Below are 70,044 nucleotides of genomic sequence, written 5' to 3' on the forward strand. Positions count from 1 at the left end.
GGGTCCTGGGTAGGGGTCTTTCAGGACTACAATAGAACAACCAGCGTGGCAACACCCCAACTTTCTCAGGTTCCCCCAAGGATGATCGACGCCCCAAGGTCAGCAGGAAGCAGTCTTAAGAACTCAACGTCCTTGATCCCGAACCTGCCACGTCTAACACCCCCATCTCTTTTTAATCATAAATAAAGGTGGGAATGAAAGGTTCAGGCACTACTCTGGCCTGCCCTGTTACCTGGCAGGATGCGCTCAGGCAACACTCTGGCCAGCCCAGAGTTCCGTGAGAACCAGGCAGGTGCAAAGGACCCCTTTAAAGGACTGACCCCTGCCCGTTTACGCTCTCTTACTCCTCTTCCTCTCTTACTCTCTCTTACTCTTTTGCTCTTGCTCTTACTCTCTCTCTCTTATCTCTCTCTCTCTGCTCCCCTTTTCCCTCCCCGTCCACCAATAAACTCCACGTGGGATCGTTGAGTCGCGGTCTGTGTCTCCTTACTGGATAAACCTAAACGTTTTAACAACAGTTTGTTTGTTTGTTTGTTTTTGAGACAGGGTTTCTCTGTATTGTTTTGGAGGCTGTCCTGGAACTTGAACTATAGACCAGGCTGGCCTCAAACTCACAGAGATCCTCCTGCTTCTGCCTCCCGAGTGCTGGAATTAAAGGCATGTGCCACCACCGCCCGGCTTGGAATTCAGTTTTTAGATAGGAATAATATTTGAATAATATTGAAGTATTGTCTTACACTGTTCTGCTTTATTGAAAAACTGGCTCTGGAGTTGGGTTACAGTTCCCCCTTCTCTTGACCCAAACATGCTTATTTAAAAATTTCTGTCTGTCCTATGACAGGTGAGCTACCTAATTTTGTGACAAAAAGAGAGGGAAAAACAATATAAAACAAAAAATAGACAATTGGTTTCACTTGACTTTCTAAAATTTTTGTTAAAATATAAACTTATCTCAAGATCTATAAAGCTATTATATGAACTTTCTGTACCTCAACATTTATAGCTTGGATATGGTTTAAGATTTATAAAATCAGTGGTTAAGAGCACTGACTGCTCTTCCTGAATTCAATACCCAGCAACCACATGGTGACTCACAACCATCTGTAATGAGATCTGGTGCCCTCTTCTGGCCTGCAGGCATATGCTTATTAAGTCGTATGCCTGCAGGCCAGAAGAGGGCATGAGCAGGCCTTTAATTCCAGCACTGGGGAGGCAGAGGCAGGCAGATCTCTGTGAATTGGAGACCAGCCTGGTCTATAAGAGCTAGTTCCAGGACAGCCTCCAAAGCCACAGAGAAACCCTGTCTCAAAAACAAAAACAAAAAAATTTACAAAAGGTTAACTTAAAACATAACAAAAGGGGCGTTGGTGGCGCACACCTTTAATCCCAGCACTTGGGAGGCAGAGGCAGGAGGATGTCTGTGAGTTCGAGGCCAGCCTGGTCTACAAGAGCTAGTGCCAGGACAGCCTCCAAAGCCACAGAGAAACCCTGTCTCGAAAAACCAAAAAAAAAAAAAACAATTAAAATCTACACATGGGGGCTGGAGAGATGGCTCAGAGGTTAAGAGCACTGGCTGTTCTTCCATAAGTCCTGAGTTCAAATCCCAGAAACCACATGGTGGCTCACAACCATCTGTAATGAGATCTGGTGCCCTCTTCTGTCATGACAGTATACAAGGAGTCAGAATGTTATTAACATAATAAGTAAATAAATATATTTTTAAAAATCTATGCAACATACTGTATACATGACTTGAATTCAAATCTTGTTTGAAAAATTTGGGAAACAACACTAGAAAACTATAAAAATTAAAGATGTAACTATTTGCTCTTAAAAAAGAAACTAAGTAACAGGTCTTCTGGATGTTAACTTTATTGCAAATGTCATGAACTGAGTCAAAATGTTCTCATACTAAGTCACCTTACCCAGCCATAACACAAGGGAGGTGCTTAGTCTTACGCAACTTGATATGCCATATTTTATTGATTCTCATATGCAGCGCCCGCTGTGCAGCCCATATCGAGAATGTGCAGAGGGTGTCAGGATTGATGACACAGAGACCTGTCGGTGGTACAAAGAAAACTTCAAGAAGGTTTCCAGAAGGCTCCTCAAGAAGGTTCTACTTTACGCCGGGCGTTGGTGGCGCATGCCTTTAATCCCAGCACTCGGGAGGCAGAGGCAGGCGGATCTCTGTGAGTTCGAGGCCAGCCTGGTCTACAAAGTGAGTTCCAGGACAGCCTCCAAAGTCACAGAGAAACCCTGTCTCAAAAAACCAAAAAGAATTTCAGCCCTTATCAGTAACTTATTGCTCTGAGCACTGTATTGTTTTCAGTAAACATGTTTTTAGTAAACATTGTTTTATAGCTGCCTGCTCCCAGGCTGATGAGGAAGTGGGCCTCCGGCCAAGGTCTGTTCCCACACTCATAGGAGACCTGTCCTTTCCCGGGTGGAGACAGAAGAGGAGAGAATTATGGGGTGGTGGGAGGGGGAGGGAATGGGGGAGGGAGACTGGGAAGGGAGGGGAAGGGGTGTAAAATAAATATATGAATAAAAAGTTTTTTGGGGGGGTTTCAAGACAGATTTTCCCTGTGTAGCTTTGGAGCCTGTCCTAGAATTAGCTCTGTAGACCAGGCTGGTCTCGAACTCACAGAGATCCACCTGCCTCTGCCTCCCGAGTGCTGGGATTAAAGGCATGGGCATTAAAAAACTTAAATGAGAAATGTTTCAGATTTCTTCCCCCTCTATGCTGTTGTTATAGTAAGATGTCAAGAGTTCAGAGTTTTAACATTGATCAATGAAGTTCTGATAGAAATGACTGAGAGATGGCTTAGCGGTTAAGAACACTGGATGCTTTTTCAAAGGACCCAGGCTCAACTCCCAGCACTCACATAGCAGCTTAAAACTGTCTGTGACTACAGTTCCAGGGATCTGAGACTTCACACAGACATACATTCAGGCAAAACACCAATGACATAAAATAAAAAATTTTAAAAAGGAAGGGCTAGAGAGATGGCTTGGAGGTTAAGAGCACTGGCTGTTCTTCCACAGGTCCTGAGTTCAATTCCCACCAAACACATGGTGGCTCACAACCATCTGTAATGTGATATGGTGCCCTCCTCCGATGTGCAGGCATGCATGCAGGCAGAATGTTGTAAGCATAATAAATAAATAAATCTTTAAAACTTTTTAAAAAGGAAATGGCAGTTTCCCATCAAGGATTTGAAGAGGATACACAGGACGAAGGGGAGTGGAGAGGAGGATGGACCAGCATGACTCCATATTAAGATTAAAAGCCATCTTGTTTCAAGGTCAAAATAGGTTCATTCCTGTTTTTGGTAAAATTTGAATTTGACAGGGTCTTGACCCATTTTCTGGAATTGACATGTTCCACACCCTTTACTCCACCTTGATAATGTGTTCTGCCAAGAACCAAAATTCCTTCAGAAATTCCCCAACCCTTGAAGACCCCCTAGTCTTGCAGTTTTGTGACGGAACTATGTAAACCCTACCTCCTTCTGCATTTGATGCTATTTCCTCAAGCCCTGCTTTAGGGAGATAGCCCTGTCTGACAGAAAATAAAGCTTGCTTACTTTGACCAAAGATGGATAAAGGTCTTTAGTCTTATTCAGCAGGATTTACATTTTATATTTTAAAAGGCACCGAACCCTCCCTAGGCAGCTTTCCACAGCTCCCCAGAGTATTGTTCTCCCTTTCTCCAAAGACTGCCCCCTTCCATGGCTGTCACCATTCCCTCTCCAAGCCTCCAGCACCCTCTAAGCCCTCCACGGGACTGTCTCATACAAAAGGGCCCTTCCTCGCCCTCCTACCACAGAATCTGGCCACCTCTTGAGAGATCTCCACTTGGCATATCCTTGCAGTCATGAAAGAGGAAATCTCTGGTCCTCTCCGAGACCGATCCCCATCTATGCTCTGGATCCTTCTGTGTCTGCTACTCCCATGTCTTTGTGTCTGCAGATGTCCCCTGTGCACTCGGTCATCAGCCTCTCCTTCACCCCAAGATCATTGCCACTAACGGAAAACCACGCCTGCAAGTTTTCCACATGTAAAAAACTACCTTCCAGGCCGGGCACTGGTGACACACGCCTTTAGTCCCAGTACTCAGAAGGCAGAGTCAGGCAGGTCTCTATGAGTTGAAGGCCAGCCTGGGCTACAGAACAAGTTCCAGGACAGCCTCCAAAACAATACAGAGAAACCCTGTCTCAAAAAAACCAAACCAAACCAAACAAACAAAACAAAAAAGCAAACACCCTTGGTGCCAGGTAGAAGAGAGGTGATTTAACAGTTAAGAGTACTTATTAGTCTTGCAAAGGACCCTGGTTTGATCCCTAGCATCCACACTATGGCTAATGTAACTCCAGTTCCAGAGAATCCAACACTGTCTTCTGACATCTGCAGTCACCAGGCACATTCATACATGCAGACAAAAATATTCATACACATTTAATAAAAATAAATAAACCTTTAAAAATAAAATAAAAATAAAACCTACCTTCCTTTGACTCCAATATCTTTTCCCAGGTGAAGCTTCATTTTTTGTTGAACACACAGAGACAGACAGACAGACAGACAGACAGACAGACAGACAGACAGACACACACACACACACACACACCGATACATATATGGATAATATTTTAGAAAGCAACTTTTTTTCCAGTGCCAAGGATGGAGCCCAAGACCGTTCACACGCTGGGCAAGACCTCCTCCTGAGCTCACCCTTCTCTGCTAGTTATCAGTAAAAGTCAAGCTGTGGTTACTCCATACTCCCTTGTTGCGCTGTCTGTCCAGCTTACTCTAGGTTGACATCTGTCTCCAGTGCCCTTTGGACTGTTCCTTTGTGAAGTTCATCTGGCTCCATCTTGCCGTAGCTGAAGGCCAGAGCAAGCCTGATTTGAATCACAGTTACTGTATTAAATACAGTTACTGTTTGTCACAAAGGGCTTCCTTTTTCTTGAAATGCCCTCAGGCCCCGGATCCCTGGCCATTCCTATGCCTTCCCCACCAGCCACTCTACTTAGAAGGATGTGTATCACATACTAGCTCAGGACTGCTCCAGTGGTCCTTACATTCACTTGATAATACCCAACAAAGACCCTATTTTCTCTCTCTCTCCCTTTCCCCCTCAATCCCTTATTTCTGACAGGGTAGCCCAGGCTGGCCTTGACTCCCTGTGTATTCAAGGATGACTTTGAACCTCTGTTCTTCCTGCTTCTACCTCCTAGACACTGAGACTACAGGCGTGTACTACCATGCCTGGTTCATACCAAGGATGAAACCTAAGGCCTCATGTATACCAGGTAAACACTTTTACCAACTGAATTACATACTGAACTTCCTTATTGCTAAGTAAAGTCACACTCACAGTTATTGGGAGTTAGGACCTCAACACATCTTTTGGGGGAACCCATAACTGCAGTCCACTATGTATCTCTAACTTAACATGTCTGTAATAGGATCCCCGATTTCTACAGCCCTTGCCTCTAGCCTGTTCCTCTCCCAATTTCACCCAACTCATTTAATAGCGCCATCAGCTGTGTTCAAAACACAGGGCTGGAGAGATGGCTCAGAGTAATACCTGTTCTTCCAGAGGTCCTGAGTTCAATTCCCAGCAACCACATGGGTGGCTCACAACCACCTTGAATGAGATCTGGTGCCCTCTGCTGCCATGCAGCCAGAAGACTGTATACACAATAAATAAATAAAATATTAAAAAAAAAACACTGGAGAACATCCTGATTTCTCTCCCCCACCCTTCATATCCAGTCTATCAGTAAGGCCTGATCCCCAGGTCTGGAAAGATGGCTCAGCAGTTAAGAGCACTGACTGCTCTTTCAGAGTACCCGGGTTCAATTCCCAGCATCCGTATTGTAGCTCACAACTGTAACTCCAGGATCCAATACTCTCACATAGGCATACATGCAGGCAAAACACCAATGCACATAAAATAAAAATAAATAAAATTGTAGGAAAGGTCTGATTCCTAAAAGATGCAGCCCCACCTCCTGTACTTGTAGAAACTCATTTCACCTGGGATGCTGCAACCCCTCACCGTTCTCCCAGCTCCAACCACCTCCCTATGCAGTGTAGTACATTTTCTCCTAAAGCCAGAGTGAATATTATATAGAGCATAAATTAGATCACAGCCCTCCCACTGCTTAATGCCTTCCAAAGAGTTCTTACTGGAATTAGAATAAAACCCAAGCTTCTTAGCTGTGCTTAGGAGGGTTTACATGGCTTGACCCTCTCTCCTCTCATTTCCTACAACCCTCTCTCTCTCCCTATTATCTCCCCAGCTGCCAAGATGTTCCTGACAAGGGGCTCCATGTTTTCTGTTACTTTTGCCTGGAACACCTTTTCCCTTGTTCCTCTTTCCAATCATGTCTCCAGAGTTACTCCTGGGAAAAGTACCCCATGCCCACAGTGTTGGCTAACCCGATACTCTATCTCACTGCATACATAGTCTCACCTGAGATCACTTCGTTTGCTGCCTTCTTTGTTTACAATATGACTCTTCTACTAATGTGTTAGACCTCCGCCTTTGTCCCTGCTGGATTCTGACTCTCATTTCAAAGCGAGTGTGTAGTAAGTACTTTATAATATTTATTAAATAAATCAGTTTGCAACTATGTCCTAGGCACTATCCTGGGGATCTAGAAATAAGCAAGCAACACAAATTGGTTTGTTTTGCATAAGCAAGACAACGACCATTCCTTGTCACATGTTCCAAGGAAAACTGACTGCTGGGCCACCTCTCAATCATGGTGTCCCTGAGGATGGCATCTCCCTGTCCCAGAGCTGCAGAAGCATTTTCAGACCTGCATAACCCCTGTCACTTCCTGCCTCCCCATTGTAGTAGATGATTTTGCTTCCTGTTTCACAGAGAAATGCAAAGCCTGGACCAGGAACGAGGCTCCCGATGCCTCCCCTCCCCTCCCCTCCCCTCCCTTCTCCGTTTTCTTTCTTCTTGCAGGCCCCTCTGGGGAAAGTGGGGTTTGTTTACAGTCGTGCCTACATCAGTGCCAACTCTGGGTCTGTACCTGATCTATATTAATTTTTCCTTTGACGCTCAGTTTCCTCATCTATAAAAAGATGAGGAGAACACCATCAGCATGGGGTTGTCCTGAGAAATGAATGAGGTACCCTCAGGGATGTGGCTGTCTTTTCAGGGATGCCCAGTTTCACCAGCACACAGTGTGACTGACAGGGAAGACACCACGGAAGCCAGTCCAGACCATTTGGGCCTGCTAGGTGCCTTCCCCACTCAAAGGTGGGCCCTGAAATAAACCCCACATCTTGGTCTCTAGTCCCAGTTTCCCCAACATTGCTGTAAAAGGCTAATAGAAAGATGATCCAGTGGCTTTTTCCCCCCCGACAGGGTTTCTCTGTAGCTTTGGAGCCTGTCCTGGAACTCTCTCTATAGACCAGACTGGCCTTGAACTCACAGAGACCCACCTGCCTCTGCCTCCCAAGTGCAGGGATTAAAGGCCTATGTCACCATCGCCCAGCCTGATCCAATGACATTTTAATAGAGCCACATTAATTTATTTAGGATTGTTCTTCTGTATGATGGTTTATCTCTTCTGTCAATATATTGTGTGTCCTGTATTTTCAGAGGTGACCCAAATATGATTTTCCTTACTTGGAAAGAATGCTGGCTATACAAAATCCCTTTCTTCTACGAGAAAATGAGCTCAGGTATACTGGACAGCTTGTCCCTGCCTACCTGGCTCAGGGAGGCAGAGTTCCCATGGGAGAAGAGCAAAGGTGGTGACAGACTGGAGGGCAGGAGGACTGGAGGACAGGAGGACAGGAGGACGACAGGAGGACAGGAGGACAGGAGGATGACAGGAGGACAGGAGGACAGGAGGACAGGAGGACAGGAGAACAGGACAGACAGGAGGACAGGAGGACAGGAGGACAGGAGGACGACAGGACGACAGGAGGACAGGAGGACAGGAGGATGACAGGAGGACAGGAGGACAGGAGGACAGGAGGACAGGAGAACAGGACAGACAGGAGGACAGGAGGACAGGAGGACAGGAGGACGACAGGACGACAGGAGGACAGGAGGACAGGAGGACAGGAGGCCTGGAGGACGACAGGAGGACAGGAGGACAGGAGGACAGGAGGGCAGAGGTTTGGAAGAATTAAGGCACTACCCCACCACTCTCTATTGCAGTGGTTCAGCTTGGCAGATCTTCTTTGGCTGCCAGAACAGGTACCCTCATTCCCTGGAGCCCCCTGGTACCCTGGCTTCCTGTGTGACAGAGGTGGTTTCTGCCTGTCTCTTGTGAGATACTGCCCGCAAGCCCAAGGGGAAATTTCTGGATTTGAATGAAGAACATAAAAATGTGGTTGGCATACTGGCCTTGTTTTTGTTTTCTTCTCCATGCAGTTGGCCCCAGGAGGTGACTGGCTAGCTGACCGGAGTGTACTGGTTACTGTACATCCCACCTGCCCTGGTGTTCTGGTTTCCCCGGAGGAGTTGGCAGGTCAGCAGGGAGCTGCTAAACACAGGCCAGAAGCCAGGCCCCTGCTGTTCTGGGAGCTGGGGCGAGAAGAGGGAAGGGTGTCAGCTTGAATCCACAGTGGAATGGCAGGAGGGACTAGGTTCTGTCATCTGCGCGGTGACAGGACTTGATCATGCTTTTTTCACAGAATTCCATGTCCTCTTTGCAACTAAGTTCAAACATGCTCAAGCAGGTGACAGATGATGTCAGGGCAGGAAGGAAGAACTGGGGAACCGAAAGAAGCCAGAGAGGGAAGAGGACAGCATATGGCAGAGGAGTTCACCTCATGGCAGCCCAGAAGCAGGCAGACAGGAACCGTCCAAAGACAAGACCCACCCTTCAGTTGATCTTCCACTGACCTGGTCTCTCAGTAATGCCTTCAGAGTATGAATCCATCAGTGACTAGTGAATTGATGATTGGGTCAGAGCCCTGAGCGGCCAATCACCTGTCAATAAGTAGACCCACCCAGTTGGGAACCAAGATTTCAACACGTGATCATTTGGAGGACACTTCATATCTAAGCCATCATAGGGAAGAAAAACACTGCAAGCTTCCCAGCTCAATGCCAGATTTCAGGGGCTGTCACTTTTCTGAGTGTATTTCCTAGGAAGCTTGAGAAAGAGTGGCACCTACTCTTACCTCTTAAACCATCGTCTTTTGGGTGGATTCCTGGAAATTTTATTACCAGGGTAGACAAGCGGCAGCTTGTGCGGGTGGCCTGGGTGACCTCTTTCCATAGCCCTTCCGTGTACCCTGGCACACCTAGGGGGACCCATGAGGGTCACACTCTGCCTCCGTGCTCATACAGTTCACAGGCTGATGGCAGAAGAAAAGGACTCCAGAGCCATGAGTGCTGAGCGTTGACTCTTAGTCTGCTGTATTTAGACTCTAAATTTCAGAGGCTCCCTGGCCCCGTGGAAGGTTCTGGAAGGAATCAAGGTTTGAGCAGGGCCAGGATAGCCAGGCTCAGGTGTTCTTCCCCCAGGCAGCTGAAATCAGCTTCTGAGTGGAGCCCAATTAGCCCCACTCATGAATTCTGCATGTGGTGCGACTTTCACCGGCATCCCTCCCTCCCTTCAGCAAAGCCCTTTGCTCCCTGGGATGTAATTACAATATCTGGCCCATTTTAATGAAGGCAAAAAGTATTCCACATTTGTATTTTGCTTCTCTGGGGTGGGAGGAAGGGCTCTGGGAGAGGAGAGAGTAAGAAACCTCCCTGGCATTTCCAGTCAGTCCTCAGCGCCTAAGTCTGTTCACACACCCTTCTCACGGAATCACCGCCCTGCGTGGCAGCCGCGGCAGACATGCGCTTCAGAGATACTGGTGCCTGGGAGCTGTGCCTGCTTGGCTTTGAAAATGAGGTTGACATCACGTCAGCTGGAGTAAGTCAGTATTTCATCTCACACGGCGCATTCAGCTGGGAGTCCACAGCCCAGGCGGCGGCTGGCGACGTACCTGGGCCTGTGGGATGGCGCTTTCTCGGCTGCTTGCCTTTACTTCCCTTCCTGCTCCCTTGACCTGCAACTTACACAGCACACTCTCCTACAGCCACGACTGTAATGGTCACAAAGAAACCTCGAAGAATGCAGAGAGCATTCCCAAGCTGTCCGGCAGTGTCAAAGGTACCCAAGCCTGAAAGCTAATGTGTGGCAAAGCTGGTAAGATGGGGGGGAGGGGCAAAGAGATGGCTCTGCGGCTGAGACCCCTGGTTATTCTTCCAGAAGACCCGGGGTTTGCTTCCCAGCACCCACACCGTGCCTAGAAACCACTGTGACTCCTTTCCCAGGGGATCTGTCCTTCTTGGACACTGCACACACATGATGCATGGTTACACAAACATATACACAGGCAAACGCCCATACACATAAAGGAATAACTGTTTTTAATTGGTAAAGTGATCTAGGTGGTGGAAGGCAAAGCAGTAGACATTGGCTCAGCTGTCTTTGACTTTTGAATCTTTTTATTGTGCATCAATCCCAAGCTCAATAACAAATGAGAAGAGGGTCTAGAGACTGAGAGGCCCTTCCCCACTGGCCACGCTGGTGGACCACAGGTCATTTTCTATTATGCTCTAAAGAATACTAGGGATTTGAAGATGTATCACAGGCTGAGCCAGGCCTGTGATCCAGAGACTTCAGGGATCACCCACTAGTTTGAGGGCAGCATAGTATCTGTAGTGAATTCCACACAGTGTGACTCTGTCTCAACCTATAAGAAGGACTGTCTTTGTTTTATCAAGACAGAATCTCACTAGGTACCCCTGGCTGTCCTGGAACTCCCTCTATAGACCAGGCTGGCCTCAAACTCACAGAGACTGGCCTGTATCTGCCTCCTGAGCGCACTAAATGCCACTCAACATAAATTTTCTATTAGGAGTGTTTCACCACAGTTAAAAGGAAGACGGCTCAGCCTTAAGAGCATCTGCTGCCATAGAGCTGACTCACAACTCTCTGGAACTCCAAATCCAGGGGTTCTGAGCCCTCTTCTGGCTTCTGCAGGCACTGCATGCATGTGGCGTATATATACACCTGCAGACATTAAAATACAGACAGGCAGACTAGGACAGGGAGGCACATCTACAGGGCCAGTACTTGGGAGGCAGAAACAAGATCATGGCCAGCATAATTTCCATAGCAAGAACCAGGCCAGCTCTAGCTAGGTGGCAGAGGGTGTCCATAAAATAAAATATTTCAGTGGTTTTGAAAAGAAAGGGCTGGGGGTGTGGTTCAGCTGGCAGTGCTTACCTGGAGTACACAAAGGACTGAGTCACATACCATGCTTGGCAGTGCAGCCTACAATCCCAGCCCTTAGGAAGTGGAAGCATGAAGTTCAGAGATTCAAGGTCAACCTGGGCGTGGAGAATGAGACCAGGTTACATGAGACTTTGTCTTAAAAAGAGAGAGACAGAGACAGAGAGACAGAGAGAGAGAGATGGAAAGAAAGGAAGGGTGAAGCCACAAACGGTAAATGGATAGGAGAAAATGAAATCCCAGGCTCTCTCCCCTTGTTTATAGGCTGTGGTGAGTGCCGCCACACAGGGACAGTCAGTACACTGTTGACAGGTGTGAGAACTGGCTGCTCATCAGAGGAGAGCCAGCACTTGGGGTCCCCCAGAGAAAAAGCGAAGGGCTCTTCTGGAATTGTCTGCAGGCTGTGAGGTAGAGTGGGGAGGCTTGCGGAGGGGGCAGGGCCTCATCCTGGGGAAGCAGGGCCGGCAGGAGTGGAGAGGGAGGCTGGGCCAGGAGATAGCAGGCTAGCAGCCTGAAGCTGGGGCAGCTGGTGAGCCGAGATGCCAGAGGAGAGGGCACGGCAGGCACTTGGCAAGCCCTCCCCACCCACCCTACCCTAAGTTGTGACTCTCCTCCCCTGGGGGAGCTGGCAGGGCTGGCCTGGGATCATCTGTCTTCATTACACCATCCCTACCAGCCCTGTCACTTCTTGCCAGAAAACTCATCAATATTCCCCTGTGGTTGTCAGCCCTAAGGCCCTTCCTCGCCTGCCCCCTCCCTGCCTCCTTTTCTTTTCTCCCTCCCTTTCCTTCCCTTCTTCCTTCGCCCTCTTCTCCTCTTCCATCTCCCCTTCCACCCGTCCTCCTTCCCTTCCTCCTCCCTCTCCCTCCTTCCCCTCCCCATCCTCCTTCTTCCTTCCTCTCTCTCTCTCTCTCTCTCTCTCTCTCTCTCTCTCTCTCTCTCTCTCTCTCTCTCTCTCTCTCTCTCTCTCTCTCTCTCTCACCGCCCCCTCAACGCCTGTGCCTGGATCAGCGGAGGAACACGATCTGGTCCTCCACTCTGAGGAGTGTCTCCGTCCCCTTTCACCTCTGGAGAGTCAGCTTTGACTTTCCCTAGGCTACAGGGTCCCTGCTGAGAAGGAAAGGGACACTGAGACAAAGGCTTCTCTAGACTTCGCGTGAATGCTCTCCAGGAGGAGTCTGCCGAGTGCTCGCACGCTCGAAGCGCAGGCTCACTCTGCACTCCCTTTCACCCCTCACCCACCCCCACCCCCTGAGGGCCAGCTCCCGGCAGGTGTGCAGTCCCTGAGGCTTACACAGTGCCTAAAACAACAGAGCTGTGTCAGGCACTGAGCGCTGGAGAGTAAGGTGTTAGTGTGGCCTGAGGGCCTAACAGGCTAACTAAATGTTGGTGCATGGAGTACCCAAGTTTCTAAAATCCAATAGCAAGAAGCAAAAACATAAACTAGCTCAATCTTACCTACCAGGTGACTGGTTGCCTTTAGAACAAAATCCAAATGAGAAGCCAGGCAGTGGTGGCACATACCTTTAGCCCCAGCACACAAGAGGCAGAGGCAGGTGGATCTCTGTGAGTTCAAGGACAACCTGATCTATAGCTAAGGCTACACAGAGAAACCCTGTCTCAAAAACAAAAACAAAAACAAAAACAAAACAAACAAAATATCCAAATGATTGCTGCCGTGGTGGCAAATGCCTGTGCTCCAAGCACTCGGGAGGTTGAGACAGGAGAAAAGCTGGGAATTTGCAGCCTGCCAAGGCTCCATAGGAAGACAGATAGATAGATAGACAGACGGACGGACAGACAGACAGACAGACAGACAGATAGATAGATAGAGCGAGCCGCAAATCAAGCAAAGGGTTCCCCAATCTAATCCAACTTGCCCCTGGCTCCCTGAGGGCCTGCCTTCAGCTCTGCTCTGTCTTCTTGCCCCTGCTGCTGGCTCAGATTCCCAGGGGCTCCACAGACCTGTTCTGCGGGATTACTGTTCCCACAGCCTGGCCTCTAAGACGGACACACAGCGCTTCAGAAGCCTGTTGCTCCAAAGGGTCTGTGCTAAAATCTCTTGTCTGGAAGATGTCAGGGACACTCACCATGAACTCATGGGGCCTCCCACTCTGCCTTTTGCACAATTTTGTTTGCATTTTTTTTTCTAATTTTATTTTGAAAAAGGTCTCCTCACAGGGCCTACTCTGCTGATGCTCCACGTTCTGTCCCAGAAGGTACGCCCCTCCTTCCCACTTTGTTGTGGAGACTACCAAGTATAGCCTGTCTTTCCTGGAACCTCAAAATCCCTGGGTTACCCTCTTCCCATATCTAACTGGCAGACTGGCCCTCCTCTGAGCAGGGCCATGTGGATTGTCCCATCAGCTCGGTGGTGGGCCGGCCAATCCTCTAGGCTGGGGGCAGTATCTCCTTCCCTGGGCACCTGCTTCAGAGGATGTTCCTACCCTGCCCTTCCCTGCCAGATAGCCACCGTGTCCTAGGATCCGTGAGCAGGAAAAAGAAAACATGGCCAGGCATCACTCCTGCCAGCACCCTGTGACTCGTAGAGGACCACTCACTGCCCACTCCTGGGCAGCCAGGGTGATTTATCCTCACCCAGAACTCATACTGACTGAAGTCATTCAACAAGCATTTGGGGCCTGTGGACTCTGAGTGAAGCTCTATGCCACTCCCCAGGGAAACCAAGAGGATTGAAGAAGTGAAACCATCCTCTCTCCAGAACGGTAAAACAGGAAGATAAGCCCCACAGCACACAATGTAGCAAAAGCAAGGGAGGCCTCATAAAACAGAGCTAACCACTGGGCGTTGTTGCAAACACAGACAGGCAGCTCAGAGAGGTTGGAAGGTTTGTTCAAGGTCATACAGTTGGTAAAGGGTTGGGGTAGGATTGAAATTCAGGCTGTCCAGCTGCGGGGCCAAGATTTTAAAAATGTTTGATCTATTTATTCTAGATGAGCACAGTCAAGGGGCCCAGAGGCAGGGGGACATCTGGGGGTGGCTGGAACTTGGGTTTCATTTTTCAGACACCTTGGTCGACTTAAACCTGGCTCTGGTCACTTGGAGCTGGAGGGGCCTGTTGAAGTCTTGCGGGTCAGGAAGGAGTGCTGTGTCTCAGGGGTGACTACAGAGACTCTCTCGGGCAATGCTATCACCACTGGGTGGCAGATATCCTGTCCTCTTAAGGCACTGGGATCCACTTGATGCTTGTCTCCCAAGGTGTCACACTTGCCAGGTATCAGTGCTGCATGTGTCATTCATTCATTCATTCATTCATTCATTCGTTCGTTCGTTTCCAGACAGGGTTTCTCTGTATAGCTTTAGCTGTCCTGGAACTCGCTCTGTAGATCTACCTGCCTTTGCCTCCCAAGTTCCCAAGTGCTGGGATCAAAGGTGTGCGCCACCACTGTCAGGCTCTGAAAGTGTTTTTTTGGGGGAGGCAGGGGGTTCTTGACAGGGTTTCTCTGTAGTTTTGGAGGCTGTCCTGGAACTCACTCTGTAGACCAGGCTGGTCTCGAGCTCACAGAGATTCACCTGCCTCTGTCTCCTGAGTGTTGGGTTTAAAGGCATGCTCCACCACCGCCCAGCTGAAAGTGTCTTATCAAGTGTCTTGTATCTTGTATTTAGTGCCATGCCCAGCTCCCCAACCAATGATGGGAAAAAGTTAGTGAGTGAGACTGGGGGTTAATCAGTAGAGAGTGCTTGCCTACCGAGCAATGTGATTCCATTGCTAGAAGCCACGGAGGATGCTGACGATGATAACATAAACCTTACTGAAGTGCTCATGGTCAAGTGTAGGGACATGAGTTGGGATTCTTGGCACTCAGGGTGCACGGCCGTGTGGAAGAAAGAGAGGTGGCTTCTGGGGACTTGCTACCAGGGTAGACAAAAAGACATTCCAAGTTGATGCCTGACATCTACATGTTCACGGCACGCTTACACACACATGTGCACATACACTCGCACACGCAAAGTTCTGAAGGATGGATTGGGTGGGAGAAGAAGCATGAATGGACGAATTCTAGCCCCACAGGAAGCTAGTCGAGCAGCCATCACCTGTCAGTGAGTTCTAGGCTGGGCTGGCTAAGCCCAGAAAACATTTTTGCATCACAGTGGGACCAGTCTTGAGGATCCCAGGAACCCCACATCCTTTTGTCCCATTCTACTGCTGGTGACTGTGCTCAGAAGTCCCCAGGGGATCCCTGAGACCACGATGTAGTCCCTTTCTGCTTGGTACTCAGCAAATGGAGCCTGGGGTGTGCACAGATGCTCGCAAAATCTCCTAGTGTTTGCAAGCACTGGGGCAGCATTGCAGACTAGAATGAGAGCTCTGGGGACCCAGGTCTGCCCACAGCAGCACTCAGTCTTGCAGGGGAGATCAAGAAAAATGGGGTGTCCACCGGTGAGGGAAGCAGCGGGGACAGCCTGGTGGGGGGGGCAGTATGCAATGAGAAAGAGGAGGAGCAGAACATGCTGGTCCACTGAGGTGGGTATGACAGGGGAGGAGGAAGAGGCTTGAGCACTGAGCAGAAGAGAAGCAGGATGAAAATGGGCGGAGCTAGGAACTCACACAGAAAAGCTATTTTGTTAAGTTCTGATTTCACTGATGAGGGACGGAGACAGAGAGGCTTTCACTTTCTCTAGATATAAAGTGAGCTTGTCCAGGTGTAAATTTGCAGGGTGGATTTGAACCTACAATGCCTAGCTTTAGCATCCAACCCCACACTGTGCTACCTAGGCAGGCAGAAGGTGGAGCACAGAATCCCCTTAGGTGTGCCGAGTAGCCTCCTGCCATCCTCCAGGGACAGGAGCAGTCAGGGGAGGAGGCCATGGCTGCTAGCAGGCAGGAAGAAGGCAAAGGAAGCTGCTGGAAGAGGGAGGGGTGGATTTGAGCAAACTGAGAGGTAAACTTGGCAAACTGTGCCACTGGCAGGGAGTGCAGAACTGGGAAGAGGGGGGTGTGAGGGGGATTTGCCTGTTTTCCGGCTGGATGCTTAGGGGAGGGTGTGCTTGTCACCAGCCAGCCAGGCTGCAGGAACAGAGGAAGGCCTTCAGGAGGTCACTGGGTTCAGGCTGGGACACTTTTACCTGGGAGGCATCTGTGGGACACCAGGTGGAGATGCCACCTCACACTCCCCGTACCTCCCTCCCTGTCCCATTTTCCCCAGGTCCCCTGTTCCCTTACAACAGAGCACTGTTCCTTGAAGAGCCCTGGATTCCCCAGACCCTTTGCTCATCTGGTAGGGGGTCTTCCTCCTGCAGTATAGGGGGGTCCTCCTCCTGCAGCATGTCCCTCCCCTGGAGGGACAGGACAGGCCTTCCATCAGCTCCTGCCAGCTCCTGAGCCCTTCAGACGGTGGGATATGGAGTTTCCAAGGCTTTTTTGTTTTGTTTTTTGAGGCAAGGATTCTCTGTGTTGCTCTGTAGTCCAACCTGGCCACGAACTCACAGAGATCCACCTGCCTCTGACTCCCCAGTGCTGGGATTAAAGAAGTGCGCCACCAACACCCGGCTTTCCCAAACTTTTTTCTGCCAGTGGGATGTGATCTCCTTCCATGTGACAAGATCATGGTGTGTGACTCTGACCCCAGAAGTGAACCTATACCAAACTGAAGGAGACTCTGTGGCAGTCTGCATCAGGATTTGCAAGGTGACCCACTGAGAAGCTCCAGGGTACACGCCCATGTCTGGGCTTGGATAGGGGAAGCCAGGAATGTGGGTGTGTGTGGGTGGGCCCGACAGCACTTTGGACTAGGAAGGGCTTTCTCTGAAAACAGATAGCCTAGACTCCCCTGAGTCAGCCTGGCTCACATTCCTGTATGCCCAGGATCCCATGAGACCTGGAGCACAGTTCTGCAGGGGGAACCCTTGGTGGCTGGTTCGGTGAGATGTTTCTGGAACACTCTAAGATAAAGCAGTTGGTTCCTGGAGCTATTCTGTCTACTTTCCTTACCTGTCAGGGCAGGCAGGTCTGCATGTGGGGAAGCCCCTCAATACTGTAGCATTCTCAGCAGCCACAAGTCACTTAGACCACAATGCCCAGCTGCTTAGGAGACACCGTTCCTGCAGGCCGCTCGTGTGCCATGCTGAGGGCAGAGTGCTCACTGCTTCTGGAACTGCAGCTACTTGTCTCACTGTCTCTTACTGATCTCCTTATCCAGCAGGTCTTCAGGCTCCCTACATGCCTGATGGGCCAGTGGGAGGCAGGCAGGTCCTTCCCGGCAGAGAGGAATGGAATGGTGTTAGATAGATGCAGAACTGTCATCAGGGTGTGAGTGACGGTCAGTGTGCCCTTTGCCTGAAGACACTTGTAAATATGATACAGCTGTCTATCTGAGGTAGACAATTCCGTGCCCAGAACGCCTTCCCTGACCATGGCTTCTTTGTTTCTGTCTGACCTTTGACTGTGTGTGTGTGTGTGTGTGTGTGTTCCTGAAAGTGTGTGTAACTGTGTGTGTCCATTTGTGTGAGTATGTAAGTATGCATGTGCATATATGTGGGCCCGTGTGTCAAAGTGTGTATGTATGAGTGTATGTGTGCTGGCAGATGAGTGTATGCTTGTGACTTTGAGTATACATGCTTGTGAGTGTGTTTGTGTGTGAATATGAGATTGTACGAGTGTGTGAATGTGTGTGTATCTACCTTTGTGTTCTCAGCTTCTCCTGGAGAACTACACCTGCTCACTAATCCCAGGGGAGCCCAAGTCTGCAGAAATGAGCTCATGTCTGAAGCACCTGCGGGTGGTGTAGAAGGGGAACTTGGGAAGTTTGACCAGCTTTCCTCCCAGCGTGGGAGCAGGAGCACAAAGAGAAGCTACGGAAGCTGGGGCCAGTCTGCTAGTAAAGTATAATCAGCAGGCTCAGCCTTCTCCCTGGTATCACTCTCCCAGCTCTGATCCCCACACCGGGCTCTCCAGCTAAGCTCACCGGTTTGGGCAAATCACTCAATCTCTCCGAACTTCATTTCCCTGCCCTGAATGAAAGAGTAATATGTCACCTGCTTTGCCAAATCACAAGGACGCTGGAGGATCCTTCAAGGGTCTGAGAAATAAAGGGCTTTGCAAACTGCAGACAGACCTGTGCGGGGTGCATTTACCTTGAGGCCTCACCTCAGTCTGTTCTGCAAGGTAGAAACAGAGAAAGGGCGAGAAGGAAGCCTGGCTCGCCCCAGTGGGAGGCTCTGCATTATCCTGGTCCTTGGCAGGCTGTGAGAACAGGAGCTGATCAAAGGGCACGGTTGTAAACAGCAGGGGAGGGTGTTTCTCCCCATGCTGGGTACTCTGCAGACCTCCGAGCAGCCAGCAGGGCCTTCCTGCCCTCTAGTGGACAATCTAGGAAGTACATACACCTCACAACCTTGTCAGTCAGTTGATGGTACACCATCAAGGCCTTGCCGTAAGAGCGCTGGTATCTTAGGGCTGTTTCAACAAACCTTCAAGGTCTGCATTATCGGTTCCAGCTTAGAGGTATAAAATCGCCTTTATAGTGGTGGAGTAAGCTGTGGGAAACAGGGCTGGGAAGACACAGGTTCAATATTACGGGAAAGTTTTTATTGTGGCAGAATCTAGAAAGGTTCTTGGGGAGTGAGCCCAGCGTAGGCACTGCTCCTGAGCCCTCCGCCTGCATCAAAAGCCGAAGGTCCCCTTCTTTCCCACGGATCTTCTCCAAGGCCTGCCACCCTTTTGTTCTAGGGCTGCAAGTTTTTCAGTAAAGGCCCAAATAATAAATGCACCGCAACTACCCACCGCAGCCCACAAGAAGCCGTCAAGGGCAAAGCCTAACTAACAGCATGGCTGTATGTCAATAAAATTTATTTACAGACATTGAAATTTGGAGCCTCATACTATTTTCATTCATTACAAAAGAAAAAAGATTGTATCTTTTGCAAGCATTAAGAAAAAAGAAAGAAAAGTCTTGTTTAAGCCCTTGGGTTCAATCCTTAGCATCAAAAAAAAAAAAAAAAAGCAGCCGCTCTTAGCTTGCAGGTGAACAAAAACAGGCAGCGAACTGTGACCCCCAACCTTTGCTCTAAGATGTGGGAGTCTCCACCGTATTCATCCTAGCTCAGCTCTGGTCTAATGGCTCTTCTTAGGCCCTTTTCCATTGTTTCATTCCTTTATCCGCTCCCCTCACCAGAGCCCATCCACGGTTCGGCCTCCTCTCCGTCTTCTTTCAAGGGGCCCATTCATTTCCAGTTTCCACTGATTGGGTATCCCTTCAGGCCACGCCCCACCCACAGAGCCTGCACCAGCCACTTGAAATATCTCGGGCTCACACCTCCACGCCGTGTGGTTCAGGGACCCCTGGAGTGACAGCGTGCTAGAGAAAGCGACCGCTTTGTCGCCTCCCTGATTTGAATCTTAACCCTGCCTCGCCGCTAGCCGGCACTGGGTCTGTGTAATTTCCCTCTGGGAACTCCTGGCTCAGTGAATATGCAGTCCACTGGCCTGCTCTACATCCGGGGACATGTTACTTGAGGGGAAACTACGGGATGCTGGAGGGTTAGAGCCTTTTTTTTTTATGTGCATTGGTGTTTTGCCATGGATGTTGGGTCCCCAACATCTGTGAGCTGCCACGTGGGTGCCGGAAATTGAACCCAGGTGCTCTTTACCGCTGAGCATCTCTCCAGGTTAGATCCCTTGGCACTGGGATATACCAAGCCGGATCTCACTCGTGAGTCAAATAGTCCTACAGACACCGGAAATGGCCCCATAGCTGTGGGGAAAGGAGGACTTCCCTTGGGGAAAAAGAACTCTAAAACACCCCAAGACTAGCAGGCCAGCAGGTGGCAGCAGAGGTCACCGAGGAGGGTTCTTGGGACTGGGAAGGGTTGCTGTTCCAAACTTTGGGTTTACCTCCTGTGTGTGTCAACTGTGTTGCACAAGGCAGGAAACCGGGACACTAAATGAGAGGAAAGTGGTTCTCCTGGGCCTTTCAACTAAAAACCTGCTGGATCAGCTCAACGGATACTTGGATAAGAACACTCAAGTAGGATCTCAAAGCCGCAATCATCGGAGAAGAGCTAGGGAGAGTGCGCTACCCACTCCAAGGCTGCCTGGCCCAAATCTCAGCTGGATGGGCTACCAGCTGTTGTGGCCTCTTGTCCATCTTCCAGGCTGCTCTTGAGACAAAGAGCCAGGCACAGTGGAGCATGTGTGGGATCCAGCACTAGGGAGGTTAAGGCAGGAGGGTCTTGAGTTTATAGGCCAGCTTGAGCTACGTAACTGTCTCAAATAGACAAAACTTTAAAATGTATATGAAATATATGGACATATATGGTATATAGGCAGTGATTGAGTAGGTATGTGGACAATACCGTTGGCATTATCTCATGGAATTGGGTGAGTGCTGGATGTACATGAATGCACTTGGAGAATGTTTAGAAACATTTAATAAGAATTAATATGGTTATTTACCTTTTTTTTTCACTTTTATCTTGAGAAAGTCTCACTCAGTTACCCAAGCTGATCTGGAACTCATTCTGTAATTCTCAAGTGCTTGAACTTGTGATTTTCCTGACTTGCTGGGGTTACAGGTTCATACCATCAGATCCACCATGCCATGTTTATCTTTAAGATCTTTCCTGAGGCCTGGCAGTAGTGACACAAGCCTTTAATCCCAGCACTCAGAGGCAGAGACAGACGTGGGTTCGAGGCCAGCCTGGTCTACAGAGTGAGTTCCAGGACAGGCTCCAAATCTACGGAGAAACCCTGCCTAGAAAAAAAAATCATTCCTGAATGGGAGCCCTCAGGTTCCTCTGTCTTTTCCAGGAGGGTACCCCAAGATCTAAGCCTGGGACTCCCCTAAGCCCCTGGCAAAAGCAGTATCATCATACTGTCCCAGGCACCTTGGGTTTGGGGTGGCAGGGTGGGATAAATCAGCCACCTGGCTGGGGTCAGCTTCCCCTCCTCTCCCAGCATCTTCTCCCAGCATCTCCCAGCATCACTATCTGTTTTGGACAGCCAGGGATGTTCTATGCCCCAGGCTCCTTCCTGTTCTGTGACTCGGGGCTGAGACTTTCTGCTCAAGAGTTCCCGATGTTCAGTAGCAGATTCTTGCCCCCTAGGCCTTGCAGATTCTCCCCAGGCTCCTCGGTCTCCTCTATCAGCCCTCACAGTGGGTGGCACTGTGAAAGTGTCTCCTAGAGCTAGAAATGAGGGGGGGGGGAGCCCGGTCCCCAGCCTCTCAGTGCACCTCCCTTCTCTCTCCCAAGCAGCGTTGCTTCTCAGAAGTCAGGAGGCCCAGACTGCCGAATTAGCATCTGCAGGGACCCCTGGGAGCAAAAGTCTAAAAACAACTAAGGGGCAACACAGGAGGTCAACGGCCTAGAGCAGTGCAAACCAAGAAAGGCAGAGTGGGCTAGCCTGCTGCAGGCCTGCAAACTGGCTCCTGGCCTTGCTGTTTTAGCTGTCTGCTCTTCTTACAGCCCTTGCTCCAGCTGGTTGGGAGTGGGCCGAGACACCCTGGGAATGGCAGACCCCTAACTGGGAAAGGCACTTGATCCCAGTTGAGCTGGTGGCACTGGGGAAATGCCCCTTGATGGCCAGGTTCCAAGGCTCAAGCTCTGGGTGAAGTCACTCTCCCCAGAATGTCCCCTCTGCAGGGTCCAGAAGGCCGAGGAGAGATGCGATTCTGCTGAGCTTCGATTCCATGTCAGTGACAGAAGGACCCTGAGGGTGGGTGGGTGGGGGGGGGAGACAGGTGTGCCTGGAGCACCATGAGGAGAGCTGGTACCTTGGTTTCGAGCTGGACACCATAATCCTCCCGGATTCAGGGAACAGAACCCAAAGTGAGATCCAGGATGAGCTAGATAATTTGGGGGACCCTCAGGAAAGTGAAAACATGCAGGGCTTTGTGTTCGGTGGTATTAAGAATTTAATCAGAAAGCTAGAGGGGAGAGTGGGTGAGCACACCTTTAGTTTTAATTCCATCACTCTGGAGACAGAGGCAGGCAGACCTCTATGAGCTTGATGCCAACTGAATCTCCAAAACAAGTTCTAGGCCAGCCAGAACTGGACACACAGAGAGACCCTGCCTCAGAAAACAACAAAACAAAAAAATAATTTAGCCGGGCATGGTGGTTGCATACCTGTAATTCCATAACTCCAGAGGCTGAGGCAGGGAGGATTAAAAGTTCAAGGCCAGCCTGGGTGCCATAGAAAGACTGTCTCAAAACACAGCACCAAGAATCCCAAGGAGTCAGCAATCAGGCACTCAGCCAGGCATGGGAGTGCTGAGGGGCTCAGCTGACTCGGGGTCCCGGGTGACTGCAGGATGAGTCACATACGCTGAACCTGAGAACACTTTCTTTTTAAAGATGTGTATTTCTGGAGCTGGAGAGATGGCTCAGTAGTTAAGAGCAGTGACTGCTCTTCCAGAGAATCTGGGTTCGAGTCCTAGCACCCACACGGCAGCTCACAACTGTCTGTAACTCCGGTTCCAGGGGACCTGACACCTATGGCAAAACACCACTACACATAAAATGATTTTAAAATCTTTTTGTTAGTTTTGTGTGTTTGCCTGTGTGTGTGTGTGGGGGGGTGCATCACATGTGTGTCTGGTACCTGAAGAGGCCAGAAGAGGGCATTGAATCCCCTGGAACTGAGATTGAAAACAGCTGTGAGCTGTCATGTGAGTGCTGGGAACTGAACCAGGGTCCTCTTCAAGAGGCCTACTGAGCCAGCTCTGAGAATTACTTCTTTTTTGTTTTCTTGTTTTGTTTTGAAATGGGGTTTCTCTGTGTAGTTCTGACTGTCCTGGAACTCATGAGGTAGACCGGACTGGCCTCAGATTTAGAGATCTACCTGTCTCTGCCTCCAGAGTGCTGGGATTAAAGGTGAGCATCACCGTCTCCCGGTGAGAATTAACATTTCTTAAGCAATCCACAATGTGCTGAGTGTGTGTGTATGTGTGTGTGTGTGTGTGTGTGTGTGTGTGTGTGTTGGTGTGTTGGTGTGTGCAAGGCCAGAGGGGGACATTGGGTATCTCCTCTATCACCCTCCACCTTATTCCTTTGAGACAGGGTCTCTCACTGAAACCTGGAACTAGCCAGAATGCCTCAGGGATACCCCTGTCCCTGCCGTACCACACCCCTCCCCCACCATCCCACCCCACACTAGGGTTAGAGGCATGTGTGTGCCCAGCCACACTGGGCTTTTTTTGTTTGTTTGTTTGTTTGGTTTGTACGAGACAGGGTTTCTCTGTATTGTTTTGGAGGCTGTTGGTCCGGCCCGGCCTCGAACTCACAGAGATCCGCCTGCCTCTGCCTCCCGAGTGCTGGGATTAAAGGCGTGGGTCACCACCGCCCGGCCACACTGGGCTTTTAATGTGACTGTTGGAAATTCGAACTCAGGCCCTCATGATTGCACAACAATGAACCATGCCCCCAGTCCAAGCTAGATGTTTTATAAACAATATTTCATTTAACTTTCAAACAACCCTAGAAATGGTCGCACCACATTTTCTTTATGGAAAGCAAAGCTTAGGGAGTCATCCCAGTGCCCAAGGCCACAGGCAAGCCTGAGAGCTTCTAAGCCAGTCTCTCCTGTGATCAGAGACCGTTTCTTTCTGGAATGGCTCTGTGGTCTGTGACTCACGGAGTCTCAGTGGGGGTGGAGATGCTGAGATCCGCCACACACATCCTAGAGCTTGACCCACCCCAGGCTGCCTTGCGCTGGACCTAGCTTCAGCCATAGACAGAAAGCACACCTGCTCTAGATAGACACACCTACACCAAACGAGAGACTGAGAAAGTCGCTTGCTCTGCTAGCCCCAGTCTTCATCTCTAAATCGCGGCGCCTGTCTGACCCTCGGGTGACATAACTGCCACGTGTACCTCCTCAGCACCTGGCTCCATCTTCGAGTCTGCTGTCCGGCCCTTCTCAGATGTGCCTTCTCCGTCCTGCTCCTCCCTCAGGAGGACCTACCAGCGGGTCCTCAGCTGCAGCCCTTTAAACAGCTGCTGGTGCCCCCTGGACTTCAAGGGTTACTGCTATTCACACGGGGGGGGGGGGTAAAAGAAAATGCCAGCTGTGGGGGAACTCAGCCATTGCGAATTCTCACCGGTACTGTAGTCCTCCCTTTGAGGAGACCGCTGCTCTCTTGTGCCCACGGTGGGCCGTCTTTTATTCCATCACACAACAAAGTTCTCCCCCAGGTCCCTGTTTTGCCCCTTGCCTCCTCCCAGGTACTCCTGTGGAGTGCCTCCTTTTCTGGAAGCTTCCATCTGGGTACCTAGTCAGGACAGTTCTGGGTGCCTTTTGGTCTCAAGAGGACAGTTTGTTTCTGCTGAGCCCTGCCTCGAAACCCCTCTGCTAGCTTTCCATCTCCTCCAGGCCCTTCCTACCCTGCAGGGAAGAGAAGGCAAAGGGCTAGGTAGAAGGAAACCTCGGGTCTGAGAACCTCCTGGTACTCGGGAGAACAGAGAAACCTGGCCCACTGACCTCCACCAGGCTGCCTGATGATGCGTCTTCCTTCTATCTCTCCAGGAGTAAATATTGGATTAAATTCATTTATTAGCTGTTTAATTAAGAGCAGTCAGTCATGGCTCATGAGTGGTAGAAATCCTGGGAAGACATGCTCAAAGATAGCAGTGCCTGAGCGAGCTCTTGGCAGGCTCCTTGGGACCAACAGTAGCTCTGGGGAAGTACAAGCCACAAATTCCTTCCATCTCCTGGCTACACGAGCCTCTGTCTGGTGCCACCAACTTGTGAGGCTGGGCTGGGCACTTGGAATGCAGGCCTCTGGAGGGGGTGGTTTCTTGCCAGTCCATTTGGCACTTGTCTGATTCAGGACAGCTTGGTATTTTAGGTATTGTACCTGGTCACGCCACCATTGTTTGGTCACCTGTCAGTGACCGCACATTCAGACATGCCTGAATCATTCAGGTGTAAGGTCTCTGGGCCAAGCTGATCACTCAGATGGGTCCCAGTGAGCAGATCTGGTATCTGTCACACCATACAGTCAGGTTGTCTTCCTGGGAGACCCTAGTGGCTCACAATACTCAAGTCACAGGGCTCATCCTGGAAGAAACCGGATATAAAGCTCCTCACTCCTCAGTGTCCTGTGCCTGTCCACGATGACCCCAGATGCTGACCCCTGCTCGCCCCTCCCTGTTCTACCAGGCCCCGTGATCACTCAAGTCACACCTGGCTGTGCTGGGGCCCCAGGGCCTCCTAGGCTCAGGAAAAGGGGAAGTTGGCCTCAGAGGAAATTAGGGAAATCAGCAATGACTCCAGTCTACAATCTTCCCAGGGCTGGGCTCACTTGATATGAATGCAGAGGACACGCTGCTGTCTCCAGGTCTATTGCCCGTTTCCCCCTGGCCTTCGATCAGTACGTGTCTGCTTGGACCCAGTCCTGTCCAAGAGCTGGGACTTTGAGCAAGTCGTAAGGGGACACAGCCTGCCTGGGCATTTCTCTGGGTTGTGCTAACCCTCAGAGGCCATGAGTCATGACCACAAGGCTGTCTTCACCTCTCCATCCCCAGATGCGGGGGTGGAGAGCAAAATCAGCATTGGCATGGTGCCAACCAGAGGCCGCATCACCTTGGGGAGTGGCGGGGCTGGAGAGAGTTCTGAGTACTTCCTGGCCATTACAGCAGAGGCAAGTTCCTGGGCTCTGGCGAGGAGCTGAGCACAAATGATCAAACGCTTGCTTTAATATAAAATACCAGCCGAAGTCACATCTTTTATCGCTCCTGGGAAGACTGGAAGCCCTGATCTTGTCTGGCCCAGTAAACCTACCTTCCCCTTTAGGCTGGACAGTTTTCCTTATAGCAGGTGCATGCAACTTGGTATTGTGCAGGCCCAGGAGGCTCAGACAGGACCAAAGAACTCTGGGGTAAGGATGAGGAAGAGGTACTTCCTCCCCAGGCCCCAGCTGCTCATCTCCTCCTGTCCTCCAGCCCCTACCCTCTGTGGGCAGCAGTATCTGCATAGGATTTAGAGGCTGAGGTTGCCCATTCGTCTCTTCTCTGGCTGGTGGTCACGACTGGCTGGAGCCATGAGGGCATTTATGGCAAGCTAATCACTCGTTCCCCCCACCCCGCCTTGTCTGGTCAGTCCACCTCTCTGTCTCTATGGAAACCTCTTCAGTGAGGGATACTCGCCTGCCAATCCATTTCTCCTACCATACTTCTGCCCCCATGCCAGGATGCTCTGTGGACCCGTTAGCGGACACACCTCACACAGTTTTGGCTATAAGGCTCTGAGAGTATCCCAGTGGACTCTGTCAGTCACCTGGCATCCACACCTCCTTCAGTGGGGTGGGGAGGGGGTGAGGTTGTATGAGGGTGTGCTTAACCTCCCTAGGACAAACTTTGAGCCAGGATTACTCCCTCCCCTCCTCTTTTTCATTTAAACTTTACTTTTCTGTGGTGTGTGTGTGTGTGTGTGTGTGTGCAATGGCTCATGTGTGGAATTCAGAGGGTACCTTGCTGGAGTTGACTGATTCTCCCTTTCCATGGAGATGGAATTCAGGTGATAGGATTACATGAAAAGGGCTTTTTAAATTTTTATTTATTTATTTATTTTTTTGTGCATTGGTGTTTTGCCATGGGTGTCAGGTCCCCTAGAACTGGAGTTATAGACAGTTGTGAACTGTCATGGGGGTACAGGGAATTGAACCTGGGTCCTCTGTAAGAGCAGCCAGTGCTCTTAACTACTGAGCCATCTCTTCAGCCCCCTGCTGAGTGATCTCAGTGGCCCACACATCTCTTTCTAGGACCTCACCTTCTAAAGTCCATCCTCAGAGTCCTGCTGGCTTTTGCTGGGTTCTGGGTATCCATGCAGCATGATGTGGGAGTCCCCAAGTTTCCCTCAATCCATAGTCGTAGGAGGGCCAGGCTGAATGCTCATAATTCACACCTTTAGTTTCTCTTTCCTGGAACAGGGGAGGGGAAAGGCCTCAACTTTGTTGTTTACTGAGAAGGGGTTAGGAGGGGGTGAGGTTGGGGTTTTGAGTTTAATTATGGAGTAGAAACTTGGAGGTCAGGTGCTCCTACAGGGCATATGCCATCTTCTCCCGGCACCTGGCTAATGAGATGGTGCCAGGCAGCTGGCAGGTGGGCTCTGTAATTTAGGGGCCTGATTGCAGTGCCTTCAACTTGATCAGAGCAAAAAAGCCTCTTTGACGTTTTCTGACTCAACTGAGGGGACGGGGGGTTGAGTTATGATCTATCTCCAATGTGTTGTAACATGGCGCACTTCTCAATGGCACTGTGGGTGAGTTGTGGTGGCTTCTAATCCTAAGTGACTGTTGAGAGCAGTGTGCTGTTGGACACTGTTTGGCGCAGGATGGTGCAGAAAGGAAACTCAAGGTCCCCAGTTACAGTTCATCAGTACCTGTGGGGTTGTCTGTCACCTACGGGGGAGGCTCTTAGAACCTTCTGAGACCCTGGCAAAAACTTTCTCTCTGAAAACTGACAACAGCTAATGATTCATCCCATTAGTCTGTCACTAAAAGCTAAAATTCCTTCCCTGGGGAGAGGGAAGCGTAAACAACACCTTCTCCCCCCTCCTAAGGTCCTAAGGACAAACCAAAGTTCGATTCCACCACAGTTCATGCACCGAGTTCATCGGGCTTCCTGACAGGGGCACAGGCGAGCCCAAAGCAGCTGGATGAGCAGGGCTGCTCCTAGCATGGATGGTTGGTGCTTCCCCACAGCTGCACAGACGAACCCATCCCCTACCCATCCCAGCCTATGTTCTCTAGTCCCCACCTGAGACCCCAAGGCTGCTTGTAATCGGGGCAGAACTGCACGTGATTGGCTGAGGGGAGTGGTTGAGCTAATGACCCTGCCCACCTGTCGTTGGTCCACAGGTATTGAACATGGTAGACTCTCCAAATCAGGTGCAGCAGATATCAGGGAAATGATGGCAGCTTGGCTCAGAGGACAAGGAATAAGTGTGAAAAACCAAAACAGGCATATTGAGTATGGAAAAATCAAGATTTAGAAGGAATGATGGTTTTGGGATAATGAAGACAACTTGTATTGCCTTCCTAAGGCCCTTACAGATTCCAAGAACCACGCTGGTTTATTTTCATTCACATTTCATCCACCATCACATGACCCTATAAGAAGAGCACTGTTCTAGCCCATCCTACAGACTAAGAGACTGAGGCACAAAGTACCAATTCATCACACAGATAGACTACACCCCAGCAGGACTGCTGGAGCATGCTAATGTGAGAAGACTCTCTTTGGATGAAGAAGTCTCTTGTCCCTGTATTTCCAGAGTCTACAGGTTGGTTTGTAACCATTTGGTGAAGTCACATTTGGAGTCCTCCTGTAGCTCAGGGGTGTAATACTCCCCACCTTTAGGAGGCCAGGAGGCTGGGTCCCCAGGAGAAGTTCTCAACCACTAAACAAGCAGTGCTTAGTGTCTCCTAAGGGAAGAAAACAGGAGGTGAGGGAGAGACAAGCCGGTAGGCCCATCCCTGACTTCAAGCTGGATCATCTATACAGTGCAAACTGTGTGTGCTTGCAGCGGGCTGGGGATGGATGGAACGCAGAGCCTTCAGCACGCCAGGTAAGTGCGCTACCATTGAGCCACACTCCAGCCCCCAAATGAGACTTTAGACAACACTTCTGCAGAGCAGAGCTGCCTTAATCCCAGCAGGAACAACGGTGCAAACTAGATAAAGTCCCTAGATGCCTGCCCAGCAGGTCAGAAGGCATGGGGTCACTAGTCTTTTGGGGCAGCGGCAGGAAGAGCTGAGTGACCCAGGTAGTGAGCTTGGGGCCTGGCACTAAGTAAGAAGCCAGTAAGTGTGAACGGGATGTCCTGCTATTCACTTTGCTTGTTTCTCGAGAAGGCAGGAGATGGCCTGTGGGGCTGGCTGTCTCCTTCAGGTACGAGTGGCTTAGCACCCACAGTCCCCTCGGTCTTCCTTCCCTGCCCTCCATTCACCCCTTGGACTAGCACTCAGGCCTCTGGCCTGCTCCCAAACTCCAGGCCTGCCCTGGAAGAGGCCTCCAATCAGGTGATCAAGCCCATCTCATGCCAGGACTGGGCACGTCCTGGGCAAACCAAGACAGCAGGCCACCTGCCTAAAGCTTCCAAGTTGTCAAGGGCAATGCTGCCTTGTGGTCATTAACATCCTGGACCTGCAGCTCCTCCTAACTCCCCTCACTGCCTTCCCTCCTCTTGGCTCCTGTCCTACCTTCCCATTTGCTCTCCTCTTCTCCAGTTACTGCCCATTCTTCAGTTTCACCATCTTGGTTCTCCAGGCCCTAGAGAATCCCTGTTGCTCTGTGCCGGATACTGGGGCAAGACAAAGTCTCTAGTCTTAAGCAGTTCATAAGTCGGTAAAATAGACGAGACCCTGTGCTTGGAAGATATACAAGAACTCTATGTAGAAGGCAAGGGCTTCAGGTTGAGAAATGACAAAAACCAGTCTACACAGCACCAGGTGTGTCAGGGAAACAGTAACTGATCTGGGTTTTGAAGAATGAATAGTTTACTACATAGAGGTGAAGGAGAAAGCCTCTCTAGTGGGTATGAATATGTGGAAAGCATTGGCGTGATAAATAGGGTTATCTACAAGAGAAGTGAATGTAATTTGATGTGACTGGACATACACCATAAGAGGGAGAAAGGCCAGGTGAGTTGATGAGGAAGGCATGGCCGGGTCACAAAGGACCTGCTGTGTCATGCCTCTATGACAAGGCCCCTGCTTGAGCTCAAAGAAGCCCACAGTCCCTGAAGATGAAAAGGCTGTGCATATGTGGGTTTTATTTTGGTAAGGGGGTCATCAGATTCCAAAGATAAACTTGGTGACTCCAAGCCATTATGGGGAACTACTGGAAACTACTGGGCAGAGGAACTCCCTGTCAGAGCTCTGCTTTTAGTTGTAGTCTCTGGTGGCCGACTGAAGCAAGAGTTTTAAGAGGTGAACGTCGGGGTCAGTTTCCAAGCTCAGTCCGTGGGTTTTGGCCTCTCCAGCCACCTCCATCTCCCCTTTCCTGGCCCACCACTCTCCTGGTCATGTCACATTTTTTTTTTTCACCAGGATGTTCTCACAATCTGCCTGACCACATCTGAAACCAACACAGGGCTTCTTCACAGGTAGACAACTGAGCAGATGTTTTCCACTGGACTTGAGGCTAGCTCTATACAGAACTTACATGATGAGTTTTAGGGTTTGGCTTAGGCCTTTCTAGCAGTCAATCAATTCTTATGCCCAAAAGTTTCAAATTTCTTAAGGTTTTCTGAGAAGAAAATCTATTGCTCTGATCTTCGTTGATTAGTTGTAAAGTAACTGTGTGCCCTGAGTCCATGCTGTTATCATACAGGGACAGAGACGAGTCTCCAACCCCATTCCAGGAATGAGAAAGCCCCAGACCCAGCTCCAAGAACTGTTCCTCTGGACCCTGTTGGGAGATCCTCTCAGTGGCCTGCCTGCCCCGCCAGCCTCACCAGCATCCTCACCAACCCTGCTCCAGTCTTGTTGCTAAGGGACACCTTCCCATTTACTCAGGCTCTGTGGGATGGCTTTGTTGCCATGGCAATGCATCAATCTGGAGAGGGAAAGGGAGAGAGAAAACATACTCTTGTGTATGGTAAGTGTTGGGACTACTGTTGAATGCAGGGGTGGGGTTCTAATTTGATGATTGCCAGGGTCAACAAGACAGGTGTGTCTACCCTGTCTTAAAGTCCTCTGGGGACAAAGCTATCATTCCAATGAAGTCTAAAGTGGTTATGCAAAGGCTGTGTGTGTGTGTGTGTGTGTGTGTGTGTGTGTGTGTGTGTGTGTGTATACATATATGAGAATACACATGACTGGGCATTTAGCACAATGGGGAAGATACCTGGTACAGTGATAAAATTAAAAAATCCTGAACCTGTATAGCTGAACTCACACTGGAATGACATTTTCTGTAAATTATTCCCTATCTCTATACATTATTGGAAAACAATGGTCAGGGATTAAAACAGGCTCTGTATAGCCCTGTCCTGTTGTCCCCACTGATAATTAGACCTGAGGCCACTTGGGCTGAGGCAGGCCGGTCTGTTCTTAGGTCTACGAAGTCCCTCTCTGTCCAAGACATACCTACCTGCTCTTGGGATAAGCCTCTCTGTCATTTCCTACTTCTGAAACCTTCACTGGACTCCCAAGTCTCAAGCAGTTGGCTTTGCAGCTCACCCAGCCTATAGGAGTCATGTCCCTTTAAATCCTGATGCCCCAAGATATGGACATTCACACTGTGCCATTCTGCTGAAGGGAAAAATTGAGATTGGGGCCTGAATAAATAGAGCAACTCCTGCATCTTCATGGAAGGTCTCCAGCCTTCCAAGGGTCCCTGAAGTGCCCCTGGAAAGCACCTACCTCGTGTGTGTGTGTGTGTGTGTGTGTGTGTGTGTGTGTGTGTGTGTATGTGTGTGAGCATGCGCGCGCACCCATACACACACCAGAAGGCCTTCACAGCTGGCCAGGCTCTTCCTGTTGGATGCTGTGAGCCTTCTGGGGAAAGAAGTGGAACAAGCTTGAACTTTGGGTTTACAGAAATTATTCAAATATGCTGCCCACACAGTCTGAGAGGGAGAGCAGTTTCCAGATCCCCCACATATCCCTCAGGCACCTCAGGACGCCATCCTATCTGCAAAGCAGTGGCATGTTGCTTGGAACAGAGAGGGAGGAGTTGGACCGCTCCCACCCCGTGCTGCCCAGGTCTGTCACAAGGACAACCCCGGCTTCCCAGGAATACTCCAGGTTCTCCCAGAGGGAGAGAAGGGGCTGCTGAAGGGAAGGCCCCAGGAATGGGGCTGCTTGGAACACTCCCAGATGAGAGCCCATTGCCTGATCCTCTGCAAGGAGCAGAGCCAAAGGACTGCCGAGAAGGGAAGAGTATTGATGGGGTGTGGGGTGTCAAGTTTTCATCTCTCTGAACTCACAGCAGCCCCATGAGAGAGGGACTGTTACTATCCCCTGTACAGATAGAAAACGAGCCAGAGCTAGAACAGGCCAAGGTCACACAGACTATGGTGCTTTACAGCCTGAGGTACTGGTCAGAAGCTAGCAGAATGGACACCCCACCTTAGTGGGGGGGCAGGTGGTATTATAACCACCGACTCTAGAGGGATGTGTGAAAGAAAATAAGCATGACTTAGTGGGGGACACCAAGAGGCTTGGAAGGAAGACTTGGAAGGGTACAGATGTGGAGCAGATGGGGACGGCTCAAGCTTCATACATCAGTTCATATGCCTGGATGGCCATGAAATGCCCACTGCATAATCACAACCCAGCTGGAGCCCTGCACACATGAGACCTTCACTCTTACCTAGCTAACACTTCTTCCCGTGGTTTTTTTCTGGGACTGTTGGCGTGCTGTGTGTCATCCCCTGGGCTCCACATAGATACCAATCTGCGGCCATTGATGCCTTTATTTAGGTTTTCTGGAGAAAAGATCTCACTAAGTAGTTCAGGCTAGTCTCCAGCCTCCCTAGTGTTGTCACAGGTGTGCCACCACACCCAGCTATGATAATGCCTCTATTTTTTTAAAAAAATTATCATTTTTATTATTGGTACTGGGAATTGAACCTAAAGTACTCTACCACTGGGTTACACCCCTAGTCCTTTGTATTGTTTAGATACCCAGACTGGGTTGGACTCCATATGTAGACCAGGCATACTTTGAACTTTCAGTCCTTATGCCTCAGTTTCCTTAGGAGCTGGATTGTAGCCATGAGTCTCTTTAAGACAATGCCACTAAAGGGGGAGGATTTCAAACTTCCGAATGCAACTCCCAAATGGAGATGGGATGATTTGACAGTCTTGGGTCAGGTAGCTGGCCTTATATTGTTTACACTGTCATCTGTCCTTTGTAAAGCAAGTTATGCCGGGCAGAATAATGCTTCTGTCCTCTGCCCCAGCCAACGTTTTCTTAACCTGGGACAGTTCCTCAGCACACCTCTTTCCCAGTGAACAGTGAGCTGCATGAGACAGAGGCCGATCCCAAGGACCCAGTAACTTGGCATACAGCAAGTGCTTCATAAATGTTTGCTGGGTGGACAAATGACAGTAATCATCTCTGCTGCTTATTGAGTGCTCTTGAGTCAAGCCCTGGGCTAGGCCGCTAGCACACATGATCTCTGATATGCTCAACCATGCCGCGCCTGCTGCGCAGCCTGTATCCAAGAATGTGCGGAGGGTGTCGGGATTGATGACACAGAGACCCGTCGGTCGTGCAAAGAAAACTTCAAGAATTGACTTCAGTGTCTTTGTCTTATACATTACAAAAGTACGCTCAGAAAGGTTAGGCCTCTTGCCCAAGGTCTCACAGTGACACAAGGGAGCGCTGGGTATGAAGGCACACTTAAGAAGCCTCAAGGCCCTGTCCAGCTATCACACAGCTGCCCGCAACCTTGACTTCTTAACTATCTTTGATCTTGTGACACAGATACTCAGCTCTGTGAATTTCCTAACCATCTCTCAAGTCAGGTCCCCTCTCTCCATTGCCAGGGCTACCACGGTCTAAGACTAGGATTGGCCAGGGATTTCCATCTCTGGCTTCGCCCTCTCCAGCAGCCTTCCACTCAGCTGCTGGAGTGTCCCAAGGTGGAATCTCTTTCCTGAGATGCTCTAGGCTGCTCCGTGTCATCCTCAGTCGAGCATCACCCATGCTGGGAAAACAGAATGGCCCTTCTTCCCTCCCGGCTCAGCCGAAGCTCAGGGAATGTCCCTGGGTCACCCAGCACTGATCTGTGTTGCAGTAGTGTCACAATGGCCATGTTCTGTAAGTTGCCATCCTGTGGCCACAATGCAGGGCTTGGTGGTCACTGGACATGTACCCCCGAGGGGATAGTGGTACCCGAGTCCTATTCGTTTCTTCCTTTGGCTTCCAAGCCCTGAGATGAATGGCTTCAACCTTCTCCCTGCTCCCAACCCTGACTACTATGCTGCCATCGTTCTGAAAGCAACAGTCTTTTTTTTTCCAAAACCATGTTTGTGCTTTCTCTCTTTCTCCCCCTCCCTCATCCTCACCCTGCCACATTCTCTTTATAATTTGTATAATTTGATACAGCAACAGAAAGAGGACTCGGGCATCCTGCTCGCTTCCCTTTCCCACAGCTCCTGGAGGGTAGGGTAGGGTCTGGGTTTCATTGATCCCCTGTGCTCAGAAGCCTGGCTGCTGCTTGACATGAAGAAAATATTCAGCAACTGTTGAGACCTTTTAACCTTACCCCCTGGCTCTCTGAAATTCTACCCTTTGGTCCCATCATCTCTAATCCTCTAGATACTTAGCCATGGTCCAGCCCTCCCTGGACTTGATACTGCCTCCCTGCTCCCTGTTAGTGTTCTCCTCCTCCTCCTCCTCATCTTCTTGAGACGAGTTCTTACTGTGAAGCCTTGGTTGGCCTGGTACTCACACTGGAGCCCAGGTTGATCTGCCTTTCCCTCCTGCGCGCTGGGTTTCAGGCCTGCGCCACCACACCTAAAGCCATCATTCTTATTTAGTCATGGGACAGGGCAGTTTGTATCCTCTGCCCCAAACCCAGAGGCTCTGGCTGCAGCCTCTCTTTGCAACCCTTCAGCTTGTAGCAGCCATAGTTTTAGAAAGCGCTTGGGACCAGAAAAACCTATGTGCCCTGGTAGAGAAAACAGGTAGCGAAGAGTTGGGAGGCCCTTTGTGGGATGTCAGCCACCCGTAGGTATCTCATGCCTAGGTCCTGTGTCTTCTTTCTCCAGTCACCAGCTGTGGTTATGACCTCAGGCCCACGTATTTTAGGAAACTGTCCTAATCCCAACATCATATTCTCCTCGAGCCAGATTCAAAGCATCCGTCTCAAGGACACCCAGATTGTAGAAGCCATGCCTACTAGGTCATAGGCCTGTGACCAAGGCCTCCCTGTAGTCCCCTCAGAGCACAGGAAGTAAGACAGGAAGGCCTCTGCATGAGAACACTGTCCTTCAGGCCACCCCAACTCTCCGTTGTTGTGTGTGCTTTTAAGAAGATGTATTTATTTTTAGCTTTGTGTATGTGTGTTTTACCTGCATCTATGTGTGTGTACCACTATGTTCTGGTGCCATGGAAACCAGAAGAAGGTGTCAGATGACCCAGGACAGGGGCTACAGACAGTTGTGAGCTGTCATATAGGTCCTGGGAACTGAGCCTGGGGCCTTTGCAAGAGCAGCCAGTACTCTTAACTGCTGAACCACCTCTCCAGCACCCCTGGGGGGGGGGTAGGGGCAGTTATTCTTTTGACTCCTGAAGTTAGATGCTGTGGGCAGAATGGTCATTGACCTGGTTCTAATCCTGACTCCCTGTGGAATACCTTGCAGGACTTTGGGCCTCCTCAGCCTCCTTTCTGAAACTCAGTTTCCCCTTGTGCAAAATGAGAACTGAATTAGCATTGGCTGTCTGCAAAGCTTATTAGCAGACTCAGTTGGAAGTGGAATGCTGTGTGGGAAGGTACTCTTCCTCCAGGCCATGGAGTGGGGTGGGGGTGGGGGTGTCCAGAGAGCCATTAGCAGATAAGCGACAATCTCACACTTCTGAAGAGACAGCCAGTGCCCTATGCCCTGTGCTTGCACGGTAGCTCTGAGGTTGGGGTGGGGGTGGTGTTGAGTTGGCACCCAGTAGACTGGGTAGGGGCATTTAGAGACCTGCCCCAGTGTAGTCCAGGCCAGAGGGCCTCACCCTGTACTCAGGGCCAGCTTGTGAGGGGAACAGGAAGAAGCTCGGGCCCTAGTTCTCAGAGTGGGAGAAAGTCGTGGCCACAAGGACAGAGGGAGAGCAGGGGATTGGCAGCGGCTGTGGGCAGGGCCGGTCCGGACAAGGGCGGAGTCAACTTGTACACGTGAAAAACTCTGGCTGGGGCCGGGCTTTTGCCTTCCTCCTCCTCCTCCTCCTCCTCCTCCTCCTCTTCTTACCCACCTTCCTGCACCCCTCCCTTCTCCCTCCTCCCGCAGCTCAGGTTGCAGCTTCTTTGGGGGGAACCGCTCACCTTTCCAGAGCCGGGAAGAGCCAGGGTCCCGAGTAGGGACCCCGGCAGGGTGTGGGGCGCGGGGCAGGGCACCCAGCCTTGGCAGGGCGGCCGCGGCGGGCGGGAGCGGGCTCGCCGCGTCCGGGACACGCGAGTCTGCGGCGGCGGCCGGAGAGGGGTACCGCGCCGGGCAAGCTGAGCAAAGGTAAGCCGGGCGGCCCTTAAAGGGGCCGTCTGCCTTTGCGCTGGAGAGAGATTCGATCAAAATTCCCGAGCTGCTGTGGGCGATGGGCGATAGCCGGGCGCGCTTGTGTTTTGGGGGGTGAAGGATGCCCTGGGAGAGCCACTCCCAAGTTCCAGGTGCTGAGGCAGAAAGCGTGCCCCGCGGGGACTCTTGATAGGGGACTCCCTTTGGCCCTGGGCTCCGTCGGAACCCTACAAAAGCAAAAGTTCTCACCCAGGCGCAAGCCAGACGCTAAGTGTCTTCCTTATGGGAAGGACAAGGGTCAGGAGTCCCGGATAACGAAGGGACCCAGGAGTGTACGGCCAGATTGCCTCCTTGAAGGGCTTCCTGGGTTTTAGTGAACTTTCCAGCTCTAAAGGCCGAGGGTGGTAGGCCAGAGACCTAGGAAAAACCGAGGACAGGTGAAGCCTGTAGCTCCCAGCGTTGGCTGCATGGTGACTGAGGTCGCTAGGGAACGTGTCGCTTCTCTCTTGGGGGAAGACCAGTGAGGCAATGACCCTCCCCTCTTCATGAGCTATGGACAGCGGCTGATACACTGAGGAAAAGGAGGATGGATGGATGGTTTGGGTCAGAAGACCCGGGCTCAGAAGTCATAGTTTGACTGCTGTGTTTGGAGGACACAAACAGGACTCTAAAAATGGGGTGGGCCAGAGGCCCTGTTCCACCCTGTTGCAGGACAGACCTGTGGCTTCTGCAGGCCTTGTGGCTGGTTGGTTTTCTCTGCTGAAGGGTCAGCACTCCTCCAGGCCCTGGCGGCATCATTGTTTCCTAAGCCATTCGTGGGAGCAGGGGTAGAACTGTGGGATAGAGGCAGTCCTCGGAACCTTCTGCGCTGGGGCTGCTGCTGTCTGCCCAGCTTTCCCATCCCAGCTGAAGACCTCAACAACCTTCCTCAGCCTACCCATCTGTGGTTTGTGGCCTGAACCCTGTGGTTCACTACCAGCTGGCCCCCACCACATCAGATGTGAGATTCAGCACAAACACCCAGCACACAGTGAGGTGGGTACCAGGCCCTTGCATCCTGGAGAACTCTTGTCTTTTCATGCCTTGGGCCTGAGATATATCTTCTGGTGGTATGGCCAACAGGCAGCTTGGGCTGCGTCGTCATGAATCGTGAAAGACCCAGAGAGGTTTCCTTTGCCTCAGCCAAGCTTCTGTCTCCAGTCCCTGCTGTGTGCCAAGCAAGGTGTCACAGTAATCTCAAGCTATTTCGTGAGTGCTGTTATCACCATTTTACTAGCCAGGGAACAGCCCCTGGGATGAATGTGCCCAAGGCGATGCAGAGGTGTGATCAGTCTACTTAAGCCTGCTCTCAACCCCTGCTCTACCTGGGCGGGGCTCAGCCTGTGCTGGAACCCTCAGCAGGGAAGGATTAGGGTAGTTTTCTCGGTGATGAGGCTCACCTGCCCTGTGCCAGGCAGATGAAGGCTTTACCAGAGGGACAAGATCTGAGAAGCAATTTGATTCCTGGTCTGGGATTGTGCAGGGAGGGGAATCCCTGCCCTGGGATTCAGAGGGAATGGGGCTGTGTTTCTCTATAGACTGTGTGTTCTCTGTGAGTTACTCTGTCCGGCTCCCAGAGCCCGGCTTGTGTCTTCTGACTCCCTTTCTGTCCCGGTTCCTTTTCCTCCTCCCCCTCCGATTCCTTCTTGCCTTTCCTAACTGAGTTTGGGACTTGAAGGGGAAGAAGGATGGCCAAACCTAAACCATTACTGGAACCGTGTCCTGCTGCCGTTGACTCTGCGGCTCCCAGCAGCAGACTCCTGAACGCCCTCAGTGCCCTGTGTGAAGAGGGGCTTCTGACAGGGAGGGCCGTTACGTGAACTGTGTGAGATAACTCGTGGAATGGAGGTGATAGTGTGTGGTAAGGTTTGGGAAGGGCAATTTCTCGGTGGTGCCCTGGGGCTGACTCTGTGGCAGAAGACCCTGAAGCCCCATCGAGCCAAGGCCTTAGCTAGAAGTTTTGCCCCTTTAGCTTGGAGAGGAGGGCTCTCTTTAAGATAGTGGGGGAGCTTAGTGGAAACATGCCAGGAAGGGCCAGCACTCTGTCCATTGGGTCAGGTAGGCATGGAACTGCAGGACTGCAGCCCTTTAGCAGGACTGCTCCTGAGGAGAGAGGGCCCTTTCCTGGCACTTAATTACTCGCAGTCCCTGTTCTGCTCTGCTGTCCACGAGGGACCGGCTGGCTGAGTTCCAGACCTACCTGCTTAGCTTCAGTCCTTTGGGAATCAGTTACATTTCTTTCCCTGGGCTGTGTCCCCATTAACCCTTTCTCTCTCCTTCCCTGGACCCTTCACCTTCGCTCTCTAGGCACTTGCTGCTGAGCAGGCACTTTCCCGTCTCAGAGGGTAGGAACACACCAAGGTTAGCCCTGGCTCCTGCAGCCAGGGTATGCACGTGCACACGTGCACACACACACACTCTGCAGCTCTCAGGTGGCCAGAGGCCCAGGATCACTCTAGGGCTCATGGCCAGGCCTGGCAGGAACTAACTTGTGGCGCAGGAGCAGGGTGGAGGGGAATGTGGCCCATTTCAACCTAACCTACTGCCTGCAGGACATATCTGCTCCTGAGGTTCCCAAGGCCCTGTCAACTGAGGAGTTGGGTTTGGGAGAGGTCTGAGTTTTGACTTTGAAATGAAGGGTCACAAAGCTGCCTGATAGCAGGCACGACCCTGGTAAGTCAGGACGCTCTGCCATGGAAGACATTGTCCCAAACTTTGGAAGGGACCGTGGCGATGCACACCCTCTTCCTGCTCATGTACACCGTGGGTATACTGAATCCCCCCTTTTGAGACAGAGTCTCTACATAGCCCTGGATGTCCTCAGACTCACTCTGTAGACAAGGCTGGCCTCGAACTCACAGAGATCTGCCTGCTTCTGCCTCCTAAATGCTGGGACTAAAGGCGCATGCCATCATGCCAAGCTGACCCTGCTTAAAAAAAATGTGTTTGAGCCAGAGATTGTTGTCAGCCTGGAGCTCCCCATCATGGTCAGGCTGACTGGCCAGCTACCTGTCCTTCCATTCACCTGTTTCTGCTGCCTGATAATGGGGTTATAAGCCTACTCTGCTGTGTCTGGCTTTTCCATAGATGCTGGAGATTTGAACTCTTGTCCTCCCTCTCCCCACCAGTAGCTGAAGTCTTCCCTGGAAACAGGTGAAGCAGAAAGAATGGCCCAGAAGAAGCAGGTTGACTTGTTCATTCGCTATTTACATGTGTGTGTCTCTTGCTGGCCACTGGTGCAGGCTGAAGCTTGGTATAAGGCCCGCCCCTGCCTCTCAATGGCTGGCAGCCTTTGGGCAAGCCGTCAGCTCCCCACCAGCTTCAGCTTCCTGATAGGATTGCAGTGATGTCATGTCTTCCCTGTGCCTCGGCTTCTTGCCTTACCTGATGCCGTTATTGGGGGGGGGTGACAGTTCATGGAGTTGCTGGGTCTGCACCTGAATCTTTTCTAAAGGCAGGACCTCTGTGCCAGGGACGCAAGGCCCAGCTCCCGACGTCGAGAGAGCATTCTCTGACAGTATTCCTCTCCTCTCTCTGAGCACCTGCTCTGTCTTGTTATCACAGGAAATCCTGAGATCTCCCACTGGTATCTGCCTACACACTTTACATCACTCCCTCTTCTGTCTAGGGAGTCCCTTCTTTCCCCTGGTACCAGCCGCCCAGCAAAGGAAACTCATGCAAGGTGAATAGATCTAGGGGACATAACCTTCTTTTCCATGTGCCCGTGGGATTCACTCCCGGAATCGGGTGTGTGGGTGGAGGGCAGGGGGTTTCCAGACTAGGTATGGCCAGCCAGGTGGTCACAGAGCCTCCCCCTTGATCTAAGTGTTGCATTTGAGCTGGGCACCGTATGCTGGGCTGATTCTCTCATGAAGCTTCATCGCCTAGCAAGACAGACAGAGGGGGCTGCTGCTTCCTTGACAATGGTACTCAGTAGCTGTGGGGAGCAGAACAGACATTGAACTGCACGTCATAGGCTCACTTCTGGCTCAGCTCTTCTCTGTCACTGTGAAGGGCCTTGGACAGATAACTATCTTGCTTGAGACAAACACAGGCCAGGGATTTCTATACCCCATCGACCCCTTGTCTTATGCCCTCATCTTTTGCCAGTGAGCTGTCTTAGCTTTGCGACCCTCCAAACTTCACAGCCCAGAAACTTCTCTCCACCGAGGTCTGGGTACCCAGTCCTTGCCATGGCTCACACAGGCAAGGAAACTGGAGGAGGCCTCACCCTCCAGTCAGGCAGAAGGAAAAAGTATTACCAAAGAAGTGGGCATAGGGACCAAGGCCTGCACAGGCATTGGATACTCAAGGGCAGGGTCTGTGAGCTACGGCTCCTTTCAAATCTCACCTGTTTTTGAATGGTCTATGAACTAAGAATGGTTTTTATTTTTTATTTGTTTTTTTGAGTCAAGGCCTTATGTATTCCCATGCTGGCCTAGAACTCCCTATATAGCTGAGAGCAACTTGAAATCCTAATTCTTCTTTCTCTTTGCATGTGTTACCATTTATAGTTTAGGTAGTACTGGAATTGAACTCAGGGCCTCATGCAAGCTAGGCAAGAACTTTGCCCACTGAACTGTGTCTGTGGGCCTGTTTTGACTTTTTAAGACAGTGTCTTGCTATGTAGCCCTGGTTGACCTGGAACTTGCTGTATAGACCAGGTTGGCCTGTCTCTCATCCATGAGTACTAGAATTAAAGGTATGCACACCACTTCAGGCCTAGGGTGTGTGTGTGTGTGTGTGTGCAGTGGTTGGGAAAAACTCAAAAGAACAATATTTTATGGCACTTAATTTGTAAAGCTGAGTCTCAGTGCCTTTAAGTAAGAGTTTCCTAACACACAAGGATGGCTTGCACGGCTGCAGCAGAGAGCATGGCCCGCAAGCCACGGGATAGTGGCTGGCTGACTTTTTATAGGAAAAGCCGGCTGACCCTTGTTCAGAGTCATCATGCTGTTCTCCGGCCTTGCCCTAAATCATTCTGGCATCTCAAGCTAAAAATACTTTTTATTTACGAAAAGGTATTGCTGTTTTCGTACTAGGTAAGCGGTAAAGGTTCAGTGTGGAAATGTTAGAAGGTGCAGATGAGGAGCAGTGAAAAACCACCCACAGCTCTAGAACCCAGGTGACCGTTGATGGCATTTTGACCAGTTGCCTGCCTTACATCTGCCATGATGGTGTCTGTGTTCATGTGGGGTGGGGTGTCTGTGCCCTGACTTGCAGTTTCTCCAGGTTGCTTTTTACTTGGAAATGCCTCTCAAACTGGACCCACGGGAGACATCCGGCCAGGTTCCTGGTAGACAGCTGGCCCTTGCATGTGGAGGCCCAGGGTTTGGGGGGGGGGGCTTGAGTGGTGGGTCTGAGAGTCACCAGCACGGGGGTTGTGGTTTCCACCCCAGGAGAGGATGAGATCACCCAGGAAATCTATTGTAGAGGGGAAGAGCAAAGGACCAAAGAGGGAACTTGGCCTGTGCTGTCATTCAGGGACAGGTGAGGAAGTGAGTTCACTAGACATGGGGCGGGGATGGGGGAGGGGAGGAGATGAAGGAGACCCAGGAGGTTGAGTTGTCCTTGAGACCCAGCAGCACAGAGCATGGGAGAGGAACACACGCTTGTGAACCCAGGAAGCAGAAGGGAGCCCTCCAGGGGCCTGTGCCCTGCCTGGTGAGTGACACTGACAGGGATATTTACAGAGCAGTGGAGTAGTTAGGGCCACCCAGAGGTTCTCTCGAGGAGGCATGGCGGAGCAGGAAATGGACCCAGGCCAGGGTGGTCACCTGGGCCAGTCCCAAAGGGGAGGCCCTGTGGAGTTCAAGAACGAGAGAGGGCGGCATAATTACCCAAAGCCTGGGCTGGCCAGCAGAGCCTGGTGGTGATTGTGGGGTGACACACTTGTTTCAGACAGCCGCTCTGATGGGAACCAGGGACATTAGAAGAGTGACCCATCAGAATGTGGCTAGGGGTTAATGCGGGCCAGGCTGGTGGGGTGGAGAATAACTAGGACTGCGTTTCAAAGAAGCCAGGAAATTCCCTTATGCTCACACCCCCTGCTTGTGGAACCCCGAGGTCCCCTGGGACACCAGCGTTTAAAGCCCCTGCAGCTCTGTGCTAAAGTTAGGCGTGGAGACAAATCGTGAGATGTGATGGGCTGCCCAGGAAGACAGAAAGGGCCTGAACTCGGTGTCCTATATTTCTTCTGTTTGTTGTAAAGGTGGCGGTATCTGCAGATGTGGGGGGCGGGGAGGGGGGAGGGGGCGACCGACCACAGAGCTGTTCCTTTAGGATTTAAAGAAAACCCCAGATAAGGTTGCAGAATTTGAATTTTAAAAAATATACAGTTCATGTTTGATTGCCTAATAAGAATAAGGATTATTCTGAGGACACGGTGTGGTGTTTTGTTACATATATCCATTGCATAGTGATCATATCTGGGCATTATCATTACTTTGTGGTGGGAATGGTCTCAAAGCCTTTTCTAAGCTAGTTCTGGTCTCCATCCTGTGCACAACAGCAGGGTTTATTTGCCCTCCACTCCAACTCTCCCCATGGCTCTCCCTTCTCTTGCCATCTCTCTGCCCCAGCCCCTGGTACCCACCGTTCTACTGTCCGCTTCTAAAAGAGCAGCTTTCTGTCTGTCTCTGTGTCTTGTCTTACTGCACTGAAAAAAAAATCGTATCCACTTGCTTCATCCGTGGCATGCACGGCAAGATTTCCTTCTTCACATCTGAATAGCATTCCCGATTTAAAAACCCAGCCCTGGATACTTGGCTGTCATGTTTCGTGGGCACCGGGAGTAACGCTGCAGTGGCGTCACTGCTCAGACACATCTCCCTTCCTTTGGGCATATACCCAGGACTGCTGAGTCACAGATTTGGGGGGGGCGTCTGAGTGAGATCTTTAAGGTGCAGGGCCAAGAGAAGCAGCAGAGGATGAAGAGAGCTCTGAGTGGGCGCAGAGATGGGAGATGGAGGCTGGGCCTGCCCTCTCCCTGCTCCCGGCCATGGTGCGGTCCCATATCGACTGCTTCTCAGGAAAGTGGCACTGTAGTTGGGTTTGGGAGCAGTTTTGCCAAGGGAAACATTGAGGAAGGCCCCGTCAGCCCAGATGGATGGTTTGTTCTGTCCACTAGGCCCAGAGCTGACAGCGAAGAGAAGGCAGCTTGTCCTAACTCATCACCGGGAAATCCCAGAACCTCCTTGAAAATTATAGGCAGACCTTAACCAAGCACCTCCCCCATCCCTTTCTTAAAAGAAAAAGCTATTGGATTCTATGTGTGCAAAGATCCCCGAGCTCCAAGAAGCCAGAGGGGACAGAGGAGACATCAGGAGGGTTGACATGGTGTCTACATGGAGGGCTAGGAGTGGGGTTGAAGCCAGGTCTGTGCCTAATGGAAACCTGCCCTGTGTGCCTCTGGTAGAGCCTGCCTTAGGTGATGGAAGTCTAAGAAGAGTTCCCAGGACAGCACCAGCCCTATCCCATAGCCCTGGAAGCAGCCAGATACATTTGGTTCTTTTCACTGTCTGCCCTCATTGGAATGCCTCTAAATTTGATGCTGTGTGACTTCCTGTGAGAATTTCTACTGGCCAGGAAGCTGTCCCTTCTGCCCCGTCCTCCCATCCCCATAGATGCAGATGAGGAGGGCTAGGGCGTAATGGAAGCCATGAGCCCAACCTTTGCATGTTCACTGGGGGCTTTGGGCAGACCACAAACATGGGGGTGTGATGAGGTAGACCCAGCCCTTGTCTATACACAGGCTAGCGATGGAGGTGAAGGAGCAGACAGCTACTGTTCCCAGTCAGGTACTCTGACAGGTGTGCCAGGATGATATGACTGGGGACCCCAAAACCCCAGGCAGGAGGAGATGTCAGCGGCACTGGGGGGGTCATATTTGACGTGGGTCTGGAGGATGAGCAGTTGGCTCTTCTCTGGTCCCTGGCCCACCTGTCACTGCAATCCAGTTCTCCCTTAAGCCAAAGAGAGCCAAGGGATAGAGTCCAGTGTGTGTGTGTGTGTGGGGGGGGCTGTACAGCTTGTTCTAGCGTACCCAAAGAGAGCGGGGCCAGACTGATGCTCCTGTGACCTCCTGTGGCCCTGCCAAGGGGAAGATAAACCTAAAACTGGTCTCTGGCTGCCAGAAAGGGGTTGGAAGGACACCAGTCCTGACTACACGTGGCAGTGGGTCCTGGAGCTCACAGCTGACCAAGGTACCATCTTTGTCCTTGAGGAGTCTAATGTTGGTGTATGTCTAAGAAGAAGGACACTTGAAGCTGCTGGGACTTGGGAGCTCAGTGGGCTCCTCAGTCACGTGTATTCCTTCTGGGTGTAAGGCCACGGGGAAACAGCCAGTAAAGAGGGCCCCGTTGTCCTTGCCCTGAACGACATCAGGCCTGGCTCTGAGTACATGAGGTGGCTCGGTGTCGGCAGGAGACAGTCATTTCACCGGGAGGAAGGAGGCATGCTCACGTAGAGGTGGCACCGTGGCAGGAAATGAGGAAGGACGTTCCAGAAGGACGCTGTGTGCGGAGCAGTGGGGTTGAGTGTGGCAAGGGCGGTTAACCAAAGGGGACCCTTCTGGAAGGGCTGAGAGCCGACTGCCAAGAAGACAGAGGGCTGCATGTGGCGGTGCCCACCTTTGATCCCAGCTCTCGGGAGGCAGAGGCAGGAGGAGCTCTTGTGAGTTTGAGGCCAGCCTGGTCTACATGATGAATTCCAGGACTACATAGAGAGACCCTGTCTCAAAAACAAAAGAGGAGGAGGGGGAGGCAGCAGGGGATCCAGACACCAGAGTCCTGTGTGCTAGACCTTGGAGTTTGTGCGTCCTGTGAAGGCTGTGCTTACTTGAGGGATGTGTCAGGGCATCGTGTTGGAAGCATGCTGAGGTGGAGCATGGGTGCCCGTCACAGTTGGATTAGAGGCTAGACGTTATCTCTGCTTGCAGGCAGGACTAGGACGCAGGGCACCTTTCTGCTCGCACTGCCAGTCTATGTACATTCTTTGACCCGGATGGAGAACTTTGGCGAGTAGGGCTCACGGCACGTGACTCTCACTATAGGCTCTTTCTGGTCAGCATGAGATACTGCATGCATTGGACCACCGAGCTACATCCCCACACCACAGCCAGACAAAAGATGCTGCAACACTTAGCCTCCCGACCTGGCTTCCTCTAGGTTTTGTCTAGCTTGGCCCCAGAAAGCCTTCTGCTTCCTGCATTCCAGAATCTGTAGGAATGTTCTCTGAGCTCAGTCACTGTCTGCGACATCTGTTCCTTGGCACAGTGACTGCAGGCCTGTCCGTCCTCCTCAGCTCTGGCCACCCTGAAGGACCCAGACCCACAGTCTTGCTCATCCGGCTGGGACAGGGTGTCGGTGAGGTGGGTTCCGGCTGCTGCCGTTCCCTGGGGCAGAGACAGCAGCCAGCTTCCCTGTGCCTCAACCTCCAGCAGGGTCAGGTGGCTGGCAGAGGATGATGGGACCTGCCAGCTCCTTCAAGTACAGCTTTCCCTGAAGGTGGATGCGTTTGAGGCCTTGCTTATGACGTCTGTAAACTTGGTCAGCTGTTGCCTCTAGTTCTTTGAAATCCCCCGAAGGCACACAGTGGCTAGGTGCCTGAGGTAGGGACAGGGCAGGGGAGTGGACAGTGTCAGCAGGCCTCCAGTTTTGTCTGCCTTTGGGACTCAGACCCTCTTAGGCTTCCGCAGCCCATAATTATATTTTCAGCCCCTGGCCATAGGCAGGCCCAGAGACTGACGCCAAGACAAAGCCTAACCCCCACTGTGCCACAAACCGTGCCTGCTGTCTGGTGCCAGCAAAGTGCAGGAACCACGCTGCCCTCAATGGAGGCAGGGCACCCAGCTGTCCTGGGTCTTTGGGGTTGACAAAACTGAAGACCCAAGAGACCCAAAGTACGTGTGCAAAGCCCACTGGAGGCAGAGCCCTCCCTATTGAGCAGGGCTGGTGAGCCAGGAGGCCAGTCAGGAAAGCCCAAAACCAGACAAGCTGGGTTACTGCAGTCCTGTCCAGTAGGAGTCCCTGGAGTGCCTGGAAGGAGTTCGCTGATGGATTCTCAGGGCTGGCCTCTGAAGTTAAGAAGTGATGATCACCCCTGCCCTGGGCTCCCTCCTAGTACCCTGTGTGTTCTGCCAATCTTCCTCAGCCGTCATGTTCTCCTGGCCAGGGTCCCAAGCTCAGGACAGGGATAGGAGGTGTCTGAGGTTGTCCTGGCCTGGGGACAACAGGCTAAGTGTATCCCCTATCTGGACTATGACCCTCTATAACTGGCTGAGCTACTGCGTGGGGTTTGCTTCCTCCTAAGAGGGCTGTAAGACCTGTCCCTGCTTTGCACTGGCCCTGTCCTGTGTGACCTGCAGAGTTGTCTGAGGAGGGGACCTGCCTCCTTCAACGTCTACTCTTCCAGTGTACCCAACTGCTTGCCCCCGGTGCTGCCCTCTTCCTGCTGGTATCTGGGCCAGTGGGGAGACAGTGGGCGGGGCTGTGTGGTTAGGCTGAAGCAGCACTGAGAGTCACCATGGGCTGTGCTGACGCTTCCTAAGTTCCCAGGACCCCCGCCCCCGCCACACACACCCCGGGACTGCTCCATGCTCTGACGGCTCAGCCACACGTCCTTGACTGCTTTCTCAACCCACATAAAATCTACCCCCCCACCAGCTACTACTTCCCTCCCCCACTGCTGCCATTGTCGGGTCCAGTCCTCTGTCTTTCACTCAGACTGGAGCTGCCTGACAGGGATGTTTACCTATTATAGTCTGTTGTTAGCATGGCAGCCGGAGGGAGTCCATTCAGACAGCAGTGGGACCTTGCCACTCGCCTGCTTACACACACACACCCCATACACCCAGATTCCCAGCACAGCCCCTGCTCTGCATCCCCCTGGCCTCCCTAGGACTGCCCCAAGGCTAGCATCTGCCCTGCCACCCTGCTCCCCAGGTTGATCTTCTTAGGGAGCCCTTCATTTTAATAATCTGTTTTCATTTTATGTGCACTGGTGTATTGTCTACACGGATGTCTGTGTGAGGGTGCTGGATCCCCTAGAACTAGAGTCACGGTTGTGAGCTGCCATGTGGGTGCTGGGAATCGAACCTGAGGTCCTCTGAAAGAGCAGCCAGTGCTCTTAACCATTGAGCCATCTCTCCAGCCCCAGGGAGTCCTGATCACCCTTTTGATGCTCATGCCTCTTCCCGATGCTATCCCTCCTTCCTCCCGATTTTCCTTGGCTGCACTTGCTGCCATCTGCAACCCTTCCTGTTTTCCTGTCTGTCTATCTCCTTACCCATCAGAGGCCACACAGGTCCCTGTAGAGTGCTTGGCTGACTGTTGACTGAGGTGGGAAAGAACATTTGCAACCTGGGGCTCAGGGAGGGGACGGGACTGGGGAGGACCTCAGCTAGAAGGGAGGAGTCATGTGGTCACTGTCATGCACTTGACAACCAGGAAACTGCTGCCTCCTCAGTTTGAGCAGGTCAGCCCCTTGCTGTCTGTGGGCCCCTTCTTACAGTCTGTGGGTGCTAACTGAAGCATGTTCCCCTTCCTCACTGGCTCCTGGCTGACCTCAGAATGGCTGGCCTTTGTCACAGTGTACGGTGGCCCCTAGCGAAACCTCCCTTTCCTCCAGGTCTGGCTCCTCCTCCCTGCCCCTGTGACACCCTTGTCTCTAGCACCAACAGGAAGTGCTGGCAGCTGGTGTGTGCCTAGGAGCCAAGGAGACTTACCTGGGCAGGAGGCAGGCTGGCTAGGGTCTGTGACCTCCCCCATGCCACCCTGCTAGATGTCACCCTCTACACCACACTTCTCTTCCCCTGGCACCAGCAGCACGGGACAGACCCAGATGGCTCTTTGGCCTGGGGACAAAGGCCACACTGTGCCTGGCCCTGGGCGGGCCTCGGGCTGGGCCACACTGGGCCTTTCTGTCCCTAGTTGGGGATGAGGGGCAGACAGCACCAAGGTGACAGGCCCTTTTCCTGTCTCCCTTCCCCCTCGGCCCCCAAATCTAAGGAGCTGATTCTCCCAAGGCAAGAGTGACAGAGCATCTTGTGTCTTGAGCTGGGGAAAAACAAACCATTCACTGCCCAGACTGCCCTGTCACACCCAAGACCCTATTGGGTTCAATGCTCTAATTGTCCCTTGCAGAGAGAAGTAGCCACTCTGCTCTGGTCACCATTCCTGCTGCCTGCTCCCCTGTCACCATCAGGAAGTCCATCCTCAAGTCTGACCTCCATTCCTCATGCTGTAGTGACAGCCATTTCCTCTTGGCTGCTTCTCCAGCAGAGAGAACAGCTGGTTGCTATTGCTGTGCAGTCGTCTGACACACTGCTCAGGTCAAGCCTTGAGTCTAGAGCCTCGGTTCCATTCCACGTTGCCAGCTTTTCCTCTCCGTTCTGCCCGCCACTCCGTCCTGGGCCAGCTATTGGCTCTTTACTCCCAACTGAACCCTAGAACGAGCAGATGGGATGTTGGCTTGATCCTTGTCTTGAAGAAATTATCCGCACTAAGCAAAAGCCAGGGTGTAAATCATGGTAGCTACTGGGAGATCCCCAAGCCAGCAACCCATCCCACCATAAGCCCACACTGCAGGCTGACTGTACGGGAAAGCTGTTTTCAGACAGCTGATTCCTCTTGACGGAGCTGAATTCGTCAACAGCCAAGTGTGTGTGTCCCCTGCATCCCTTGAACAGCCTTGGCCACATGCCCCATGTCCCCTCAGATAGCTATGGTGGTGCGTGTGAGCGTGTACACTCACACACACACACACACACACACACACACACCATTCCCCTTGGTTTGCTCCTAGAGCTTAGGAAGTGTTTGTGTGTTCCCCAGTTGTAGCAGCCCCCTGTGGGGCTCCTGAAGCTGTGTCTGTCTCCTTCCTGCATCCTCTGCAGCTCCAAGAGCTCTCTCCTAGCCCTGATGGTAGATTGGAAGGGTGGGGTGACAGTCAGCCTTCACCTGAACCCCAGACGCTGCCAACCATGTCTTCACATGCTGACTGTCGGAGACCCTGTTTTAAATACGTATCTTCCGCCCGTCTTGGAGAGACAGGGCTATAATCCTAGCCCTTGGGAGACAGGAAGATTGGAAACCCGAAGCTGCCCGGGGCTACAGTGGAATACGCATTGCCAAAGAAGAATGGGTGGGTACAGCGCTCAGTGATTGAGAGTGTTTGCTGCTCTTCCAGACGACCTGGGTTCAGGTCCTCAAGCCCATCTCAGCCAGCTCACAGATGCCCAAAATTTCAACGCCAGAGGATCCAACTCCATCTTCTGCCCCTCAGGGGCACCCGCATACACACACACACACACACACACACATGCACGCACGCACGCACACACTCGCACACGCAACACGCACACAAACAGAGGCACACACGCACGCACACGAGCACACACGCACACATGCACACACATTGACATAAATTTTTAAGAAATCCTGAAGGAGAAGGTGGAGACATTTTTTCCTTTCCTACCACTTACAGGGCCCTGGGTTCAATCCCAAGCATTTCCCCAGGCCCCAGTTCCAGGGGCTCTTACTTAGAATGTGCTCTGATGTCCCTTGGTCAGAGCACATTCAGCTGGACAGCAATAGGCATGTACATGGAGTGATCACTGCCCTCTGGTCTTGCTGGGAAAGGGCATCACCAGACAGGGCGTGTCTGAGACTTCTTGTAACTGGAGTCTGTCTGTCCTGTTACCTCTGTGGGTCCTTTCAGCTAGATGCCACACATAGGGGCATGTAGCAGGGTGGCTGTCCTCTGGGAGCTCCCGGAGTTCTGCAGAAGGCAGGCCTGTGACAAAGTCATACAGGCCAGGGCCATAAGTGGGAATCCTTGGTGAACCCAGGTGGACAAGACAAGGAAGCCGAGAAGAGCCTGAGCCGTGTGCTGTCGTCAGCCTGGGTCCCTCGGGAACAGGGGTCTTGGTTAGCTACTGTAAGCTAGTGTCCAGCACCGTGCTGTATGCAGGAGATGCTCCGCCGGCAGTATGCCATCCTGAACTGACTTGGTCTGCAAGCTCCTCAGCAGAGGAGGGCTCAGCTGGCAGTGCAGGCCAGAGCCTTCTGCTTGGAAAGACACAGGCCCAGCTCAGCTGTGGTAGGGGCAGCCAGGAGCACGGAGTGCCAGGGAGAGGACCTTTTCCAGGCTCACAGAGGATATGATCGTTAAGCAAAGCAAACATGGTACTGACCCATAATCCTTTAAACCAGGAGGATTCAGGAGGGGCCTGGTTGCCTTGGCAACTGGGTGCTGGCCAGCCGCAGGCCTGAGCATCCTCCAGAAGTGGGTTATAAGTAGGCCCAGGGAGGAGTGCAGATGGCCCCTCCCAGACAGGGTTGGCTCGCCTGATGCCTTCCAGGACAGGGAGCAGGGTGGGGCTGGGGCTAAGGGGGGTTGTGTAGCCTCTGACACCTGCAGCCCCACTTATGAAACCCGTGGAGAGTGGGGCCTGTGGGCAAAGCATGGAGGTGCACACCTTTAATCCCAGCACTCGGGAGGCTGAGGCAGATGGGTCTCTGTGAGTTCAAGGCCAGCATGGTCTATATAATGAGTTCCAGGCCAGGCAGAAATATACACTGAGACTCTGTCTCAAGAGATATAAAGGAGGGAGGGAGGAAGAGAGGGAGAGGGGGGGAGGGGGAGGGAGGGAGGAAGAGAGGGGAGGAGGGAGGAGGGAGGGAGGGAGGGCCGGCGGGTGGGCACAGAGCATCCACCTGTGGGAAGCAGCAGTAACACTGGTGATGCTGGCTGCAGACCAGGACTTAGAGGGCGATAGAACAGGGCAGCTCCCGCCACACGGTGTCCTCAGCCCAGGGCACCCAGGCCTGCTCAGAGGGCTGAGGCGAGGGAGGGGCAAGCAGCTCAGGCTTCCCTTTTCCTGGGCCACCTGAGTTTCCCACGCTGCTCCCGATGGGTTGGGCTGGGACATACACTTGTTCTCCCCTGATCGCCTTCCTAAGGATCCAGGATGAGAGAGGACACATTCCAGTATCCATTTCCGGTCTCATGGAGATTGAAGCCTGTTGACAAGTGGGCACCAACCAGTTAGGCTCTTTCAGAAAGAGCCAATGGCCCAAGGGCCATCCATTCCTGGTATCCTGCCTCAGAGATCTCCAGACACTCCAGCTGAAGGCTGAATGTCTGGAGTGGCCTCTTGCAAGCCGGTAGCTATTCCCATCGATGCTGTGACGGCAAGGGAGGGAGGGAGTATTCATGGACAGAAGGTGGCTGAGAGTCACTGGAGAGAGGAACAAGGTTAGGCCCTGCCGTCACAGAGCTGAGGTGCTGGTCAGGACGACCTCGAGTGTGCCATGTGGATGTAGAGTGGCCACATTGCCGTGTTCTCCCTCTGTGTCCCAGGACCCGCAACGGACCCCTGCCTACCATGAACAAGATGAAGAACTTCAAGCGAAGGCTGTCCCTGTCCGTGCCTCGCCCAGAGACCATTGAGGAGTCCTTGACTGAGTTCACCGAGCAGTTCAACCAGCTCCACGCCCAGAGGAATGAGGGTGAGGGCCAGGCCACCTCCATCTTTCCCACCAGACTCCCTATGAGCCCTGCCTACCAGCCGCCCAGTACATTAGGGAGGTGGGGGTGGGGTGCCCTGGCCTGTCGAGCGGGAGGGAGGAACTGACACCTGTCCCACTCAGACTTGCCGCTCAGTCCTGTGGGCTGAAACCAAGCATGTTCTCCCCACAGATGGTGGGGACGAGCCCGGGCAGCTGTCCCCAGGTGAGCAGTATCAACAACGGCAGAGCCAGCGCCGCTTCTCCATGGAGGTGAGGGTGCCCCCCAGGCTTCACAGGGCAGGCACATCCACAGCAGGGTGGTTCCTCTAGAGCCAGTCACTGAGGGTTCAAACCGGAGGAAGTTGTTGTGGGAATTGTGTGAGAATGTATGCCAAGTGCTAGAACATTCCTGGATAGACACCTCGACTGTTCTTGTGACCCACACACCTGTGCCAGTTATAGGGAAAATGTGCTTACAACATTACACTGTGGGAGGGTGAGATTTATGCTCTTCAGTCAGTGCTGCTGTGGCCCAGAGAGGTCACACAGTAATCCTTGTAAGTTCACATATGTATACGCTTCCGGTAGCTGTGAGCCTGAGGTCACAGACTGGCTTAGCCCTGCTCTGTATGTACAGATAAGTCCAGAGGGAGAGGCAAGGGCCTCCTGGGGACAACATGGCGTTCCCTTCCAATCTGCCACCTCAGGACCTCAACAAGAGGCTATCTTTGCCCATGGATATCCGCCTGCCCCAGGAATTCCTGCAGAAGCTACAGCTGGAAAGCCCAGGGCTGCCCAAACCACTTACCCGAATGTCCCGTCGCGCTTCCCTGGTGAGTCCAAAGAGGGTCAGAGTTTGCTGAGTGCAAGACACCAGCATGGGTAGAGTTCTGACTGGCCTTGTTCATCCTAGCTGAGGCCTAGAGTGGTTTCCAGAAAGATTCCCATGCCTCTGGCGCCACCTGCTGTCCTCTGCAGATCCCAGTGGTCTCCCTGTGTCAACCACACAACTGGGTATGGAGCTAAGTAGGCCCCAGGGTCGTCCAGATTAAGACCAATAAATCAGTGTTGTGACTCATGTCTGTACTCCCGGCATTCCTTGGGATGCTGATGCAGAAGGAGTGCCAAGAATTCAAGGCCAGCCTGTGCTACAGTTCCAGGCCAGCCTGTGTTACAGTTCCACTGTAAGACAGTGTCTCAAGAAAACAAAACCAGGAGGAGTCAGATAGGGTCAGGTTGTGTTTCACTGTATAGAGACATGGTTCAAGACTCTCCCCGGCCCCACTATCGTGGGCATGTTCTTGGTTGTCCCCAAATAGCCATTGTGTGCACCCACAAGTTCACTCGTGCACTAGCAGGAAGAAAGATGCCCCTTCCTCACCAGAGATCACTGATGGGAAGAGATAGGCACATCTCTGAAGCTAGTCACTACTGTGTGCTCAGGGGCTTGGAGAACATTGGTCAAGGAAGCATTTTCCTGGCTGATGAGAAAAACAAACAGACTCGGCTGTGGCCATCTATTCCTGCTAGAAGGCCATGCCGTCTGTTTTATAGCACACATAAATTATGGGATGCTTAAAAAAATGAAGACCTCCCCAAGAAAACAACAAAGAAACAAACAAAAAGGCTAACCCATCAGAACACCCATCACACGCCTCCAGGTCCCAGCTTCCTGTGAGAAGCTCCTCGAAGCCTCTCGGTGAATGAGTCTCAGAGCTCTGTCTTATTAAGACGTGTCCTGTCCTGAGCTAGAAGAGATGAAGGGACGAGAGACCGGGGCAGGGGCCTGATGTTAACTCCACCTAGTGGAGAATGACAGAATGACAACCCCCCCCAGGAGCCAGGCAGGCAGAGAGGTGGGCCCTGGGAAGGCAAGGCAGCTCCGTGTGTCCATCTCCAACTCATGCAGGAAGGAGCCCCCATTGAAGGGGCCCTTCAACTCTTTAAGGATGAAGGGGAGGAGGAGGAGGAGGAGGAGGAGGCTTTGAAGCCGTCCTCCCTCGAGCTCGTAGCCTTGGATCCTCTCTGATCAATGAGGGTGTCTCACTATCCCTCCACCTTCGGGAACGTGGACTAGAAAGATCTGCTGCGGCTTTGTCTCTCACAGTCTCCTGTCTGCTTTCCAGTCAGATATCGGCTTTGGGAAACTGGAAACGTATGTGAAACTGGACAAACTTGGGGAGGTAAGAGGCCCGTGTTGTTCTCTCCAGACAGCAGGTAGGATGGTTTTGACTCTGCTCTGCTCCTCACCGCTCCTGACCCTCAGAGTCTATAAGGGGCGGAGCAGGGAAGAGAGCAGGAGTAATACCCCTGGGGCTAACCAGTGGTACTCTGTCCCAGGGTACCTATGCCACCGTCTTCAAGGGTCGCAGCAAGCTGACAGAGAACCTTGTGGCCCTGAAGGAGATCCGGCTGGAGCACGAGGAGGGGGCGCCCTGTACTGCTATTCGAGAGGGTACAATGTCCGGGTCTGCCTCCTGGGCCTCTGGGAAGAGAGTCTCAACAACCCTCACCCTGCGGGAGCCTGGGTTGAGGGCCATTGCTGGCCCCAGGAAGGGACAGTGGGGGGCATTGGTGGGCCTGGGGACCCAGGTGGGCCTGTCTCCCCAGTGTCTCTGCTGAAGGACCTGAAACACGCCAATATTGTGACCCTGCATGACCTCATTCACACAGATCGGTCCCTCACCCTGGTGTTTGAGTACCTGGTGAGCTGGGCTTGGGGCTGGCAGCTTCTTCCCCTGTGGGGGGGGGTGAGGTGGGGAAGGGACGAGTGGGAGGGACGGGGCAAGGGAAGGACCCAAGCCTTCGTTTGCCAATTAAGTCCCCATAGGGAAGTGGGTCAAGAGTTCGGAGCCAGGGCCCCGCACCGCCACCAGGCATGGGCCCTGACTGAAGAGGGCTTCCTTCCAGCCTGGGTGTGGACCACTGGCCAGGCAGGGGGCGGAACTGAACCTGACTGTCTGTTCCAGGACAGTGACCTGAAACAGTATCTAGACCACTGTGGAAACCTCATGAGCATGCAGAATGTCAAGGTGAGGGCTCTAAGGTAGGGACAGCACATGGCAGCTGTCTGTCACCAAGCCCAGCGTGGGATGCTGCTCTTGCCACCAGCTGCTGAGGTTGCTCAGAGTTTCAAATGCAGGAAGGGAGGGAAAGGCCAATCGGCCACTCTAGAAGCCGTTCTGAGCACCCCTGCCAAGAACAGACTTACCCTCCACTGCTGTCTATCCACTGCTACAGACCCCTCTCTTACTCTGAATACCAAGCATGAGTCGTCTGCCTGAGTGAAGGGGCCTCCTGAGAACCGAGGAGGGTGAATGACCAGCTCTAGTGACCAAGCACATACATGCCCGCCGGTGGGACCCCCACTCCCTGTGCTCCCCTGCTTCACATCTAGAGACCACACCAGCCCCCTCACACTCACTGCCTCCTCTCCAGGCCTGGCCTGGTCTCCATGTGTGATTCCCTGGTGTGCACAGGTCCCAGGTGGCCTGCAGTGTAGCCTGCAGAACCAGGGAGGCTCCCTAGAGATTTGGGCTGCTCTCCCATTCCTCTCCAGCCTGAGGCAGAGGCGTAGGGCTCTGGTCCCACCACGCTCCTTGTTTCTCTCTTCTCCAGATTTTCATGTTCCAGCTGCTCCGGGGTCTGGCCTACTGCCACCGCCGCAAGATCCTGCACCGGGACCTGAAGCCCCAGAACCTGCTCATCAATGAGAGGGGCGAGCTGAAGCTGGCTGACTTTGGTGAGGCTGATGTCGGGGTTCGCATGTGGGCCTGGCCCCTGGGGTGCACAGCCTCCTCGGGATGTAGGGCTTCTGAGGGATGCCTGAATACCTTTCACGGAGGTTCAGTGACATGTCTGTTCCTAGGCCTGGCCCGGGCCAAGTCAGTGCCCACAAAGACGTATTCCAATGAAGTGGTAACCCTCTGGTACAGGCCCCCAGATGTGCTGCTGGGATCCACAGAGTACTCCACCCCCATTGACATGTGGTGAGTGAGCAGTAGAGGGAGATGGAGAGACTGTCCACATCCTTAGACCGCCCCTCCTCCCTGCTGCGCTGCCACTAGCAAATGAAGTCTGAACTGCATCAGGCCCTCGGAGCTTATAGACCCTCGAATGCTGTGCTTCTGAAATGCTTCCCCAGGGGTGGAGGTGGGAATTGCCAGAGGGTAGATGAGTCTTCCCCCCAAACATCTTGGAAGAGACATACTATTTTATTGTTAAAATTGGCAAATGTATAATTTAGTGTAAAATGAAATCAGCTCACCTTGAAAGCCAGCACAGGTTTCTGGCCAAGCCCAAGTCTCCCCCAGGGAGTAAGAGTATCCATCTGCCTTTCTGCCTAGCAGAGTTAAGGAGACCCAGGGCTCACAGAGAGGGACCATAGTGGGAGTCTGCTTGGCTCTAGGAGTCTTTCAAGTCCCAGATGTGACCTCTCAGACTTGTTAGGGTGTCATTGGAATCCTCACACAGAAGCCTTCTGAGGGGCTGTGCTTCCTGGCCTCACCGCTGCCCTTGCTTCCCCAGGGGCGTGGGCTGCATCCTCTATGAGATGGCCACCGGGAAGCCCCTCTTCCCAGGCTCTACCGTCAAGGAAGAGTTGCACCTCATCTTCCGTCTCCTGGGTTAGTTTCCTTCTTTACATCAGCCTTGCCACCAGGGGGCGCCAGAACTCTGTCCACTCTGGAGCACGGAGGACTGGGTTGGGTGGGGACCAGCTAGCTTTGGCTACTCTTTGCTGTCTCCTTCCACATTGCATCCTCGCCATATCGGCCTCGTCCCTTCACTCGTACTTCTTACCGGTCCCGTGTCTCCAGGCACTCCTACAGAAGAGACATGGCCGGGTGTGACGTCCCTCTCCGAGTTTCAAGCCTACAACTTCCCCCGGTACCTGCCACAGCCGCTGCTCAGCCACGCTCCCAGGTAGTCCCTTCCCAGGACCCTCTCTCCCCAGTATGATCTCCCTCCCAGAGGTTCGGGTCCCCAGGCTGCCCCTGGCTGCGCCTGTGCCAGCGCCTCCTCCTTGCAGGTTGGATACTGAAGGCATCAACCTCCTGGCCAGCCTCCTCCTGGTAAGTTTCCTCCCATCCTACCCATGGAGAGACAACTAAAGAAAGCCAGGCCAGGAGCTCAGATACTACCCGTGACTCCAAAGCCCAGGAGGGATGCTAGTCTCTGTGCTTGGCACCCATGACCTGGTTGGACACGTCCTGAGGACGGGAGGCTCCGTGGCGGGTACCAGTTTATCTGTTAGAAGATGCTGGGGATACACCAAGATTGTGGGGATGGTGCAGCACCTGCCTGGGAGCAAGCGCAGGATAAAGCGTAGTTAACAGTGCTATCTGCAGATAGCACCGGTACTCACTCGGGTGCCGACTGTCATGGCCTTCTCATGTATGCCCATCCCAAGAAGCAGCCACTCTTCCAGGAAGCCCCATTTCAGGCTTTCTCTGGCTTCCAAACCCTGGTATCCTAGGACCGAGGCTGTCTGATTTGTGTCCGATGAGGGCTTCTTCCACCTTGGTCATCTGACTTAGCGTAGGAGTCCCATTTTCTAGAAGGTTCTCCAGCAGGAGCCAAGAGCATACCCTGTGCCTTTCAGTACGAATCCAAGAGTCGCATGTCAGCAGAGGCAGCCCTAAGTCACCCGTACTTCCAGTCTCTGGGAGAGCGTATACACCAGCTTGATGACAGTAAGTATCCAAGGGATGAGGGGCAGCCGGGACAAGGGAGGGGGACAGCGGATACAGGCTGGGCTATAACAGAGGCTGGACACCTGGGTCCAGGCAAATGGTCTTGAGCGCATGGCCTCCCCTTCCCAGTTCCCCTTTGGAGAACTGAGTCTTGGCTGGAGGGTGCCTTGGCCCTGTAGATTTAGTGGAAGTAGGGAGAGGCAGGAAGAGAGTGACTCCACTGAAGCCTCCCCTACCCTCTTCTCTTGCTCAGCTGCCTCCATCTTCTCCCTGAGAGAGATCCAGCTCCAAAAGGACCCAGGCTATCGTGGCCTGGCCTTCCAGCACCCAGGTAAGGCTACATGCTCTCCCTGTACCCTTTGCTAGAAATAGCCGAGTAGACCACCCTTCCCCGGGGTGGGGGCTCCTTTAAGAAAGAGATGGTCCCAGCAGTCCACCCTTAGGATAGGGAGTCAACACCCCCTCCCCATAATACCTTACAGGATGTTCCTCCCTCACCTACCTCCACCCAGATGGAGCGCTGCCTTTTACAGTAACCCTGGCCAGGGTGTGCCCTGTCCCAGGCGTGCTCTCTGTGAAGACCCCGAGCTCCAGGCCAGTTAAAACTTCGTCCCTAGCACAGCCAGTGGGCTTGAACTGAGCGTGGTTCTCATGCATTCATTGCCTCATATAATCTTTAAAACACCCTGTGGGGCCAGCACTAGAAATGCTCTCCACTTCAGTGAAACTGAGGCCCCTAGAAGTTAAGCCTCAGTTTCACACAGCTCACACGCAACGGAGATGAGACTTGAATCCAAGTGCACACGCTTGCTCACTGGATCAGAGCATGTGAAGGACAAGTGTCCCTTTAGTCCCCTTCCCACCCCCCCCATTCTTTTCTGCCCCCCTCCATTCTCCAGGGCGGGGGAAGAACCGTCGGCAGAGCATCTTCTGAGCCATGCCCACCCTGCTGCAACTCAAGGGACGAGAGGCCACACGGAGCGTGAATTCAGGAAGTATGGGGCCTGTGTGGCCATCCGAGGGCTGAACAATGAACGCCTGTGGCCAGTCTGGAGGACCACTTGGCAGCCCTGGTGGTAGCAGTTACTTCCTTTCCTTGCTTGCCACATACCTCTGTGGTGGCCTCTACCTGGACACCAACCCCTTTGTCACCCGCTGTGGGATGGGGCGTGAGCTGCTTCCCTGAGAGGAAGTGAGGGTCAAGGGGGGGACCTGGGACCCTTTCCCAGCTGGAGTGCAGGGGAACTTGGGGGCCCTGGGCTTGCCTGGCTCATCAGCTGACAGCCCCTTTGGACATTCGCTTTACCTTCTTCCCCTCCAAGAACAAGGAATATTCTAGGAACAAGGCACTGGGACCCTGGAATTGTGCCAGTGTATGTGCTAACCCCACCCAAAGGCAGACATCCCTGGAGCGTCAAAAAGAAAAAAGAATAGTATCCCCTCTTGTCACCACCCCCAACATGCTACTGCCCCTCGGTGCTGGAAGCCCTTATACCCTCTGGCTTGAACCAAGGCTAAAAAGCACCAGCATGCTGCCCCTGCCCAACTGCACCTGGATGTGGTCTGGTCCTCCCAGCCGTACTCCTGCCGCCTCAGCCACCCCCCTGCCCATCCCCCAGTCTGGAAAGGGTTGCCTTAACTGGCAGGTGGTAGAGTGCACACTGTTCTTGGAGCTCTGGCCTGTGTCCCTCCCCCCTAAGCCGCTCGCACGGGTGTTATCAACCCTGAGGGATGATAAGTCAACCCTGTCTCAGGGTCCTGTGGCTGGCACCCAGATATGCAAGGTCACCCTGATGCTGGTACCAAGGTGGCCTCGGCTCTTTGGGGCTGGTGCAGCCTTTCCCCCATGCCCCACCTCCTTCCTAGCCCTGTCCGCCTGACCCTGGCCCCAGCCTCTAGAGAGGGCAGTCCTGAGAGTAAGGATGCTGGCACCACAGCATAAGCTGGAGAAGGAGCCCTTCCTCAGCACCCCTCCCATGTTCCAGGGCCTCCCCAACACTTGGCTGAACTTGAAGGGCAAAGGCCAAGGGGAGGGCACGCCCATGTTTTCTCCACGGGCCCCACCCCCACCCCAACCCCTTGGAGCCTGGGTTCTCCCTGACCCCCTTCCCCACTGACTGTGAATGTCCTGTGACTCAGAGCAAAGACAGAGAATATATTTAATTCATGTTGTACAGAAGGCCGTGAGCAGTCTCACTCAGAAAAGGGGGCTGATAGATGGGTGCCAAAGCCAGAGGACCAAAGACGTGTAAGCGTCAGGCCCTGCTACACAGGCATACAGACCAGCGAAGAGAGCCTGCTGTGTGCGCATCTCTGGACCTGCCCTGGGCGGCGGGGAGGGGGACTCTGGTACCTTCCCTGCCACATTTGAGGCACCCCAAGAGTCATGGGTGAAGCAGAAAATGTACAGGCCTGGCCATCTGTGTTCTGTGTCCTGCCCTTGGCCCAGGGTGTGCCTGTGAGGTGGGACCAATGAGGACAGCCCAGAGAGTCTCCTGAGGAGGGGCATGGAGTGCTCCTTGGCTTCTTGAGATGGGAGGGCACAGAGATAAAAAGAGAACTGGACCAGGTAGTGGTGTGGATGTATACCTTTAACCCCAGCACTAAGGAAGCAGGGACAGGTGGATCTCTCTCTCTCTCTCTCTCTCTCTCTCTCTCTCTCTCTCTCTCTCTCTCTCTCTCTCTCTCTCTCTCTCTCTCTCTCTCTCTGTCTCTCTGTCTCTCTCTCTCTGTGTGTGTGTGTGTGTGTGTGTGTGAAAGAGAGAGAGAGAGACAGAGAGAGAGAGACAGAGAGAGACAGAGAGAGACAGAGAGATAGAGAAACAGAGAGAGACAGAGCAGAGAGTACTTCTTGAACCCATTTCCTGCTGCTGTCAAATGTCTCCCTCTATCTTCTGGCCCTCCTTCCTGTCACACAGATCTTAAGTGCTGAGAATCCAGCTGTTTTCTAACCCACTGCTCAGATTTGTTCCACACCATGCAGAATGTCAAGCCCTAAGGCGTGCCTCCTGCCCTTAGCTGTTCCGTGGCTTTGCCCTTGAGGAGACTCCTGCTTCCTCACCTAAGCCATGGAACTTGGGGTAGGCCAGGGCTTGGTTCTTGGCCCCATACATTTCCCACACTAGTTTCCATCAAAGCTTCAAAATGCAGAAGCTCTTAGGCAATGATTAGCACCTCCTATGAGGGGAGGGCCAGGCTGTGTGCAGGCTGAGACCCAGCGAGGGACCAGCAGGTGCAGCCTGTTTACTAAGCCACCGTCCCTGTGCCCACCTGCGATGCGTGGGCCCATCTCACCGAATCTCCGCTACAACCCCTTTCTCCCTGATCCGCATATGTAAACACTGGGGTCCCCAGGGATGAAGTGATCAGCCTCAGGTCACATACAAATAAGAAGCCCAAGTCCGCTGAGATCTGGGGATGTGGCTCAGTGGCAGAGACTTTGCCTATAACTATGTACAAGGTCGCTGCATCCCATGGGCTCCAGGTTCCATCCTCATCCCCAGGGAAAACAAAATCAGCAGCAACAAGAACTCTAGACCCCTAGGTCTGTGGCAGTCCAGCCCTCCTTGGTCTTTAAGGAGGGGAGGGGAGAGAAGGGAGGATGTAAACACTGAAACCTGCAAAGTAGGAAGCAAGTATGAGAACGGGCCTAGGAAGATGCAGCTTCCCAGAGCAGCACTGTGGAGGCCAGCAGTTATCACCCTGGGGGCCCACAGTGTGCAGTAGCCCCTGTGTCTTCTCTGCCTCCCTGTGCAGCTGTCCCTGGGCTGTGGCTGAGGCTGTGGCTGTGGAGACACAGGGAGGGGTGCCTTGGTCAAGGAACTTTTACCCTAGAGAGCTGTCAGGCTGGGGGATCGAGGCTAGACCCTGCAGATCAGACTTACTCCAGGTTTGCATGTACTCGGGAGAGATGCTGGCTCGGGAGAGGAAAGCTGGCTATAGGCATGAGGCAGGGCTGAGTGACTAGCTCTGAGCTGCCAGGGCCGGTGGCTGCAGGAGCCACTGCTAGTCCTCTAGGGACCAAGCTGAACCACAACCCAGCCCCAGACCCTGGAGCCCTGTTTCCTGGGCATTCAGAAGTCATTTCTGAACAGAAGTCTTTGTCCCCTCTGGCATCACATTTACTGTCCTCATTCCTGGGTCAGGAATGCCCAGGGCCCCATCTGACCTCCCTCCCCAGGCCTGCTTCCAGCTGCTGGTCCCGTTTGTTAGGTTCTGCTGAGCCGGGCTACAGCTCCCACCGAGGAACCTAGGGTTGGCTCTCCCCTGCCCCACTCTGACAGGTACCATGGGCCTCCCCTGCAGACTTCATCCCTAGACCCTGTCAGCCTGCTAAGCCAGAAGCTCCTTGGGCCTGACGACTCCTCACAGACTCAGGCACCCTTCTTCATGTTTCCACAACCGCATCCACAGGAAAGGATAGCTTCACAGGAAGGTTCTGGAAGATGCAGGGGTTTCTGCACCTTGCCCTGAAGTCTGGAGCTGGAGGTTGGGGCTGAAGCCTGGCAAGCCACCCCTGTCCACTCCTCTTGCCCTCCTTGCCAGCCGCCTGTCACTGTCAGCGCTGTTATGAGACCTGCCTGTTCCCTTCTTCATTCCTTGATACAGCCTGGCTGCTTTGGTCCAATTCTCTTCACCTTTTTTAGACATTTGCTTCCAATATGAGACTCCACAGCTCCCTATGAACCCTCTGTGTGTAAATCATCCGTATAGGCATTGGTCACAGCCTCCATGCCCGGTCCTGTGCTCGGCACCAGGACATCAGGTGCAAGACACAGCCCAGACCTGCAGGGCAAGGTGGCCTTTCTTCAGACAGATTTCTGCCAGGCACTGTGTGCCAAGCAGTGTGCTTGGCTCTGGGGACAGATCAGTGAGCAGGCAGGGAAGCAGGCTTTGCCCAGCTGGACACCGGCCAGTTCAGTGAGGCGAGCTGAAACAGCACCAGGAGATGTGAAGGCTGGGTGCCCGTGTGGTCAGAGGCTGTGATGGGCTCAGCGGGGCTAGGAATGGTGAGGAGGAAGCTAGGCGGACAGAGGTCTCGAAGAGCGTGTGCTGAGCCAGACACACAGGCTGGAGCAGAGCAAGCCCGACAGTGGCCGCAAGTCACTGTCTTCTGCTCCATCGAATGTTCTCACCTTCACCCATCCCTGCCCTGGGTTCCCAGGCCCACTGCCCCTCATCAACTCACAAGAGCAGCAGGCTCTGTTCCTGTTCCAGATACTATGGCACTGGCAGGTGACATTGCCGATGGTCAGTGGCTTGCTCCCGATACGTGTGCCAGCTTTCCTCAGACAGACAGACAGACGACAAGCCAGGGTGCACTGGCACAGCGACATGATGTGACACCCCAGCCACTTCCCCCCACATTAGACGTTTGCCCACGCCCCCCCTGCTTTGGCCTTCTTTCTCCCTTGCTCTGGGGGGCTGGGTCCTACCTGGTGAGTGACTGAGTGTCACTGTCTTACTTTCTCCTGTGATAAGACATGCTGACAGAAGTGACTCGAGGGAGAGACCCTCAGCTCACAGTTCAGTGACAGGCCATCATGGCGGGAAAGCCAAGGCAATGGGGACTCGAAGCGCCTGGTCACATCGCCCCACCACTAGGAAGCAGAGTGGTGAGTGCCTGTGTCCACTTCTCCTTCGTCTTGTACATGCCAGGGCCCAAGCCCACTTTCAGGATATCCCTCCCTCCTGAATTAGCCTATTGGCGACTGTCAATCATGCCCAGAGGCTAACTAATCCATCACAGGCGTGCCTGGAGGCTTGTCTCCCACGTGATTCTGAATCATGCCAGGCTGGCACCACCACACCCCTCCCCTTTGTCAAGTTGACACTCAGACACTTAAATCATAACCTCCCATAACACACAAAACTCAACTTCAAAAGTCCCCCTAGTCTTTGATAATTTTAACACCTTTAAAGTCCAAAGTTCAAGGCCCAAAGCAATCTCTTCCATGTGAGTTCCTATAAAATACAAACTGTTACATTCCTCTAACACATAATGACACAGAGTTAGCATGCCTATCCAAAACGGGTAGAACCAGGCGTGACAAGAAATGATCAGAAAACCCAATCCCAAACAACAAACACTAAATCCTGTAGCTCCGAGTCTGGCACTTGGGGTTCCTTGTGAAATCAACTGGGGTCCTGTAGGATTGGGTAGCCCTTCACCCCTCTACATCTCTCTCTTGAGTCAGCCCAACTCTGCATATAACGTTTCCTCAGTGGACATCCCTCATCTCTGGCATCTTCAATATCCTGTGGTCTCCATGGCAACTTGGCATCTTCAATAGCCTGTGGTCTCCATGGCAACTTAGGGTTCACCTTCACAATTTCACACAGCTGACTAGCAGGGACTTTGACCCTGCCACACATCTCCTGGACACAGTTGCTGTCTGTAACATGGGCGCAAGATTCCATAGCTCCCCCAGTCATAGGTCTTTTATATGCAAGGGGGGCACAGTAAAGAAACTGTTGAGCAGGGCGTTGGCAGCACATACCTTTAATCCCAGCACTTGGGGGGCAGAGGCAGGGTTAGGGTTAGGGTTAGGAGGCAGGAGGGTCTCTGTGAGTTCAAGGCCAGCCTAGTCTACAAGAGCTAGTTCCAGGACAGGCTCCAAAGCAACACAGAGAAGCCCTGTCTGGGAAAACAAAGCAAAACAAAAAAGCTTGCCAGCATGGCCTGTCCATGATATGGTTAAGATTTTTTTAATTGTAGATAAGAAAGGGGAGATATCCAGAGGCATCTGGAGAGACAAGAGCAGAGAAAGATGTAGACGGAACATGGCCCAGGGCTAGGGAACATATCGAGATAGCAAGGGACAGAGATCAGAGCCTAGCGAGGGCAAATAAGAGCAAGATAAAGTGAGAGATAGGACAGAATAGCAGGAGCAAAGAGCAGCGGGAAGAACGGTGAGGCTGTAAGGATGTGTAGCCAAGAGTAGAGAAGCCGGTGAGGGGGGGAGGAGGGGAGAGGGGCCAGATGCCAGTGTGGGCTTTGAAATGTGTGACAGGTACTTGTGACGCTGGAGGTCAGCATGGGCTTTTAAATTTTTTTTTTATTTATATATTTTGGCTGTCAAGACTATTTCACAGGTGACGTTGCCAGCGTCTATTGGAAAGCATGGGCTTTGATATGCTGCTAAGTGTCATAGGTAGCCATGTGTCCCTTATGCCAGAGGTAAGAGAAGTGCCTCCTTTGGGCAGATGGGAATTGGGTTTCACAAGTTCCTGAAGAAGTTTGGTTTTTGACTAACTGCCAGAAGCCCTATGGCCCAGCCTGAGCTCATTTCTGGATATATATAGACTGCCTTTTGGAGCTTGGGGGGTTGGAGTTTGCTCTGGAATTGACACCTTCCATTCCTGCACACCTGTGCCGAGTGGATGATGCTGCCAAGCTCTGCCCTCAGCTCAGGATGCAGCCTCTGGTGGGTGGGTGGGGTTTGCTCTGGGGACACCGTTCTTACTGTCCCAGTGCAGTGGTGCAGTGCAGGAGGTGCTGACCTCAGTTACAGATGCTTTCTCTGCACAAGCCCGAGAGCTCTCCTGTCGAGTTGTTCTCTGCCAAACACATTGGCCCATCACCTTTAAATTCAATTAGAAGCCAGATTCTGGGTCCAAAGGTCAAATGATCCTCAGCTGCACTGATAGAACCTAGGTGCCTCTCAGAAGCCTCACAAGCCCGGACTCCACCGTCAGTGCTTCTGTTGGCATTCTTGTCTCCCGAGCTCCCACAAGAATGGCCCATAAGCTCTGCTTCCTCCATGCTAGGGCCCAAACTCTCAGACGGTTCCACGTTCCTCCCACAGCCCAGTCCCAAAGGTCAGGCCCATCACAGCAGCAACAATCAAGCTTCTGTCTTAGTTTCCATTCCCATTGCAGCGATAAGATACAAGCACACACCTGCACACCCCCATCTCACGCACCATAGTAAAAATACTTGTTTAAAGAACCCTAACAAAGGAACGTCAATGAAGGAAGGGTTTGTTTCAGCTCATAGTTCAAGGACCAGCTCAACACAGCAGCAGCCTGAAGCAGGTAGTCACATCTCATCCATCTACAGTCACGAAGCAGAGGGTGATGAAGGCTCTTGCTCAGCTGGCTGCCTCCTTTTTATACTCTCTTGGGCGGGGTCCTCACACTTCAAGTAATCTAATCATAGGTGTGCCTGGGGGCTTCTCGGCCCCCCAGTGCTGTAACTTTTTAATACAGCTCCTCAAGTGGTGGTGACCCCCCCAACTGTAAAATTATTTCGTTGCTACTCCACAACTGTAATTTTGTTGCTTTTATGAATCATAATGCAGATATGTGTGTTTTCCAATGGTCTTAGGCGATCCCTGTGAAACGGTTGGCCGATCCCCAAAGGCGTCACAACCCATGGATTGAGACTCACTGTTCTGGAGGGTGTCGAGGTGACGACACCAACCAGAGCAGTAATGTGACCCACGTGGTTGCAGTGGCACAGGTTACAGTGCCAACTGCGTGACACGCAGAGGCAAAATTCAGAGCCAGCCTGGACAACACAGTGCTTGTTTCTAAAACAAATAAATAGCCCAACCCCTGTTCTTCCCCAACGAAGAGACCGACAGCTATACCCCTCTATCCATCACACCTCAGTCCCAAGAAGCCTCAGATGTCAAGTACCCACCCTCTCGGCACCCATGTCCACTTCCCAGTGACGTCAGTGACTTAGTAGGCGTGGGCTACACAGCCAGAGCCGGCAAGAGCGCGCCTGCCCCTGCTCCCTGCCGGATACCCAGTACCTCCTCCTCCCCCAGGTCTCCCTAGTTCCCACATTCTCTATCACCACTCAGTACCTCCTCCCCCCCAGCATCTGTCACCGCTCCCAGTTACCTGCCAGACTGTCCCCCTGTGCCACCTATAAACCTCACCCTGACTTAGCCCTGCTTCCTCTCGAGCTCGGTCGCTTGTGGCTTTAGAATGTGGTTTTTGCCTCCTCTCATGAGGTTTCAGCCCTTGAGGGATGAAGAATTGCCCATTAGTCATTGTTTCACAACTTCCTGGCCTGCATATAGCTCATTGATAGAATAATTGCCTAACTAGCGTGTCTAAAGCCCTGGGTTCCATTCCCTCATACCACACAATACAATAAATTGCCGGGAGTTTCTTTTAGATGCAACAGAAACTTTTGGTAATGCCAATGTATGTTCCCTGAAGAGGACCTATTAGTCCCAGCTTCTGGGGTACAGGGTTGCAAACCTGGGGATACAACGGAATCACGTCTACTCCTATCCCCAGCGCTGAGTCACTGTGGACATGTGACCACTCTGAGCCTTCATTTCCTTCTCTGTAAAACAGCTAGTGATAGTGATGGTCACAAAGTCTTCACAAGGGGTCTGGCACAGAGGATGCCATGAAGTACTTACTGGCTTGCTGCCATCACTCTGCCAGTCACTCTCCCTTCTCTATACCACGAACTCCAGCTTGCTCTCTTCCTAGGGGATCCCAGCCAGGAGTTAAAATTGGAAATCATGTTTATTTTCCTTTCATTCTTCACCCGTGATATGATCTCAGTAAGAATGCATTAAGTAGAATCTATTTAAAATATCTTGTGAGACTTGGAGAGATGACTTTAGAGCTCGCACCTTTAGTCCCAATGCTGGGGAGGCAGAGGCAGGTGGATCTCTGTGAGTTGGAGGCCAGCCTGGTCTACAGAGCAAGTTCCAGGACAGCCAGGGATACACACAGAGAAGCCCTGTCTTGAAAAAAATAACAACCCCCCAAAAACAACAAAAAAAACTAAAAAAGAAATGACTTTATCTGAGTTTTTTAATTTAAATTTTATTTTATGTGTATGAGTGTTTTACCTGCACATGTCTCTGCAACACTTACATGTCAGGAGCTTGCAGAAGCCAGAGGAGGGCGATAGATCCCCTGGAGCTAGAGCTGCCACATAGTACTAGGAATGGAACCTGGATCCATTGGCATTAACCATGGAGCTATCTGGCCAGCCAGGGGTTTGTTTATTTGTTTGTTTTGCCTTGTTTTCCCACGTCTTTAAATGCATCTGAAGTAAGCATAGAAGGAGAATTAAGACAAAAAGCATTGGACCGCAGGTTGCTCAGTGCAGCCTGGCTGCCTTCTGAGGAATGGAGTACTCCATCCCCAAGATCATTCAAGCAGACTGGAGGCATGGTGAGAAGACCACTGACTCCAACAGGTCACAACAGGTTCCCGAGGAAGGCAGGCAGATCCACTTCTAGTTGATTCTGCCCCCCCAGCCCCGCCCCACTTTATTTTGAGACTGAGTCTCGCAACGTAGCTTTGGCTGGCCTTGAACTCATATAGGGATCCCTCTCTCAGCCTCCTGAATGCTGAGATCAAAAGTGTGCGCCGCCACGCCTGGCCTGATCCTGTTTTTGAACTTCTCCCATTGCTACACAGGGCAGCCAGGTACAACTGGCTGGGTAGACACGCTCGCCAGAGCCTGGGGAGGAGTATGTCTAGTACGCTTTCTGTGCTCATGAAAACCCCTCCTCCCTGGACTTCAGGGTGTGGCTAGCTATTAGCTTTCAACCAGATGGCTTTTGAGGACCACAGATGAATCTGAGATTCTGGGATTCCTGAAGCCAGAGTATGCAAGAGTAGACGGCTGCCAGGGAGGAGGGAGGGAGTTAGGGTCTGCTTTTCTTCCTGCCTCGCGCAGACATCCTGAAGCGGCTGCCTTCAGTCACCTGCCATTCTGCATGTTCCCTACTTGGTGAGGGAATCCACTGGCCAGAGTCCTAAATGCTCCAACTCCAGAGCTCACAAGCAGCCACCTGTCTCTGCCTCCTCAGTGCTCGGATTAAGGGCGCGTGCCCCCACACATGCTCAAAATCATTTTTATTAAAACAAGAATGTTAGAAATCTTTCTAAAGCCCAGGATGGTGGCGTACACTTATCCCAGCACTGAAGAGGCAGAGGCAGGAGGATCTCTGTGATTTGAGGCCAACCTGGTCTATGAAGGGAGTTTCAGAACAGCCAGGACTGTTACACAGAGAAACCTTAGAGACAGAGACAGAGACACAGACAGAGACAGACAGATACACAGAGACAGGGAGAGAGACACACAGAGACAGAAACAGAGAGAGACAGAGATACAGGGAGAGAGACACACAGAGAGAGACAGAGACAAAGAGACAGAGAGAGAATGTTGAGACTTGGGAAGCTGAGGTAAGTGGATCACTTGAACCCAGGAGCTAACCCAGGGACTAGCTTGGACAACACAGTGAGCTCCTCCTATCTGAAAGAGAAAACCACTCAGTTCAAAGTGCTCTGTAAAACATTAGAAATTAAAATACAAGTACAGGAATCTTTCCTTGTATCCAGTCAAGAAGAAAGCAGCTGTTTCAAAAATGACAAGCATGGCTGCCAGTGGGCGTTGCGTCTGTTTCACAGATTTGAGCAGAGATAAACAGAGCCCTCACTACTGCTGAGGGCTCAGGCCCACAGTGACGGCAGGTGTTTCCAGTCTCCTAAACTGAATGGAACTTCCACCTCCAGGCTCAAAGGTGTCTGAAAGTCTCAGCATTACCATAAACAGGAAGCATCTGCTACGCTGGGAACCTGTTGGAACCCACCTGCCAGCCAGGCCCCACTCCCAGAGCAGCTCGCCGGGGCTCCACCCCTTGAGCTCAGCTAGACCAGCGTGCTTTCTCGTTTCCCGCTCTGTGCCCACGGGTGTTCCTAGCCAAAGGCTTGGGGCGCTCAACACATGCTGCGCTGGCCTGTTAGCATCAGTAAGGGCTGTGCCCACTCCCCAGCAAGGTGCCCTTGTCCTGCTCTCTTTCGCATGCTCTGCAGTCTTGCTAATTGATGGCCCACTTACCTAGAAAGGGCTACCTTCCTTTGCACCCCGTGCCTGGGTGCCCTTCCCACCCCTCTGCAGCACCTCTATCCTAGCTGCTACTCAAGGAGCCTTGGTCAGGCCCCTTGCATGTGCTGGAACCCAGTGCTTCCATCCCTATCGTGAAAATGGGTCCTGCATGCCTGATTGTCCAGGGAGTGCTGGGGATGGAATCCAAGGCTTATGCGTGCAGGGTATGTGCTACCGCTAACTTACAACCCTGCTTCCTGAAACTGGGCTCCAGATGCCTTCAGAATGCCTTCCCTGACTTGAATAGCATGCCAACCTAACCCTGTACTGGGGATGAGCCCAGGGACTCCCACACGCTAGGCAAGTGCTCTACTGATGAGCTACATTGCTTTTAATTTAATTTTTAGTTAGCATACAAAGTAGCAGATTTCTTTATTACATATTCTCTCTCTCTCTCTCTGCGTGTGTGTGTGGTGTATGTATGTACATGTATTTATCTGTGTATGGTGCACATGTCTTCATCAGATGTCAACATTGCCTTTGTCTCAATTGCTCTCACCATGG

At 52.3% G+C, this 70,044-nt stretch overlaps 1 protein-coding gene across 6 annotated transcripts; it reads left to right on the forward strand.

Annotated features, from left to right (window-relative positions):
- The first annotated feature begins 30,771 nt into the window (after positions 1-30,771).
- On the forward strand, positions 30,772-59,836 carry Cdk18 (cyclin dependent kinase 18). Of its 6 annotated transcripts, none has more exons than XM_040738141.1 (16): positions 30,772-30,845; positions 51,821-51,969; positions 52,160-52,239; positions 52,677-52,802; positions 54,096-54,152; positions 54,310-54,424; positions 54,580-54,674; positions 54,939-55,001; positions 55,588-55,711; positions 55,838-55,958; positions 56,497-56,594; positions 56,787-56,892; positions 56,999-57,041; positions 57,572-57,662; positions 57,916-57,993; positions 58,562-59,836. In XM_040738141.1, exons 2-16 carry the CDS (start codon positions 51,846-51,848, stop codon positions 58,594-58,596), a joined length of 1,356 nt encoding a protein of 451 aa, XP_040594075.1. In that variant the 5' UTR covers positions 30,772-30,845; positions 51,821-51,845; the 3' UTR covers positions 58,597-59,836. The 6 variants fall into 6 exon arrangements, 5 of the variants coding, with proteins under 5 accessions (XP_040594075.1, XP_040594073.1, XP_040594076.1 ...); XM_040738139.1 differs by lacking the exon at positions 30,772-30,845 and adding an exon at positions 36,087-36,415; XM_040738142.1 differs by lacking the exon at positions 30,772-30,845 and adding an exon at positions 36,550-37,453.
- Positions 59,837-70,044: the final 10,208 nt, after the last annotated feature.

This window comes from Mesocricetus auratus, unplaced genomic scaffold, assembly GCF_017639785.1.
Source record: "Mesocricetus auratus isolate SY011 unplaced genomic scaffold, BCM_Maur_2.0 Super-Scaffold_100676, whole genome shotgun sequence".
NCBI lineage: Eukaryota > Metazoa > Chordata > Mammalia > Rodentia > Cricetidae > Mesocricetus > Mesocricetus auratus.

Bases quoted from the DNA above. Each gene is read 5' to 3' on its own strand.
- Cdk18 (XM_040738141.1), top strand. From the start codon at position 51,846: ATGAACAAGATGAAGAACTTCAAGCGAAGGCTGTCCCTGTCCGTGCCT. The intron at 56,893-56,998 runs GTAGTCCCTTCC...TCCTCCTTGCAG, and splicing joins CTGCTCAGCCACGCTCCCAG to GTTGGATACTGAAGGCATCA. The intron at 57,994-58,561 runs GTAAGGCTACAT...TCCATTCTCCAG, and splicing joins CCTGGCCTTCCAGCACCCAG to GGCGGGGGAAGAACCGTCGG.